The 72,089-nt window shown below is 37.2% G+C and overlaps 2 protein-coding genes, 1 long non-coding RNA gene and 1 other non-coding gene across 4 annotated transcripts; 2 read left to right on the top strand and 2 right to left on the bottom strand.

The window, feature by feature from the left end:
• Positions 1 to 24,369: 24,369 nt before the first annotated feature.
• LOC100809127 (uncharacterized) lies at positions 24,370 to 41,262 on the bottom strand. Its single transcript, XR_001382938.2, has 8 exons — positions 40,992 to 41,262; positions 40,552 to 40,593; positions 39,428 to 40,218; positions 38,381 to 38,534; positions 38,126 to 38,297; positions 26,642 to 27,062; positions 26,130 to 26,237; positions 24,370 to 24,902 (listed from the first exon to the last, which is right to left on the bottom strand). It is a non-coding gene; the product is annotated as an uncharacterized lncRNA (long non-coding RNA).
• A 26-nt stretch (positions 41,263 to 41,288) lies between these two features.
• On the bottom strand, positions 41,289 to 42,507 carry LOC106794234 (uncharacterized). The gene is made up of 2 exons (XM_014762803.3): positions 42,060 to 42,507; positions 41,289 to 41,566 (listed from the first exon to the last, which is right to left on the bottom strand). The coding sequence occupies exons 1-2, from the start codon at positions 42,231 to 42,233 to the stop codon at positions 41,399 to 41,401; spliced, it is 342 nt and encodes a 113-aa protein (XP_014618289.1). The 5' UTR covers positions 42,234 to 42,507; the 3' UTR covers positions 41,289 to 41,398.
• A 9,854-nt stretch (positions 42,508 to 52,361) lies between these two features.
• On the top strand, positions 52,362 to 54,960 carry LOC100809268 (probable 2-oxoglutarate-dependent dioxygenase AOP1). The gene is made up of 3 exons (XM_003535801.4): positions 52,362 to 52,794; positions 53,138 to 53,462; positions 54,479 to 54,960. The coding sequence occupies exons 1-3, from the start codon at positions 52,418 to 52,420 to the stop codon at positions 54,698 to 54,700; spliced, it is 924 nt and encodes a 307-aa protein (XP_003535849.1). The 5' UTR covers positions 52,362 to 52,417; the 3' UTR covers positions 54,701 to 54,960.
• Positions 54,961 to 65,383: 10,423 nt separating this feature from the next.
• Positions 65,384 to 65,490, top strand: LOC112998269 (small nucleolar RNA R71). The gene has a single exon (XR_003263306.1). It is a non-coding gene; the product is annotated as a small nucleolar RNA R71 (small nucleolar RNA).
• Positions 65,491 to 72,089: the final 6,599 nt, after the last annotated feature.

Here is a 72,089-nt window from a genome sequence, read left to right as displayed (position 1 = left end):
CCTCTCTCTCTTCCTTCTCCATTCCGCTGCCATTTATCTTCCAAGAAGCAAAGGAATCCATTGATGAAGAAGATCCTAGGCCTACAAGCTCCAATGGAGCTTGCATCATGTGGTATCAAGAGCATCTTCATCAAGGTGATGTTCTTTTGCTTCCTCTATCTTTTTGTTCGGTGAATTCTCATTAATTCCTTGTTCTTCATCTTATTCTCCATGTATATCCTCCATTGTCTTGTGGTTTGGTGCTGTTTAGAGTAGATTCAAAAAAAAATAAAACGATTAAATCTTAGATCTACACTTGTTCTTGCATTTCTATGGTTCAAATTTTGTAGATCTACTCTTGAATCTTGTTTTTGTGTTGATTTTAGGTTCTATCAATTTTCATTCATAATATTCTTGTGCTGAACCTTTAGATCTAAGTTTTGTTCCAAAATATTGATTAGAAAAAAAAACACAAAAATCTAAGTGTAAATCACTTAATCCATGTTGTCTTAGAGTCATGTTTAGTCATAGTAATTGTCACATTATGTTCTAAGTTTGTGTTGAATTTTATTTTGTTGATTGAATTCTAGATACATTTGTTCATGTATTCTTGTAATTCTTAGCCTATCTTTTGAATTTTGAGTCTAATTCATGCATGTTATTTACTTCATAACATGTTCTAAATCAATTCCTAGAAGTAGTCTTGTTCTTGAACTTTTTTTTGCTTTCTAAGTTTCCTACATGATGCCTATGATGAAGTTGAGTTGTGGTGCTGAGTTATGGCTTGATTTGTGAATCAAAATAAGTCTTAAGCTCTCTTTAATTGTGTTATTCAAGATAATTGAGCATAATCAAACACAAATTGTAACTATCCAAGCTTTAAGCAACATAAACACTACTCTTGATTTCTAGGCTGAAATCGCTGGTGCTGGCAGCTTGAACATACGAACTTGTATAAATTACTGGGAATTGGTAACTACGTTTTTTGAGCTTAAACTTTTACTGAATTTTCTAGACATCTGGACCAAAATTATAAAGAAAGAACCAAGCGATTTGGATTAAAGGAAAAAATAAGAAAAATCTCACAAGTTGGCAGAAAAATCAGTGTCCAGGAAAAAAAAAAGAAAAGTGAAAGGAAAGTGTGCTTGTTGTTTTGACTCAAAATTTGTTCTATAATTGGTGCCTATTTTATACCAATCCTAGTTCTGAAATTTCAATTCAAAATTATTGTGAAAACAAGTGCCAAAACTAGAGGTTTCTTGAGTCTTTTTTTTTTTTAGAGTTTTTCTACTCTACTCTAGAGCCATTCTAGGTTTCTCTTTGAGTCCTAGCTTGCTTTTTTGTGCTTTTCATTGCTTTAATTGTTGAATAATCCTTGGAAATTTGTCTTGTTAAAACTCTATTGGTTTAGCTTTCATTTAATTTTTTTTTGGTCTTTGGTTATTGCTTGTCTCTTGTTTCCTTGCTTGTGAGTTGCCATATAGGGAATTGGAAAGGAGGATTGGTGCCATATCTTGAAGAATTTGAGTCAAGAAGCAAGGGGCCAACCACCTTAAGAGCTATTGGACTAAGAAGCACTCCAAATTGAGTGAAATACTAAAGAGAGAATAGCCACCACAATTGAGGACTTTTTTTTTGTAATTTTGTAATTGGCAATTTGTTTTGCTTTCAAATTTTGTAACAAAAAGGTCTTTCATTGGAAGTGTGTTGGGAGCCTCCAATAGGTTACCAAACTTCCATTTGTGTGTAATAATTTTAGGCAATTTTTCCTTAGGATAGTGAGTGTTTTGTTGGGAACCTTAATTGAGGTCATCCAAACACTCTTAGGATCCGCCTAGTTTGCATTTCTTGCACTTTAATTTCTTGCTTATTTTCATAGCTTATTTCCTTTACCCTTCATTGTCAAACCGCCTAGATAGCTTGCCTTTTACCAATTAGTTTTTACCTTATCTTTCACACCTCTTTTAGTGTTTATTTTGGCTAGTTTCAACCATAGTTTATTTTACCTTTTGTTTTCAAACCCCCAACAAGAAAGAACCATAACTTAGGAACCAACATGAGTCTTCATTCTTCATCTAGTGTTAATGGTGAGGGTTCTACTCCTAAGGACCCCTTGTATAAGATATTAGATGAGTTGAGATCCCTTAAGTTGTGGAAAGAAAAACAAGAGAGAAAAGAAAAAGGTAAAAAAAGAGTGGAAGAAATAAGTCAAGATGAAAGAAAGAAAATAAGAGAGGAAGAAAGAAGAAAAATAATGAAAGAAATGAAAAGAGAAAAACATGTCTCATATAGTAGTCATAACTCTTGCAAGAGCCTAAGTGAAGAACTTCGTGACTATTATGAAGGAAGGCATAGGTCACATCTTAGACCTCACTCCCATAGGAGAGAAAATGAAAGAAAGCCTCAAGAGGTTAACATTAAACTCCCATACTCCCATGGGAAGGACAATGAAGAGGCTAATTTAGATTGGGAAATAAGGGTAGAGCAACAACTTAAAAGGAAGTCTACTTCAAAATCTTATGGCTCTCACTCTTATCCAAAGAAAGACCAAGGTCAAGGAATCTTAGGGGTGAGACCTTCTAAGCCCAAAGATGATAAGGGGAAGACAATAGAAAAGCAACCCCTTAAGGCAAGTATGCAAGAGAAGACTAGCTCCATGAAGTGCTTTAAATGTCTTGGAAGAGGACACATTACTTCTCAATGTCCCACCAAGAAAACCATGATTATGAGGGGCCAAGACATTTATAGTAGCCAAGATGAGGCTACTACTTCACCTTACTCTAGTAAAAGTGAAGAAGCAAAAGGGGAAGAATCTAGTGAAGAGATCTACCCCCAAGAAGAAGGACAACCTTTAATGGTTAAGGAGGAGTGTAAGGAGGTAAGTGTCTCCTCCAAGAGGTTAGCTAAGAAGGAAAGACATTTTGAAATAAAGACAAATATTAAAGAAATTTCCCTTCTTAGACAACCTCCACATTTTCTCCTTTGTAAAAAGACACTTGTTAGCATTGCCACATCTCTTAGGCTTGAGTTTATTCCTCAAGTAAAAGAGTTGTTGGATGAGGGTTTGGTTCGCAAGAGATTAAATCCTTGTGCTTTGTTGGTGCCCAAAATAGGTATTATTAGGCACCAAATCCCTAAAATAGGTGGTATGATGAATGCTTTGGGTGGTGCAACACTCTTTTGTAAAATCACTCGTGCACCCAACATCTTCATGATTTGTGTACATAGGGACTCATTAGGTAGGTTTGTTCTTATTTTTAGTTTCAATACAAACTTAGGTACTCATATGGGACACCTTAGGTTTGTCATACTTTTTGGTAGGAATAATCAACATGAAAATATAGACAAAGGTATGTTCTATTGCTTTAATTTTCTTAATTTTTTAAATTGGGATCATGGGTTTCCCATGAATCCTAAGAGAATAAAGGTCATTCCTGAGTGGCCCGCTCCACCAAGTGTAAGAAAAATTTGGGGCTTCCAAGACTTAACAAACTTTCACAAAAGGTTTGCCCCATATTTTTCTATACTTGTAGCACCACTCATTGAGTTGGTGAGGAACCATGTTCCTTCATGGGAAGATGCCCAGGAAATGAGTTTTCAGACCTTACCTTACTTCAACAAACTAAACACCACTAATACATATGTTTTTGTTCTTTTTGAAGGTGTTGAGGGAAAAAGTCCAGAGTTTCAAGAACCTCGGGATTTGAGGTCAAATCCTTTTCAAGGGGGAGGGAATGATGCAATCCTACCCCGCAAGGGCATTGGATAGAAAAACTCCAAGTAGATTGGGCCGGAGATGCAAAAGAAGGCCCTAGGGTTCTTATGAGCCTTAGGGTAGATTTCGGGCCCATGGGCTAAGTATGAGCCCACTTATCTTTGTAAATATTAGATTAAGGTTTCATTATTTTTGGGCCTTGTATTTAGGGCTCCATAATGTAGGTAGGGTACCCTAGAAATATAGGATTTTTCAGCCCTTGTATTTTAGGGCACCTAGACTAGTTTTTGTATTAGGGGTAGTTTTGTAATTTCACATGCACTAAGTGGATATTTGATGTGTGTGGTTGGAAATAAATTTAATTGAATTGGTAGAAGCCCAATCCAATTAAATTTTAGAGGGGGAGGTGAGCATTTGCTTACTACACCCCATTGCCACATCATATAGTCACACTTTGTGCATGTCCTTCATGCTTTTCATGCCTCATGACATCTAAGCACACTTAGTGGAGAATCTTGGAATTGATCTTGGATTAGTGGGCTGAACCATAACTAAAATTCACTAATCATAATTAGTGAAATTTTGGCTCCAAAGTTTGGCTCCACAAATTCAATTTCAAATTCAAGTGAAATTTGAATTTCCCTCCAATTTTGTGTGACACTTAGGCTATAAATAGAGGTCATGTGTGTGCATTTTTTTCAACTTTGATCATTTGAATATTAACTTCAGATTTCAGAACTCTTTTTGAGCACAAAATTTCGTGCTCTTCTCTCCCTCTCCCTTCATTCATCTCCTTCTTCCTCCAAGCTCTTATCCATGGCCTCCTATGGTGGTGAGCTTCTTCTAGACTCATCTTCTCCTTGAAGTGGCGTCTCCTCTCTCTCTTCCTTCTCCATTCCGCTGCCATTTATCTTCCAAGAAGCAAAGGAATCCATTGATGAAGAAGATCCTAGGCCTACAAGCTCCAATGGAGCTTGCATCATTCCCCTTAACGTTCGCGGGTTGAATTGGTAGGTTGGGGAGCGCAAACACGCGACCGCTGCGGGTCACACCGCTCAGCCCCGTGATATTGGTTACCTTGGCCGATAACGAAATGATGTCGGTGGCTTCTTCTTCCCTTTTGTTCGGAGGTGTGTACCTCCATGGGACTGCATGACTGTTTTGGTATGGGAAAGGGACAGGTTTAGCTGCCGAGGGGTATTGGGGCTTTTGTGAAGCTGCGCCCTTGGTGAAGTATATCACCAAAGGTTTAGGCCTTCCGAAACTTCTCTCATCCGTGGACTGCATACATATATGCTGCTCTTCCCTTCCCTCATTGCCGACTTCCAGTCGACCTTGATCCATCATCCTTTGCAAAAGGTCCTCCACTGCCAAACATGTTTTCATGTTATGTAGCTCGCCGAGATAATCCTCTTCATGCCCACCGTGGAAAATGACACCCCCCTTTTGTAGGGCCTCATAGATAAACCTCCTAGGGGTCGCTATGTCCCTTAAAGGCTTAGACCTGTGCGGCCTATCTGACTCAATGGCATTAACCGCTCCCCCTCCATGATTGGCGAGCGGGTTAGTTTTCACATTGGGCTGATCCTCTTGAAATGTTAGCCATCCGGCGTCTATCAAATGCTGGACCTTGTATTTAAGGGCCAGATATTTTTCGATGGAGTGGCCCGGGGTTTTCCCATGGTACGCGCAAGTTGCATTAGGATCATACCACTTTGGGAAAGGGGGTTGGAAGATCTTCCCGAGAGTTATTACGGCCAGTTGGTTGGCGATGAAGGACGGCAATAGGTCCTCGTACGTCATTGGGAGTGGGGTGAATTCTGGAATTGGCCTCGGGGGATAGTTCCTCATTGCGTTGGAACTGGCGCTAAAGTGGGCATTTCTGGCCGGGCGAGTCGTGGTTGGAGCCAGAGCTTGGGGGGCCTCCCTCTGGATGGGGACGAGCGCCCTAGGCTGTACGGGTGCTGAACTGGAGGAGTTCCCGGCGCGAGCTGAGAAGCTCGGATGATGTTGCGCATACTGATGTGTACCATAAGATGTCTACGGGGGTTTGATCCATGCGGGCGCCAAAGTGACGGCGTGGGCATCTCCCTCCTTCCTTTTTGCCCTAGTTGCTCCGATTCTTTTAGCATTGGCACTTGTGGAGGAAATGTAATCGAACTTCCCTCTTTTCAACCCTACTTCGATTCTTTCCTCGGTGAATACTAGGTCCGCGAAGCTGGACGGCATGTAACCTACCAACTTCTCATAGTAAAACACTGACAAGGTGTCTACCATCATGGTGATCATCTCTCTTTCGACCATGGGAGGGGCCACTTGTGCTGCCAGGTCTCTCCACCGCTGTGCGTATTCTTTAAAGGTCTCACCTTCCTTCTTGAACATATTCTATAGCTGAGTGCGATCGGGAGCCATATCGGAATTATGCTGATATTGCCTTAGGAAAGCAGTAATCAGGTCCTTCCAAGTACGGATGCGGGAAGCTTCCAGATTAGTGTACCAAACAACCGTAGCTCCGGCCAAGCTATCTTGGAAAAGTGTATTAATAGCTTCTCATCCCTAGAGTGTGCGCTCATCTTGCGACAATACATCTTGAGATGGTTCTTGGGACAAGTCGTCCCTTTATACTTGTCGAAGTCCAACACCTTGAATTTTGGGGGGATAACAACATCTGATACCAAGCAAAGATCCGTCATGTCCGCGAATGGATAGTCACCAAAGCCTTCAACAGCCCTCAATCTCTCCTCGAGGAGATCGAGTTTCCTTCTTTCTTCGGCCGCCGGGGGTGGTCCTTCCGTGGACAAGAATACTGGCTGTGCTGTGAGGTTGTGCTGAGGCAATGTGTTGGTTGTCGGCCCCTCAACGGGGATCGGGGGATAGAAATCAACATCCCCTTGGGCATGCTCTTGATGATCTTCATGGGCCTCGTGGGGCTGTTGAGGAGGCTCCCCTTCAAGGATGGGGGAAGAGACATGACCCGCATCATCTTGCATGACTGGCGGCGTGTAATTAGGTGGCAATCCATAAGGGTAAGCCACCCGGTTGTATCCCAAATGGGGGTTGCTGTTGTGCCCCAGTGTGCTCCTTCCTCGTCCTATTGTATTTGGGGGAGGATGGTGCGCGGTAGCTAGGAGAGTTGGGTCTGCTTCGGCAGCCGAACTAACGGCGGCAGCGGTGGCCACGTTTTTCTCCATGATTTGCCTCATCCTTAACATGGCCTCCATCATGGAAGCCATTTGTTCTTTCAGAGTCGACATGTCGGCTTTCATCTATTCCTGTGTCTCCTCTTGATCACCCATCGTTCTAGATTTGGATCTGGTGCGATAGGGATGCCTTGGGGCGCGTTTAGTTATGGTGTTTTTCCTAAAAAAAACCGAAATGTGAGGAGTAGGTAAAGAATAATGAATGCATGCTAGAGATAAAATGCAGAAGTGATTTGATTCGCACTAACTTTGGAGTAGAAATATGGGATCAACTCATTTTATTCAGAAAGTTATATCTAGTCAAGATCTGAGCGACCATACAAGCTTCCTAGCGGTTTCTAATTATATGGGCCATTAAATCTATCATATGCTGACAATAGCCGAGAAGTCTGTGGATCTTCTCGGGGGCGGAGTAGGTGTCCGCCATTGCTTTGGCCTTGGCTAGCAATCGGGGAAGTTCTTGACTCCCGTTCAAGGTAAGAGCAAATCAGTCCATCCACATGGTTGCCTCTTGGTGTTACGAGTCGATCACCCTTCCTCTAGCCTCCTTTTCCGCGTACACTTGGGCATACTCGTCCGCCACCCTATGCTCATGGGTCGTGGCTAGACTTAGTTCCTCTTGGTACTTGCTGATGATGGCTAACATGTTGGTCTCTATCTCGCATAAACGCTGAGACAAACTTCTCTTGGACCTCGAGCAAGCCTTCAACTCATCCTTCAAGATCAAACTGTCTACCCGTGATTGGTCCCTTTCCTCCCTTCGGAGTTTAAGCTCGTTGTTACTACCCCACAGAGCCCCTCGGAACTTGTTCCGGCCGTGTTCTTCCCTACGAGCCCTCTTGGTCTCTTGTTCCAAGGCCTTGGTGGTAGCTACATTTACATCCCTCAGTTCGGCATTCTCCTTTTGGATCCTAAGAGCCACTGATTTGAACCTTTCTTTGACTGTTTGAGCTTGCTCGATTTCTGTCCTAAGAGCCTGCACCTCTTCATCTTCCTCTAGTGCCTCAACTTCCTCCCTTTTAGCACTTCTCAAACTTGGGAGCCAATCCAAACCTTGCGCGTGGGCTTTCAACCACTCACGGTAGCCACCAATGAGCCCATTGTTATTGCCTCTAAGCTCTTTGTCCTTCTTTTGTACCACTTCCCATGCATTGCGGACCTTCCGAATCGTCTCCACGTTGGTCTCACTGAACCCTCGTGAAATGACAGGTGCGAGCTCTTCCTCTAGTGGTGCCCCTCTCATCGGGTAGCCAAGTTGCCTTATCGCAAGAATGGGATTGTAATTGATGCAACCCCTTGTCCCCATCAAGGGAACATTCGAAAATCCTCTGCACGAGATAAGAACTCCGGTTCTTCCTTCTTTCCATCGAGGGAACCAGTTGACAGATGCTCCTTCTTTGTTTGCTAAGAGTTGGTCCCAATTGGCCCTTCCTTTCTCTATGCATGAACGGTGGCTTTCTAACGGGTAGGCATGCCTCACCTCTTGGCAAAAAAGGTGTGAAACTAACCATACATAAAGAGCGGGAGTACAACAGACAATCCTCGTACTGCTCTTCTCACATCTTCGGTCAAAGGTGTCATAGAGGTCGGCTAGCATAACAACGACCGGGCTTTCCTTGTGGTCATGATAGGCAAGAAAAGTGTCAATCGCTGCTAGGTCCACCAACCCATCCACATTTGGAAAGAGGACTCCTCCAAAGATCAACAGTGCGAGAATGTCTATGAACAGGGCCCATTCACCTTTACCTGCCAAGATTCTTGCTTTTGCCTCCAAACATTTTCTCGGTATTCCAACCACCCCATTTTCGACTTGCTTTTGGCGGTCTAATTCCTGCGCCGAGATTTGGACTATTTTAGAAATTCTGGCTAATAAGGGGTAGAACCCTAAGAAGAGGTATGGTTTCCTTCCCCCTAGAGGACATCCTAGGATCTCTTCAAATTCTTCCACCATGGGTGATAGCTGGAAGTCCCCAAAGGTAAAGCACCTTAACGGTTGATCATAATACTGGGCGAGGGAGGCAATGGCCTCTATGGAGACTTCTACCATGGCTAGGTCCCAGATTTTTCCGTAAGCTTTGCGAAAAGCTTGTTGTTGGAGCTGACCCATCAACTGCCCTAACTCTCTTAGACTGGAGATCCCTAGGCTCTTGACCTTGACTTGATAGAACCTCTTTTTAAGTGAAGGCTTTTGACTTGATCTCATGTTTTACTAAAGTGAAACAAAACCCAGTGCGAATCAAAACTCCGACATCTATCATGGGTGGAATGGATGAATGCATGAAGAAATGCATATGATACAGATGTAATTTATGAATACGGGGGCCCGGGAAATTGTCTTCTTCTTAGATACAACGTCTTGGGGTAACACAGTGCCCAACGTATGTATTTAAGAAGGTGACACGGACTTTCCGTTGGTTTGCCCAAGAGAGGGGATTAATACGGAACCCACGCATGATGCATATGCGAAAGGTACAATACGGGGATGTACATAGTACGACAATATTCACAAACTATAAGAAAAAGGGTACGTGACACTTATGCATGGCAGTGTGAAAATGGCACGCAGCGTGTCCGCTTCTTGCCCCTATTCAAGGGACCTATATGGGAGAGAGCTAAAGGGCTTTTAGTGATAATTCCCAAGGTGGTCATATCTCTATTGATGGTCTCTAGAGGTATCATCCCCTTCGAAGAACATTTTGCAGTAGTAGGGACTACTAGCAACAATATGTTATCAAAGAGAAAAACTCTAGATGAGGGTTCACTGTAATCAAGCAAGTCGGAGACCTAGCATGATCACAAATTCACCTCCACTCCTTATGTTCCCACGAGCCCGGGTATAGGGCCCTTTTTCAACTCACCGTGTGTGCAAATAGTGTTGGTGTTTGTGTGCATCAAATGAATAAATATTTACCTCATGCATACATTTTAAAATGCACTAAAAGCATCAAAGAGTTATATACACAAGAACATAAGAAAAATAAAGGGAAACCAACAAAGGAGAAAGTCATGATAAAAACATTGCACAAGATTATATGGCCTAACTCTCTAAAAATAGTCCCCAGGGGAGTCGCCAACTGTCGCAACCTACCCTTCGGCGGGAGGGCGACGCGTGACTCGCGGGTGCGTGTTCCAAGAAAGGAATACGCGCGGAGTCGCCACCAACGTTTATTTGAGGAAAACGTCGGAAAAATCAGAAAAGACGTGATCTACGAACTTTAAGTGAAAGGTTCGGGAGTTGTATTTACGCAAGGGGAAGGTATTAACACCCCACACGTCCGTCACAAGAGAGAGACGGCAGCCTTTAATCAAATGTGCAAATATGAGTTCAATTTATGTTATCTTCCCTTTTTACGTTCTTATGTCTTTTTTATGCCTTTTTATATTTTTATCTTTTTGTGGTCGACAAGGGCATTTCCCTTTGCTCCTACGTATTCCTCAATTGTGATGAGAAAATCATACCTACGTAGTTCTTTTGTGAACAAAGCGTTTTGGTTAAGTTATTTTTTATCCTTTTTTGCAAGATATGTTTTTATTGAATGAAAGGTCATTTAAGGCATTGGACCATTAGATAATCTTTCGATTCTTTTGAAAAGTGAGAAAACATTAAGGCATTGGACCATTAATGATTTCTTTATTTTTGAAAGAGATAACAAAGTTACATATTGATTTTAGGCTTTTTAGAAATCTACATTTAACCAATAAAAGCGGAAGAGACCATTTCAAGGCGTTGGACCTTTAAAAATGGCTTTTTTAGGCGTTGAAAAAAAGTTTGGTTTATGAATTGATTTTAGCCTTAGTTTCACTTTGGTTATTAGTCAATTCAATTAAGAAAGAAAAACCCAAAGAGAAACGTCCGATTGATTTTTTTGTTTTATTTTACTAAAAGATATTTTTTTTATTATTATATCATTATTTTACCTCTTTTTGGTTTCCAACGTGGTTACGGCATGACCGAACGGTCGGATTTCATTTTAACAGAAATTAACGGATATTACAATTCAAATGATCGGTGGAAATTTATTTTATTTTTTGATTAGGCGAGAAAATGACTTAAGTAAATGACTAAAGCACGTCAAAAGGGGGGTACGGAAAGTAAATGAAACGAAAATAAAAGTACGCGAAACAAATGAGGACCACTAAGGGTACATAGAATGAATTGAAAAGTTCGATTTCGGGAACTTACCTGAAGACCGAAGAACGACGAAGAACGAATGAAGAACGCCGAAGAACGGTTGAAAATCTTCGCGAAATCACCCACGGAAACGTTACGGAAGCGCCTAAGCTTGGATTTTCTTCACGGAAACAATTTTTTTTCACTAATTTTAAGTGATCTCGAAATACCAGAAGGGCTGAACATTTTTCTTCTTCAGTCCTCCCCCTATTTGTAGGAAAATAGGGGAGGAGCTTGCCACCCAGCTCGCCCAGGCGAGCTAGGTTGCTTCCTCCATAAGCAACCGCCTTCTGGAGGAACATCCTGGAAGGCCCAAGTGGGCCTGGTTGCTATTTGCACCCCTATTTTTACTAAATACACGCCCTGCCTTTTTTTGGTGATTCTTTTTCCGTAAAGTTACGGAAACTTACGAATTTCGTAACGATACTTGTTTTCTTTCCATAATGTTGCAGAACCTTACGGATTACGTAATCATCCTTTTATTGCCTTCCGGAACGTTACGGAACTTTATGGATTGCGCGCTAACACTTCCTTTTAATTTCCGACATGTCACGGAACTTCACGGATTGTGCTACAACGCTTTTCTTTTGGCTTCTGTCATGTCTCGGAACTTCACAAATTGTCTAACGATGGGTACCAAATACCTCGAAGTGGTCAAACGAAAGTTGCATGCCACCAAACGATGGTCCCCGGACGAAATTAGGGTATGACAGTCTGTCAATCCCACTGAAACTTGATGACCAAGAGAATTTATATAACGAAGGCTACCCTTGGATTCGAAAGGAATCCTAAGGAGTTTGCATGGGAGACTAACATCAAATGTACCTTACTATCAATTGTCTTTGGGCATCTCCCACGAGCTCCTGGTCGAATAAGTTTTCTTCTTAAACGTGCAAGTGCAAACCTCACGGTTTTTGGGCAATCACAAGTGTGTGCAAGTTCTATTCCAAAATCCCAACTCAAAAGAAAAATTAGTCTTTCCTTGGTCCACATGGACTTTGTAATGACTCATCTCTTCATTACGATATCACTTACTATAAAATCTGACATTTCAATTTTTAAGTGAAAGCTCCATTAATTTGATTGTGAAAACGATGGTAAATTTTTTGCAATGTACATTCATCAAACAACTCACAAACATGTGAACAAATACATACATCATACATACATACATACATATATATATATATATATATATATATATATATATATATATATATATATATATATATATATATATATATATATATATTATACACCACTACACATCTTTCAAATGTCAGAACATAATTTAGATTTTTTTTACATATATCTAAACTTGGGACTTACATGCCCAATCAAAAGATTCATGGAATCAACTAAGGAAGAGTTCATAACAAAACACAACTTTCCCCCAAAATAAATTCCAACGTTATCATGTCGACTTGACGACTCCAACAAAAGACTTCCCTCTAAGTCACCTACTGTTGCTCATATGCTCCCACGAACGAAAGTTCGAGATCATCACAGGCATCAATCACACGGTACAAAAATTACAAAGGTGAGTTTATTATAAAAGATTAACAAACATCAAAAGACAATGATTAACAAGAAAACAATAACAATGACCATAATCATTCTTAATAACCCATCAGTTCAACGTACACTTAACAACTAGTCATCAACTTTTCTATAATTCAAATCATATATGCTCAGAATGATGCATGTACCTAACTCAACTCTAAAATGCAATGTGGTACCATTTATCAAGAAATAGCCTAAGCGTGTCCACATGACACTCTCACTTAGGAAAACTAGGCAGCAAGTGTCAAGGTCACCCTGTCATGCACAAGTAACTCCCCCCCATGGTGATCAACCTGAGTCTCAAGGAAGTTCCAAACCGAGTGACATGCCCCCAAGTACAAGTATTTTTCCTCATGAAAAACTACGAGTTCTTACTGACAAAGCTTGTACTATTTCCATGCAATATGAAGTATGGAACATGAGCATCATCAATGCACTGAAGGTTCACGTTCGTTCATCCAAACACAGAGCTTTATATATCAAATCAAAGATAATTTAGTATAGATTTCAAAGACAAGGTTAATATTATATTTTGGGGTCAAATACCCATTCAATTTAAAAAGGGGCTAAAAGGGTGTTTTGAGATTCATATCAAAGAGAGGTCATTTTGAAATTTTGATCACGCCACTGTGACCAGGGTTCGACAAATGTTACAAAAAGAAAATTTATTCTATAAAAAGGAAACTTTACAACGTCTATTTTTCAAGGGTTTTTCAAAGGAAGTGTAAAAACATCCAATACTAATACCCAAGTTAGAAGAGATGCAAAGATAGGCTCAAACTAACAAGGAGAAGGCTTATAAATCACGGTTACCTTGAAGAAACCGCGAAGGAAGGATTGGAGGCTTCATTCTCTACCAAATCCTCGAATTGAGTTTTGAAGATTCCGCTCCGATTAAACTGTTATTCTCCGTGCGGTGGTTTGACGGCAAGCAAAGGCAGCTCGTGGCGATCACCGGTGGTTAGTGGTGGTGGAGGAGGAGGTTGGGGTACTGGGGGAGGGTTTAGGGGAAGAGAAGGAGAAGGAAATGACTATTTTATGCTGCTGGACGTATCTATAGCCTGCAAGACTCGCCCAGGAGAAATTTGGCTCGCCTGGGCGAGCTGATCCAACTCAAATTTTACTGCTTCGATTAAAATATCATATCTCATACTCAAGATGTTATATTGTAAATCCCAACAGTCCAAATGTGCAGAATTGGGTTGCAAGCCTACAATCTAAATTTAAAAGAAATCCAATGGTTAATGAATCCAGGATTGCAGTTTTAGTGGAATAGGTTTAAGTAAAACTTGAAATCTCATAATTTCAACCTAAGTCATTAAAAGTCCACATAACTAAACATCCACATCAAGCAGATCGCACATGGCTAATTCACACAATACCTTAACTCATCCAAATTAATCAAGTAATCAAATAACACAAGCAAAACATCAAACATCTACTTTCAATTATCGAAATTTCAGGGCGTTACAGACTTTGTTGGGCTTGTAATGTGGTCAGGGGTAAAAAGGCTATGAAAGAAAGGATTAGATTGGCTCAAAGAGTGTTTAAAGGTTATATTGAGTGAGAACCTTGAGAGCGTTGCTTGTACTTTTATTCATTTCAACTTTTTGGGTTGGGCTTTACTTCATTTGTCTTATTCATTAATCTTTTATTGCAGAATGCATGATCAGATTGGGGTTGTTGATTATCAATGAGTACGGGTGTAGAATTGTTGATATTCTCACCAGAAGCGTATACAATAGTGGGCGGTGTATAATAAGGAGGCAGCCCATATGGTGGGAAGGAATGCTTGCTTTGAACCTGAACATGATGAGGCCCACATGCATTTTTCACTGCCTTGCCTCCTTGACCTACTATATCTGAGACTAGACGATTGACTTGATTGAAATCGACCATGTGAATTGGGTCCATTTCAGTAGCAGTACTCGTAGCAACAACTGCAACAGTGTTATCCTCCAACATCTTCCTCATGCTCATCATTGCTTCCATCATCATTGTCATCTATTCCTTCATGGCCTCCTTATCGGCCTTCATTTGTTAATGTACTTCTTCAATTTCACTTATTATTCTGGCCTTGGCACGCGTCTGGTAAGGGTGCCATAAAGCGTGATCTTTCTCTTTTGTTACAATGATTACGATTTTGATTTCGAGGAAAGAATGCAATGAGAAATGCAACCAATGTGAAAAGACAAACAAGCATGAATGCATGTGAATGATACGTAGTTGAAGTATTGCGAATTTTACACAAGACATTCAGTAGAACTTAGGGTTGAATCAACTCTAATTTTCATTAAATCTCATCAGAGTCAAAGTGAAACTGGAAATAAAACACGGACACATCAACGGTTCCTAATTTTGTAAGTTATTAGCTCAATCATGTGTTGGCAGTAGTCAAAGAAGATATGAAAACTTGATCCATCTTCTGCCCCAACTTTCGCAAGCTGGTTACTTCCATACTTTGACCTTGACTTGATAAAATCATTTTCTTAAAAGACTGCGCTTGGTTCGACCCTATATTCGCAGGAATAGAAATTTTGATCGCCAATACTTCAACAACCTATCATAGAGGAGATATGATGAATGATCAGGGCATAGTCATGCTATGCATGACAAATGTATTTATCAAATCGACACAAGACGCCCAAAAGACCACCGTTTCTTGTTAACAATGTGTTAGGTACCATGTTCATGTGATTTCAATCATTTTTGGGAGAAAGGATTTATAGCTATTACCATGGTACCCAACACATGAAACTAAAAAAGCGGTGTAAACTTTCACACTTCATTGTGACTTTGGCGATGAAGAAGGGAATGCAAGGCATGAGCAACTATACGGCAGGATTATGCATAACATGCAAACGATGATAACAGAATGTATGCAATTGGTTGAACAAAAACATGCTAAATGAATATTATGATAGTGCAATGACTTACACAAATGCAATGCATGAATATGATAAATGATAAATGCAGGAATGATATTCCATTATGATCCCATGAAGAGATGCATGATGCAATCAAGGAAACCAGACATGGTGAGTTTGCTCCATGTCCTTAATTCAGGAACCTAATGGAAAGGATCCAAAAGTCCACTATCTAGTTACAACTCACAAGGGTATTTTCATGTAACATTATCAACCTCTAGAGATATCATCCTCTTAGGTAATACACTATGGCGATAGGGACTATCAGCGACAATGCATCACCAAAAGAGGAAAACACTAGATGAGGCTTCACTATTATCAAGCGAGTCAGGGACCAAACATACCACAGATCGACCTCCATTCCCTATGGCTCACACAAACCCGGGTATAGGGCCTAATATCTCAAAGTGTGTGCAAAAAAGTGTAGGTGTCATGTGTGAATGAAGCAACCTAAGAATTACCCTACCCTACTTGGCAAGCAAACAGAAAATTCCCAGGTAGATACAACAAGTACATCACATGTCGTCTACCCCAAGATTCAATGGCACAAATTATTTCTAACTACGAAGGTAATAGATACAAACAAACAAGAGGTAAAAACATGGCAAAGGTTATATACATGTATGAACAAAATAAAGGATAAAAGAAATGAGGTTGAAGCAAAAACCACCAAAAGAACTGTAGCGGAATGAAACCATCATGAACTTGAGCATAACATAAGGACAAAATAGAAAAATGAACATAAATAAAGAAAAGTCACGATGAAATTGCACATTGATCAAATGGCTTAACTCTCTAACACGTCCCTAGTGGAGTCGCCATCTGTCTCAACCTACCTCACGACGGGACGACGAAAGCAAATAAAAGAAAAACTCGTTCGTCTGCTAAGGAGAAAACGAGTGGAGTCGCCACCAACGTTTATTTGAGGAAAACGTTAGAAAAACCAAAAAGAGGTCTGCAAATTTTTTAAAAGAAGGGTTCAGGAGTTTTTTATGCATAGGGAAGGTATTAGCACCCCATGCGCCCGTCACAAGGGACAACAACCTTTAATCGAGAGTGTAAAACGTGACTTCAAAATTATTTATTTTCCCAAAAGCGGTGAATTGCTTTTCTTTTATTACATTTTTTTATTATTATTTTTTAATCAACAAGGGTGTTGCCCTTACTCCTATATATCCCTAGGTGCAATGAGGAAATCAGATTTACGTAGTTCTTTAAGTCTGAATGTTTGTGTGTTAAACTGATTTTATATTTTTGAAATATTTATTTTAATTGTAAACAAAGAGTCATTAAGGCGTTGGACCTTGAAATGACGTTTTAAAATTTGAAAAGCAGAGAGAATCATTAAGGTGTTGGACCTTGAAACGATCTCAAGTGATATTTGATGAAAAGAAGTTGGGTTGTGAATTGATTTTTTTTCATTTTTGTTGTGTTTATTACCTTCCATTCTCACTAAAAAAACCAATTTTTATGACATTAGTGATCGACTAGAATTAAGCCTTACGAATAAAATGAAATTACCAATGATAAGCTGAGAAGATAAATGCACACATAATATCATAGAGGACCCATAAGGGTACATAGAATACCTCAAAATCTTAAGAAAAACTAACTGACTGTTGCACAGGGTGCAAGGCTAGCAAGAGAAAGGATGAGGAAATGATCTAGGGTTCAGTTCGGCGGTGCCTCGGCTTTGCTTTTTTTTTTCTTCTTCTCTTTCTCCCTACGTTTTTCCTTTTGTTCCTTCAATTGCCAGCCCCTAAACCCTTCCCTCTGCATGGATATTTATAGAAAATCCATTTGATGCAGGGGAAGCTCGCCCAGGCAAGCTGGAGCTTACCCTTGACGATCTTCAGTTAGGAACAGAGCAGATCGTCAATGGTAGACCTTCTATACCTTGGATTCCTATGGAGATGGAACTTAGTAACAGAAAGGGCTCACCAAGGATGAACCTTTGGTTTGTCGAGCCTTGGACCAGGGACGTGTTTGCCCTGGGTTTTGTCAAGCTTGTGGAGTTGCGTCGAGGCTTACCAAGGACAGGTCTTGGATTTTGTGAACTTGTGAGGATCACCAAGTGTGGAGCTTGGGTTTGACGAGTCTTATATGCAATGCACATGTTGTGCTCTTGCATACATGTCACTCACTGTGGGTGGCATGTATTGGAGATGTAATGGTGTGAATTAGTAGGACTCACCAAGGCCAGACCTTGAGTTTTGTGAGCCCTTTGGAGGATTGACCAGGGAATGGTCCGACCAGGGTTTTGGGTGTCGTGCTCTTGCATACATGCCACTCGCCATTGGTGGCACCTACTGGAGACGTAGTGGCATGCTTTTGCATACATGCCACTCGTCGTGGGTGGCATGTACTGGAGTCATAATACTTTGCTCGTGCGTACATCTCACTCACTATGGGTGGCATGTACTAGAGACTTAGTAGTATACTCATGCATACATGTCACTCGTTATGGGTGACATGTACTGGAAACTTACTAGTATGCTCATGCGTACATGTCACTCATTGTGGGTGGCATGTACTGGATTCATAGTAGTGTGCTAGTGCGTCCATGTCACTCGCTATGGGTGGCATGTAGTCGAGTCATGGTAGTGTGCTCGTACATGCCACTCCTTGTGGGTGACACGTACTAGAGGCGTGGTGGTCTTGCATACATGGCAATTATAAAGTGGCACACACTGGAGACTTAGTGGCATGCTCTTACATATATATCACTCGCTGTGGGTGACACGTATTAGAGACTTAATGAAGTACTCTTGCATACATGTCATTCCTTGTGGGTGACATGTACTAGAGACTTAGTGCTAGAAGAAGGGCTCACCAAGGGTGGTCCTTAGGTTTTAAGATCCTTGGAGCTACGACTATGGATGTTCTTGTCTTGATAAGAAAATTATGAAAAGAGCACAAGGTTCTACCCTCATATTTTCTTTATTTTACTATTGCTGGAACAATAGTCTCCTTGTCGATGGTTCCCTAACTTCAACGGGGATCATTGTGTCTATGCCATATGTGAGTCAATAAGGAGTCTCGTTGGTTGTTGTCTGGGGTGAAAATTGGTAGGCCTAAAGTATACTAGGGAACTCATTTTTCCATAGACCCTTAGCTTTGTCGAGTCTAGTACGCATGGCCTTGAGGATGACTCTGTTAGCTACCTCTGCCTGACCGTTGGTCTGAGGATGTTTGATAGAGGTCACTAGGTGCTTGATGCCTAGCCTTGTTAGTAAATCTTCATAAGTCTGAGATTTCAATTTAGTGTCATTGTCCATGACAATGGCATATGGGAGGTCATACCTGCATATGAGGTGTTTCCAGGTGAATTTCTCCACCTCACTAGCCATAATTTCTTATAGTGGTCTTGCTTCTATCCACTTGGTGAAGTAGTCGATTGCAACCAGTAAGTATTTGACTACTCTTGGGATCTTTGGCAGTGATCCTAGTATGTCCATTCCCCAGATGGCGAAGGGCCAAGGGGAGCTCAGACTATGGAGATTTTTAGAAAGAGTGTGTGGAATGTATGCAAACTCTTGGCATCGCCTGTACCTCCTGGTAAAGTTGAGGGTGTTTGCCCTGAGTATTGGCTAGTAGAAGCCAGCTCGCACCACTTTGGTGGCAAGGGAGCTTCCTCTGGTGCGGAGACCATAAATCCCTTCATGAAGTGTTCTCATGACATAGTCTGTCTATTGATTGCTTAGGAATTTTGGTAAGGATGTTGTCAACCCTCTTTTGAATAGCTCTCTATCAAGGATGATGTAGTAATTGACTTTCCATTTGAGGCGTCGAGCTTCATTCTCGTTTAGTGGTAGTTCCCCCTGAATTAGGAAGTTCTTGTAGGGGTCATCCAGCTTGGTTTTTCCTCTTCTCTGGCCATAACTTCGTCAATATCTATGGTGAGAGCTTGGAACGTTCCCTGGATGATAGTCTTGAGATGCCCAACCTTCTTGGTGCTGGCCAGCTTGGAGAACAGGTCTGCTCTGGTATTGCTCTCCCTAAGAATATAGTACATTTTGAAGCATTTGAAATTATCGATGAGGGTTTTGGCAATGTCGTAGTACTTAAGCAGCACCATCTCTTTGGTCTGCTATTTATTGGCAACTTGTCCTTGGACAAGCTACGAGTCTATGTAGTATTATAGCCTTTTGGCTCCAACTCCTCTTGCTAGCTTCAGACCTATAATGAGCGCCTTGTACTCTGCCGGATTGTTTGAGGCTCTGAAGTTGAGCTTGAGGGCTGGCTCTGGGTGGTATTGTCAAGGCCCTCGAGGATGATTCCTACCTCGCTTCCCTTTGTGTTGGACGCAACGTCCACATAGAGGTTCCACTAGTCTAGGGTGGTTTTGTCAATTCCAGTAAATTCTACTAGAAAGTTAGCCATGAATTGTGTCTTCATGGGGCCATAAGGCTCATAGTGGAGGTCGAACTCCGAAAGTTCGACGAACTAGGCCACCATCATTCTTGCAAGTTCAAGCTTTTGCAAAACTATTGGACAAGTGGCCTCAACAACTTAAGAGGGGGGTGAATTAAGTCTTACAAATTTCCTACTAACAAATTTTAACCCCCTTTTAAATTATATATGATAGGCTCATAATGCAGAAGAAGAAGAAGCAATCAATTTAATAATGTTCTTTTAAATATGCAAGACAAAGTAAACTGCAATAAAATAACTGAGATAAGGGAAGAGAGAAATGCAAACTCAATTTATACTAGTTCAGCCACTTCCCGTGCCTACGTCTAGTCTTCAAGCAACCCACTTGAGATTTTTTACTATCTCTGTAAATTCTTTACAGACTTTGAACACACCTTGGGATCCCTCACCCTTGTGTTCAATATTCTCACAATCCAAGAGACAAACAATCTTTTGATTACAACTGAGTTTATGAGATGAATAGAAAGATTTCTCTCCTTTAGAGTAGATGATACAAATTGAAGATCCTAGAATAATTCTCAATAGATTTGCAAGTGTTTGGCTGATAGTTGTTTAGAGAGCATTTGACAATTAAGTTCTCTTAGAACATCTCTCTCCTTCTTTCAAAGTCAGACACACATATATATAGGCTCATTTTGTCTTTTCAAAATGGTTTGAAGATATGTCTTTTCAAAAGACATGTGTCTGACTTTTCAAAATGATTACAGAATTCTGATAATCAATTACACAGTTATATTTCTAAAGGTTCATGACTTTTCAAAGTGTTTTCTGAAGTGTCATTACTGGTAATCGATTACAGACATTTGGTAATTGATTACAAAATTTAAAATTCAAATTCCAAAATCCTTTTGAAAAGCCTATTTGCAATCTTGTCTCTTGTAATTGATTACAATACCTGGTAATCGATTACCAGTGCCTTTGAGTTGTTGAAAATAATTTTTTTGAGGCCAAAACTAATCAACCAGTGAGATTCTTTTAACAAATAAACTAAGGCCTTTTTTTTCTTGATCTTGTTTGCTTGACCTTGAATTAATCTTAAAGCAATCTCTATTTGCTTAACCTTGAATGTTTGTTGAAGCAATCTTGTTTGATTATACTTTTGGCACCATCAAAAACTCAATTTATACATTCACATTCTCCCCCTTTTTGATGATGACAATCATTATCAAGTAAATTCTTTTTGGCATCACCAAAACCTGCATGATTCACAAAAATTTGCTTGATGGGGTAGTTCGTTTCGACTACCCCTTGATGACTCTAGAAGTAGGGCTTAAGTCGTCAGGTCGAGGTAATGAGTATTAGCGCCACCTTTTCTATCATTTGATAGCGCTTCTTGGCATCATGGAGTATGTGGCTGGTGAAATAGATAGGGAACTAGTGCTTCCCTTCCTCTTGTACGAGGGCTGAGCTAACATCTTCATCAGCTACTGAGAGATACAGGAGTAGGAGTACTCCTAGCCTGGGTCGGCTCAAAACTGGCGGTGTGGCTATGGTCTTCTATAAAGCTAAGAAAGCTTTTTCGTAAGTCTCATCCCATAGGAAGGGCTCAGTTTGTAAAACAACTTCATCTTTTTGGCGAGCTTCGAGAGGAACTTGTACAGGGATGATAGCCTACCATTCAGCTTTTGGACTTCTTGGACGTTGTTCGGGCTACACATCTTCAGTATGGTAGTGCATTTGTCGGGGTTGGCTTCAATCCCCCAATTAGTGATCATGAAGCCGAGGAACTTGCCTCCGCCTATCTCAAAAGTACATTTTTCAAGGTTGAGGCGCATGTCATATTTGCAGAGTTCCCCCAAAGACTTTTTCTAGGTCTGCCACATGCTGGGCTATGCTTTGAGACTTGATGACCATGTCGTCCACATATACCTCGACATTTCGCCTGATCTGTTGTTTAAAGGCTTGGTCCATCAGTCGTTGGTATATAGCACTTGCATTTTTTAGGCCGAAGGGCATGACCCTGTAGCAAAAGTTGGCGTCTTTAGTGATGAGTGTTGTTTTCTCCTCGTTTGGAGTGTCCATCCTGATCTGGTTATGTCCGGAGTAAGCATCCAGGAAGCCTAGCTTGTCGATGTTGGGCAGAGGGTATGCATCTTTGGAGCACACCCTGTTCAGATCAATGTAGTCAGTGTATATTCGTCATTTATCGTTGGCCTTTTAGACCATGATGATGTTGGTGAGCTAGGTAGAATACCTGACTTCTTTGATGAAGTTTGCATTGAGGAGTTTGTCAACTTTTTCTTTGACAGCTTTGCATCACTCTTCTCCCATCTTCGTTTTCTTCTGTGATATCGATTTGGCTTAGGGACATATGGCAAGTTTGTGGCAGATAATGCTGGGATGGATTCTCGACATGTCGGATGGCTACCAAGCAAACAAATTCGTGTTTCTGTATAGAACATTGGTGATGCGCCGGTGCTCATGGCTGGTGAGGTCCCTACTGAGTCGCGTACACTACCCGAGTTTAGGTCCAAGTTGTAGCTTGACAAGCTCTTTGATAGGTTTTGGGCCTCTGCCAGAGGTGTCGTCTCGCAGATCTATATCGAATTCATCGTCCAGGTTTGCTTGGTAGACGATCAAGGCTCGGTTGGGAGACCCTTCGTCCATGCTCATGACTTGAGTGCCTTCAGCCACTGTTGGGGGAGGCTTGGCAGGCTCCCTGGTGGAGGATAGGGTGCTACCTTCAGGCTCTCTGCATAGCATTATTGTGCTTGCTTTTGGTATTCCTTGATGGTTATAATCTCCCTAGTCACGATAAGGAATTTCATTTTCAAAAGTGATGTGGAAACTATGTTTCCAAGATCATTACGTGTCTTCCTGTTGATCAAAGCAAAATATGATGTGTCTCCATCAAGTAGATATCTTATTGTGAAGCTCCGGGAGAGCTTGCCTTGACTGAAGGTGGTCATTAAGTCCATATAGCCTTTGTTCTCTACTCTCTCGCTTGTAAAGCCAAGGAGTGGACCGGTGTAAGGGTGGACAGTGTCAGGGGAGACCTCGAGTCTCTGGAAAGTTTTCAAATACAAGATATCGGTAGAACTGCCCTGGTCGATGAGGACCTTGGACACAATGAAGTTTACAATGATGATGGAGACAACCACGGGGTCGTTCTGGTTGACGGGGTTAATACCCTTGAAGTCCCTATCTGTGAAAGTGATAGAAGGGAGACTTCATTGTAATGGTGCATCGACAAAATTGATGTCGATGTCCCAAATGGCGTGAAGATGGCATTTTCGGGACTGGCTAGACTGTTTTCTATAGGAAAATCCACCCGTAATGGTGTTGATTACACCTCTGATCTGCTGGATGAGTTTCTGTTCTTGTGGAGCTTGTCGTTCACCCCGTTATTGCTAGTGTCTCTGTCTTTCTCGGTTTTCTACTCTATCTCTTATACTATCTGCTTCATGGTTCCTAAGTTTCTCTTCTTGGAGTCCTTCGGATCTTGTTGGTGGTTGTCCGACCTTTTGACTAACTGGGCTAGGTACCCAGCTTGTATAAGCTCTTCTAACTTGTATTTTAGGGCCTAACAGTCTTCTGTGTTATGACCAATATCGCAATGATACCTACAGTATTTTATCACGTCTAACCCCGGCCTGGGAGGTTTTGTCGGGGGTAGTCTGATGGGTACCTCCAAATTGAAAGTCTGATGGGTAGTCTAGAATTGTAGTCTGATTGGTCGTTAGGGGTGTGTAACACTCGTACCTAGGCCCTTTTGGGAGAGGCTGTTCCGCTCTTTGACAACTGCAAAATTTATCAGCAAGTGTACTGAATCACAAGTAATATAAAATGGTAAGAATCGAGTATCGAATCACAGGGAGTTTGTTTCATTCGGAAAAGCGTTCATTCAATAAGTAGACATTTGTATAAAATCATGAAATGGAAATAAACACAGGATATAGTTGTAATTCTAAAGATAACTACAAAATTAACTAAGTAAATGCAAAAGATAAACAGATGATTAAAACGTTGGGCCTTTCTACTGAGTGACTTGATGCAATTAAAGGTTTTTCTCTATTTAAGGTTATTTTTGTGTTCTATGATGAGGGCAAATACACCAAACACCGATTCTTCGCGTGAATGGACTAATTCTATTTAAACCTCATTCTCGGATGTCTCGTCGAACTTAGCCTAAACGAATCGCATTACGATTACAGCATATTAAAAACTAAATCCCTACACTCCGTGTCCAGACATACAGTTATCTAGCCATGCTCTATCCAGTTCTAAGGATTCAAAACATTTCCTAATGCTAAAAATTCTAACTTTACACACAAATGGGTGATCAGTCCACAAGCATGCAATAATTAAATGCAGATGGAAGCAATAAACACATCAAAACAACATTAAATATATAGTAAGAATATTTACATCAAGGCTCAACAGAAATTCCCAACAAAAGCTTTAGCCTTCCATGGCAAGTTATCACCTTTCAGTTACAATAGGAGGTTTTGGAAGCAAAATTCAGATTACACAGTGGTAGGGATGTCTCCTCCACCTCTAGGAACCTAAAAGTCACTCTAAAACCTAGAACCTAAAAATCACTCTAAAACCTAGAATCCTCTCACGTATATCTCTATTCTTTCACAAGCTAAAGACTCCTCTTTTCATGCCAACTTCAGCTTTTAAGGGCTTTCTATCCTCGAAGGCTCGCTTAACGTCATTTTCGCGCTTAGCGCGAGTTAGTGATTTTTGGATGAGCGAGTCAGGCGCGCTAAGCGCCAGAAGAGACAAATGACTCGCTAGGTGAGCTAATGGCGCGTTGAGCGCGTGCATGCATGGAAGATTCTCTTCCAGATTCTCCTCACTCGCTAAGCGAGCTGATGTCTCGCTTAGCGAATGTTAATCGCTAAGCGCATATGTCTCGCTTAGTGAGACACCAGCCAAAGCAACCTTCTTATTCTTCATCTTTTCACCTGAAATTGAAGTTGAAAACACATTAATTCACATTGAAGGGAATATCTACTGTGTAAAAATTAAACTAAACATAAAAATATGTACAAACCTACAAAAAGAACTATAAATTGGGGAAAAGACATAGATTTCATAGTGCTATTCAATATAAAAGTTAGTCGTAAATGACGACTAACAGAGGCTAATGCTTGTCTGGCTTGTGCTTCTTGTTCGACTTGTGTAAGTCGGTCTTGGTGTTTCCTTCTCGCTTGTCACACTTCTGTCCTGCTTGTCTATCTTTATTCCTGAATCTAGACATTTCTTCCATCTAAATGTATCCCTTGGCTCGTTTATGCAACTCATCCATGCTACCAGGGTTTTTTTGCACAGACTATCCTCGAACTTGCCAAGCTGTAGGGCGAGGAGCATGGAATGCAATGCTACCTTCGGGTTAAGATTTCAAATCTGGACGACAGTGCGCCTAAATCTGTCCATGAATTTTTAAGGGACTCGTCATTTGCTTGTTGCAAACTGGCCCAGGCGGCCGAGGTCATGCAGTAAGATCTGTTGGTCACGTACTGTGCACTGAAGCATTCGACGAGGATGTCAAAGTTATCTATGAATCTTAGTAGGAGTCCAACATACTAGGTCATTGTTGCCTCCCGAGGGACGTTGGAAAGACACGACACAGAATCACATCGTCATTAGTGTATAGGTTCGCCTAAGTCAAGAAGGCATCTGGGTGCTCATGTGGATCTATGGTTTCGTCATACTGCTCGAGGTTGAGTGGTTTCCACCCCAAGGGTATGTCAGCCTCCCTAATGCGATCGATAAAAGGATGTTGATCAGTAGTCCGCCCTGTTGGACGGTGCAAGTGGGAGAGACTTAAGTCACCTAAAGTGTTGATTGTGCGTCAGGGGTGTGATTTCCCTTGGGTGACCTCAGGCAATGTGTGAGTGAAGTGCTCTTCACCCTGGAGGCGTTTGATGCGAACCTCCAGCTGACCGTGGTCAGCCTTTAGCTTTCTCAGCTCCTCCATGTGGTGACACTCCATCTCTGCAATGCGGTTTTTGAGTTGTTGAAGAGTATTTATGTCTGTCATAGCTGCCGAATGAGAATAAGAGTCTTCAAAAGGGGTCTTCTTTTAAGGCTAGACCGAGTGCTAACCATGGATGAATAAGAGAAAGTTAACGAGAGACCATGGGATATTTTTTTATCGCAGCCTCACGGTGGACGCCAAATGTACTTACCAAAATCTAGAGCTGTCACACGTCAGGGTGGATGTTGCTAAGGTGGGCTTCTGAACTTCACATGTTGGCTTCGAGAGGCACCTTTGTTAAGAGAACAAGAGGAGGGACCTGCAAAACAAAAGACTTCGACCCTCAAGTAAGTATATGAGTTAAGAGACAAAGTAAGTATATGCTTAAATGTGGGCTCGATTGAGCGATAGACAAAGATGCGCACATGCGTGTTTGCTTGTGTGGTGGTGTGTGAGATGTGTTGAGGGTTCGATGGAACCTGATATTTATAGGAATGGAGCATATCTGCAGGTCCTTGTTTGTAGGGGTTGTTATAACTTTTGCTGCTAATTCTTGGCTTATAGTTAATAGTTGGTATCTTGTAGATAATGTTAGAGATAAATTGTAGGTTAGAGATAAAAGATAGTAGACAATTGTACCTTGTAGATAAGGTGTGGCTTTATAAATAATTAACTACTTGTCAAGAGATAAAGAGATTCAAATATTAATAGGTTAGAGATAACCTGTCAGTTAAGGAACCCGATTGCTAAAGATCAAGTGTCCATGCTCCTGTTTCAGGGCTGACGTGAAGGGTTGACACATGTCTCAGAATGTCATATAAGGTGTCACTTGTATTTTGTGGACCCTAGACAGTACACTTGTAAAAGCATTATAAAAAACATGACATTACAATATTCCATAACAATAAAATTTTTGTCCTTAAAAATTTGCATACTAGGGAATAGATTTTGATACTCCTTACACATCTTGTCCTTAAGCTCCCATGTCGTGTCTCCCATAGTGTTACTCCACGCTACCTTGAGCCTCTCTATTTGATCATTTAATCCTCTATCTTTGCAGCCTAAGTCTCATTGGTCAAATCTTCATGCACTTGTATCGTGTCCAGTTCTAAGACGTGCGTAGGATCCGAAATAACTTCCTCAACTGAGAAACATGACATTACGAAAAGAATTATGAAAAGCATGATGTTGCAAAATTGATCAATAAAGTAAATCAATCTTTGAAAGATTCTTTTTAAAAAAAAATGTAGTGAAAAAACTATTAATTTTTATTTAACTTTTACTTGAATTATTTTTTCTGTGATAAAAGTACTTTAAAGCTACAGTGCAACTTTTTTTCTTTGATAAAATTAATTTAAGGTTATAGTACAACTTTTAACAATATTATATTATAAAATATATTGTTTTAAAAGATATCATATTTTTATAATTATTTATTTTAGTTGTTAGTTTTGATACAATGTTAGTAGAAAGGATTGGAACTCATAACATGTCCCTCCCCCTTCTTCCTTCTCCCTTCAACCACCAAGTCAATAAATAATGTTATAACTCCATCATACTTATATAACTATTTTTTGAATCCTGTAAAAAAAATATTTTTTGAATTAAATATTAAATAAACACATTTTCAAAGACATTTAATTTAATTAATTAAAAATTGGTAAATTAATCATTCAAAACAAAGAAACTTTAAATATATAATATTAATTTAATTGTTTCAAAATTTTAAATTCTAATTTGTATCATTGTTTTTTTTTTTTTTGCAAATTATCTATTGTGACTTTTAAAAAAATGAAAATAAATAAATAGGTGTATCATATATACTTTATAAGTATTTTTTCACTAAAAAGTTGGAATTAGAAATAGTTTTAAAAAAATTATTTAATTAACAAATAAATTTATTACAACTTTTTTCTACTATTTACTCCATAAATTTCATTCACGATTAATTGCCAACAAATTGAGAAAAGAATTATGTAATACAAAAAAAAAATAAAGTAATAAAGTAATCATAATTAATTAAATGTTAGCTCTTGTTAATCAAATGTTTCGTATTGCCATGGACATTGAAATTCTGATATCAATGACAGATGTCGTACCGGATGTCACGACATCACGCTTCAGAACATGCAGATTGTATTTGACTGTATGAACAGATTAAACAAGTAAATAACACAAGAGAATTGTTAACCCAGTTCGGTGCAACCTCACCTACATCTGGGGGCTACCAAGCCAGGGAGGAAATCCACTAAAATAGTGTTAGTTCAAGGTCTAACAGCCACTGTTTACAACCTTCTCACCTAACCACTACCCGTGCAACCTCTACCTAAGAGCCACTCTTAGATATGAGAACCCCTCTCACTCCCTCTCAAACACTCTCCTGTGTTTACAAATAAATCAAAGACACACCAGAGATTACTCTCTGAACAAAAGAGATCAACTCTACACACTAGAGATCAACTCTACACACTAGAGATCAACTCTACACACTCAGGTCCAACACTTGATGTTAGGGTACCATCAAGGTGGCTCACAAAACACTCAAGTCCCAAAACTCACAAAATAACTCTTCAATCCCGGACTTGGTGCAGAACTCGTGCAGCCTCCATGTTTTTATAGCAGTGTGTGTATCTGGGCTGCAACAACTTGTGCTGGATGAGATCTATCATTCTTCTGAAAAAATCTGCACTTAAAGATCTAAAAGATACAGTTTGATCTTTTAGTTTTTATCTTTAATCTTTAATCTTTAATCCCTGAACGAACTCTTCTAGTTTGTAATTCAAACTTTAATTATCTTTTAATTCGTTCCTAAAGATAGATCATCTAATCTGTTGCTAACTGCACAATAATCTGTTAAAGATATAACAGATTTATGTGTCCAGTATTTTCGGGCAAGATGTCCTGGACATCGTATCCGACATCGTGGATCCTGCAGCTTCACTTCTTCACTTGACTTTTATCTTGCCTTGTGCATTGTGCAGCAACTCCAGTATTTTCGGGCAAGATGTCCTGGACATTGTATCCGACATCGTGGATCCTGCAGCTTCAATTCTTCACTTGACACTTTATCTTGCCTTGTGCATTGTGCAGCCCGATCTTATTCCTTGACATAACGTTGGACATCATGTGCAGCAACTCCAGCTTTCCTTCATTGTCTAAGTGCTTATGTTTTAACAAAATCTTAGCCAATCTTTTAAAACTCAGTAGAGCTAAGCACTAACAATCTCCCCCTTTGGCAAATTTTGTCTAAAACATACTTAGACACTTCCTGAGCAGGTACGAGCAGTTATGCAAGTGGGATCAGCAACTTTCATTATCAGAGTAATCAAGCACAGCGGAATTTCTGCAAGTTGCAAGTCGTTTCCAGGATGTCAAGACATCTCTCGTGACATCAGCTTTCTGCTCCCCCTGTCTTCATGCTCTTACTGCTGTGAAGCAGTTCACTGCAGCATCTTCTATCAGCTACTAGTCTTTTCCAGGATGTCGAGACATCTCATGTGACATCAGCTTTTTTCTCCCCCTGTCTTCATGCTCTTACTGCAGCATCTTCTATCAGCTACTAGTAGCTTACATCAGTCATCAGCAGCAGCAGCAGTCTCCCCCTCAAAATCATATACATACAACTCCCCCTCAAAATCATGAATCATGCATACATCGTATCCTACTGCCATACATCGTATCAATCATACATAATATGCATACATCGTATCCTACTGTCATACATCGTATCAATCATGCATAATACATAACACTATTACTACCATTACTCCCCCTTTTTAGACAGAATTTGACAAAAGTAGAATGCATGAACTTAAGGTGCAAATATTACAGACCAATAGTAATCAATTGTTCAAAGGGACATGCCCCTATAGCTAGTAAAAAGCAAAAACATAAAGGTCTGATGATCATGGGGTGGCTTCAGAATCATCATCTGATTCAGTATCCTCTGCTGCATCTTCCTCTTCCTCAGCTGCATCATCTTCTTCCTCAGCTGCTTCTTCTTCTTCCTCAGCTGCTTCTTCATCATCAATGCCACTTTCTGAGAGCCTTTTGATCAGCCGTTCCAGCTCCATCTTCTTCTCTGTGGTGGCTTTGATGGTTGCTTCCAGCACCTTGCATGTGTCCTTGAGTTCAGCAATCAGAGCATCCTTGGACACAGCACCTGAAGCAGCAGCTTTCCCTGATGTCGAGACAATGTCTGGGACATGTGTCCCCTCAAACAGTTTGTAATGCAGGGATAGAGGAGATTCTCTCTTCCTTGGCAATTTGATGCTCAGAACCAGCAACATCAACTACTCCATCAGTTGGTCTGCCCAGGTATTTGTTGATCACAGCAGGGGAGAATCTAACACACTTTCCTCTGACAAATACTTTTTGATACTCATCACTCTTTCTGTTTGTTATGTCAGAGGGAATGTTGACAATAAATTCCCTGACTAGACTTTCATAGCAATCTCCCAACTTGGTGACAGTTTTCAGCAGTCCAGCAGCCTTGATGAGGTCCATGATCTCCTTGCAATCCAAGGCAGCTCTTCCCAGTTCTCTTTCCAAGGCAAGTCTGCGTTGATACACGAATTTCCACCTTTCAGCATTGCCAATGGAGTGGAATGAGATGTTGTCCAATGGTGCATCAGGGACATTACCAGGCACCTTTTTCCCTGAAGTTTTGGCCTTCTTGATGTCGGGAACATCTAGTTCGACATCATCATCAGAATCAGATGAGGAAATTTCTTTCCTCTTCTTGGAAGGGATTGCAACTTTGCTCCGTCTGGATGTGGTAGGAGTGATTGGAGTACTCTTCTTCTGTGCCATAGTCTTGATTCGTCCTGACCTCTTAATGGGGGGTTTTTCCTTTTCGGCTTTGTAATCTCTCTGCAATGCCAGGTGCCAACTTGTTGGCAATGGGTTCCTCATCAGATTCTACCTCTTCTAGGTCAATGAGGTCACCTGGAGCAGGTTCTGGTGCCCGTGGTGCAGGGGTCTCCTTTGTGGCTTGATCACCTTCCTCTGTTGATTCCTCTTTGCTGGGTGAAGAGAGGACTTCAGTATTTGGGGTGGAAGATGTTGGAACATCTTTCTCAGCATCAGGAACAGCAACATCTGGGGTGGAAGATGTTGGAACATCTTCATCAGCATCAGGAACAGAAGCATTTTTCAGAATGTTACTCACAATACTGCGGATCTTCTTGTCCATCTCTGTGTCTACTTCCCTAGGACTTGTTGCAAGGCTAGGGTTTTCAGAAATCTTCACACCCTGTTGTCGTTTGGGAACCAGTTTTTCAGGAACAGGGGCTTGACCAGGAATCATCTGTATGGGTTGGATATGAAATTCAGGTTGTTCCTGGATTGATGGTGCTTTGGTGGATGATGGAGATGATGGTACAGAGGATGAACCAGGAGCTGAAGTTTCTTTTGGTGAGGTAGCCATGGAAAAGCAGAGCGTTTGGAATGGTTTCATAAATTTCTGAGAGCTGTTGGGGAATGCTGAAAACGAGATTACCACGAAAATATAAGTTTGAATGAGGAATGTAGAGGGACGTGTGAAGCAACGGTCGAATTCGTTTTGGCTCAGTAGTGAACGTGCTATTAATGTTAAGTGAGACGTTTGAGCACGTTCAGAAAGCAGTAGCTGCTATAATTCCTCTAGCAGACAAATGCCCAGCTTGCCCCTCAGTTTTTCAAACTGATTTGCATCCAATACCTTTGTGAAAATATCTGCTATTTGTTCCTCAGTGTCAACATGCTCCAGTGTGATAACTCTATCATCAACAAGCTCTCTAATATAGTGATGTCTAATGTCGATGTGCTTGGTTCTGCTATGTTGAACAGGATTTTTAGAAATATTAATAGCACTCAAGTTGTCACAGTATAATGTCATGACATCTTGTTCGACATTGTACTCCTTGAGCATCTGCTTCATCCAAACTAGTTGTGAACAGCTGCTTCCTGCTGCAATATACTCGGCTTCTGCAGTAGATAGGGACACACAGTTCTGCTTCTTGCTTAACCATGAAATAAGATTGTTGCCCAGATAGAAGCATCCACCAGAAGTGCTTTTTCTGTCATCTGCACTTCCAGCCCAATCAGCATCACAATACCCAACCAGCATTGAACCTGAACAATGACAGTACATAATCCCATAGTCACTGGTGCCATTTACATATTTCAGAATTCTCTTTACTTGATTCATGTGACTTATCTTAGGATTGGCTTGATATCTTGCACAAACACCTACTGCATAGGTGATGTCAGGTCTGCTAGCTGTTAAATATAGTAAGCTCCCAATCATGCTTCTGTACAGACTTTGATCAACACTGGTGCCAGCTTCATCCTTTGACAGCTTCAAGTGAGTAGGTGCAGGTGTTCTTTTATGGCTGGCATTTTCCATCCCAAACTTCTTGACAATGTGCTTTGCATACTTGCTTTGTGAGAGGAATATGGAGTCTTCCATCTGCTTCACTTGGAGTCCCAGAAAATAAGTCAGCTCTCCAACAAGACTCATCTCAAATTCAGATTGCATCTGTTGGACAAAATGTCGAAGCATCTCATTCGACATCCCTCCAAACACAATGTCATCAACATATATCTGTGCTATCATCAAGTTATCAGCATCTTGTTTGACAAAGAGAGTCTTGTCAATTCCTCCCTTCCTATACCCTTGCTGAGTAAGGAACTCTGTTAGCCTTTCATACCAAGCTCTTGGAGCTTGCTTTAATCCATAGAGAGCCTTCTTGAGCCTGTATACATGATCTGGATGAGTTGGATCTACAAATCCCTTTGGCTGCTCCACATAGGCTTCTTCATTCAGGTATCCATTCAGAAACGCGCTCTTCACATCCATCTGGTACAGCTTGAATTTGAGGATGCAAGCTACACCAAGTAACAATCTGATGGACTCAAGTCTAGCAACTGGAGCAAAAGTTTCATCAAAGTCTACACCTTCAATCTGAGTGTAGCCTTGAGCAACAAGTCTGGCCTTGTTTCTGGTTATAACACCTTCTTCATTGGTTTTGTTCTTGAAGATCCACTTGGTGCCAATCACATTAGTTCCCTCGGGTCTAGGAACTAGCTCCCAAACTTCATTCCTTTTGAATTGCTCCAATTCTTCTTGCATAGCATTGATCCAGAACTCATCAGTCAGTGCTTCTTTCACATTCTTGGGCTCAATTTTGGAGACAAAGCATGAATTGGAGACAATCTCAATCTCCCTTGATCTTGTAGTGACTCCTCTGTTTGGATCTCCTATAATCAGCTCCTTGGGGTGCATCTTCTGGATTCTAATGGAGGGTCTCTTGTCAGGTTGGTTGATGTTTGATTCATCTGTAGCAGAATCAGAGTTTTCTGCATTTTCTGCACTTTTAGCTGTATCTGCTACATTGTCTCCCGATGTTCTGACATCTTCTTCGACATCCTTCTTTCTTGCTGGAGTTAGATCATCAACAACCACATTGATGGATTCCATCACAGTTCTGGTTCTGGAATTGAATACTCTATATGCTCTGCTGTTTGTAGAGTATCCCAGGAATATTCCTGCATCACTCTTGGGATCCATCTTTCTCCTTTGCTCTCTATCTGCCAAAATGTAACATGGACTTCCAAAGATGTGGAAGTGCTTGACAGTTGGCTTCCTCCCTTTCCAGATTTCATACAGTGTGGTTGGAGTCCCTCTTCTAAGTGTAACTCTGTTGTGGATGTAGCATGCTGTGTTCATGGCTTCAGCCCAGAGATTATAGGGAAGTTCTTTGGCATGAAGCATGACCCTAGCAGCTTCTTGCAAAGTCCTGTTTTTCCTTTCAACTATGCCATTTTGTTGTGGTGTAATGGCTGCAGAGAACTCATGAGTGATGCCTTCAGATGAGCAGTATTCAGTAAATTTGCTGTTTTCAAACTCTCTGCCATGGTCACTCCTGATTCTCTTGATGACACAGTCTTTTTCTCTTTGAAGTCTTAGACTCAACTCCTTGAATACTTCAAAGGTGTCTGATTTTTCTCTGATAAAGTTGACCCAGGTAAATCTGGAGAAATCATCCACAACAACATAGGCATACCTCTTTCCTCCAAGGCTTTCAACTTGCATAGGCCCCATCAAGTCCATGTGAAGTAGTTCCAGCACCCTGGAAGTGGTCTGATGTTGAAGCTTCTGGTGGGACATCTTGACTTGCTTTCCAATCTGACATTCACCACAGATTCTGCCTTCTTCTATTTTCAGATTGGGAATGCCTCTAACAGCATCTTTGTCAATAATTTTCTTCATGCCTCTTAAGTGCAGATGTCCAAATCTTTGATGCCATATTTTGACTTCATCTTCTTTGGAGAATAGACATGTGGAGGAGTAACTGGTTTCTTGAGGTGTCCATAGATAACAATTGTCCTTTGATCTGCTGCCCTTCATTAGAACTTCACTCTTCTCATTTGTCACCGAGCATTCTGACTTTGTGAAGTTTACATTGAATCCTTCATCACACAGCTGACTGATGCTGATCAAGTTTGCAGTCAGTCCCTTCACCAGCAGTACTTTGTCCAGACTAGGAAGTCCATCATGGACTAGCTTTCCCATTCCAGTGATCTTTCCTTTAGAGCCATCTCCAAATGTCACATAGCTAGTGGAGCAAGGCTCAATGTTTACCAGGAATTCTTTAACTCCTGTCATGTGTCTGGAACAGCCGCTATCTAGGTACCAATCTTCCTTAGCTGATGCTCTAAGTGAAGTATGAACAACAAGACTAACAGTCTTGTGTTTTGGAACCCACATCATCTTCCTTCCACTGCTGCTACTTTGAGTTCCATGATGTGGATGACCATGTAAATGATAGCAAAAGGGCTTTATGTGAGCATGCTTGCCACAGTAGTGACACCTCCAATTCTTTCTTTTGCTCCTTTTCTGCTGCGTTCCATGATGTCGAGACCGATGTTGTGACATCGTGGCTCCAGTGCTGTTTTTGGCAGGAACAAATTCTGTCATGGTTGTTCTGCCAGCAGACTTAGGATTAAATCCAAGTCCTCTCTGGTTTCCAACATTCTTTCCAAGCTGTAGCACCTCATCAAGCGTATCTGAGCCTTTATTCAGCATCTTTATTGATTTTGTCATGTTTTCCAGTTTAGAGTTCAGAAAACCAACTTCTCCTTTAAGCTCAGAGATCTCCTCTTCATGTGCCTCCTTTTCAGCCTCCAGATTTGCAATGACCTTCTTCAGTTGTGCTTCTTGCTGAAGAATCTTCTCACTTTTGATGCATAGTTCTCTATAGGATGTAGCAAGCTCATCAAAAGTGATTTCACTGTCTGTATCACTTGAATCTTCAGCAGATTCAAATCTCCCAGTGAGTGCATTCACATCTCTGTCAGAATCACTTTCTTGTTCACTCTCTGTATCAGATCGACATACAGAAAGTCCTTTCCTCTGCTTCTTGAGATGAGTGGGACATTCAGCTATGATGTGTCCATAGCCTTCACACCCATGGCATTGAACTCCTTTGCTGTGACTGGGCTTTTCATCTGACCTTTTCTGATATTCACTACCTTTCTTGATGTCGAAAGGGATGTTCCGGACATGTGGTTTCTGCCTCCTGTCCATTCTGTTCATCACTTTGTTGAACTGTTTTCCAAGGAGCACAACTGCTTTGGTCAGACCTTCATCAGTATCCAGGTCATACTCATCTTCTTCTCCTTCATCATTGGAAACGAAAGCCAGATTCTTGCTCTTCTTTTCAGCCCTATCCGAGAGTCCTAGCTCAAAGGTTTGAAGGGAACCAATGAGTTCATCTACTCTCATGTTGCAAATGTCTTGGGCCTCCTCTATTGCAGTGACTTTCATGTCAAATCTCTTAGGCAAGGATCTGAGGATCTTTCTCACCAGCTTTTCATCTGTCATCCTTTCTCCCAAGGCAGTGCAAGCATTGGCAATTTCAAGAATGTTCATGTGGAAGTCATGAATACATTCTTCCTCCTTCATCTTCAGATTTTCGAATTTTGTAGCCAACAGTTGCAATCTGGACATCTTCACTTTGGAGGTTCCTTCATGGGTGATTTTCAGGATCTCCCATGCATCCTTGGCCACTGTGCATGTGTTGATCAGTCTAAAGATATTCTTGTCAACTCCATTGAATAGAGCATTCAAGGCTTTGGAGTTTCCAAGTGCCAATTCGTCTTCTTCTTTTGTCCAGTCTTCTTCTGGCTTTAATTCATCAGTGGGCTTTCCTTCTGTGTCCAGCATCTTGGGATGTTCCCAGCCTTTGATGACAGCTTTCCAGGTTCTGCTATCCAGTGATTTGAGGAAGGCCACCATCCTTGCTTTCCAGTATTCATAGTTGGTTCCATCCAGAATTGGTGGTCTGTTCACTGGTCCTCCTTCTTTCTCCATGTTCATCAGAATTTATCTCCCTAGATCTCACTCAGTGATTTCGAGTGCCTGCTCTGATACCAATTGAAATTCTGATATCAATGACAGATGTCGTACCGGATGTCACGACATCACGCTTCAGAACATGCAGATTGTATTTGACTGTATGAACAGATTAAACAAGTAAATAACACAAGAGAATTGTTAACCCAGTTCGGTGCAACCTCACCTACATCTGGGGGCTACCAAGCCAGGGAGGAAATCCACTAAAATAGTGTTAGTTCAAGGTCTAACAGCCACTGTTTACAACCTTCTCACCTAACCACTACCCGTGCAACCTCTACCTAAGAGCCACTCTTAGATATGAGAACCCCTCTCACTCCCTCTCAAACACTCTCCCGTGTTTACAAATAAATCAAAGACACACCAGAGATTACTCTCTGAACAAAAGAGATCAACTCTACACACTAGAGATCAACTCTACACACTAGAGATCAACTCTACACACTCAGGTCCAACACTTGATGTTAGGGTACCATCAAGGTGGCTCACAAAACACTCAAGTCCCAAAACTCACAAAATAACTCTTCAATCTCGGACTTGGTGCAGAACTCGTGCAGCCTCCATGTTTTTATAGCAGTGTGTGTATCTGGGCTGCAACAACTTGTGCTGGATGAGATCTATCATTCTTCTGAAAAAATCTGCACTTAAAGATCTAAAAGATACAGTTTGATCTTTTAGTTTTTATCTTTAATCTTTAATCTTTAATCCCTGAACGAACTCTTCTAGTTTGTAATTCAAACTTTAATTATCTTTTAATTCGTTCCTAAAGATAGATCATCTAATCTGTTGCTAACTGCACAATAATCTGTTAAAGATATAACAGATTTATGTGTCCAGTATTTTCGGGCAAGATGTCCTGGACATCGTATCCGACATCGTGGATCCTGCAGCTTCACTTCTTCACTTGACTTTTATCTTGCCTTGTGCATTGTGCAGCAACTCCAGTATTTTCGGGCAAGATGTCCTGGACATTGTATCCGACATCGTGGATCCTGCAGCTTCAATTCTTCACTTGACACTTTATCTTGCCTTGTGCATTGTGCAGCCCGATCTTATTCCTTGACATAACGTTGGACATCATGTGCAGCAACTCCAGCTTTCCTTCATTGTCTAAGTGCTTATGTTTTAACAAAATCTTAGCCAATCTTTTAAAACTCAGTAGAGCTAAGCACTAACAGACATCATAATTAGATTAATAAAAAAAATATGTAACACCAAAATTAAGAATAAATAGAATAAAATAAAAAATTTAATGCAATTAATAAATATGAACTAATTTTTATAATTAATAACGGGATCAATGTTATTGTTTTGTATAAAGCTTTGGCTTAAAAATATAAATAATATATTAATTCACTACTTTAAAAAAGAGCTACAAAGACTGTTGTTAAGAACTTTTAAAGATGATTTTGAACCGTCTCTAAAGCCAACCTTGTTAAAAGTCAAGAATTTCAATGATGATTTCGTAAAAAATCATCTTAGAAAAGGATAACCTCCTAAGATGGTTTTTAGCTAAAAATCATCTTAGGAGGTTATCCTTTTCTAAGACGATTTTTCAAATAACCATCTTAAAATGTCTATTTTTAAAAAAAAATAATGAAAATATTATTATTTAAAAATTTTATAAGCATTATTAAAAATATTATTTTTTAAATCAATAAATTTCATATTTCATGTACAGAAACATATAAAAAATTCATGTTAAATAGCACAAATTCGGCAACAAATGAATTTTATACAATATGCCAACTTCTAACAAAAACAATAGTAATATTACTAGTTTTCAATAGTACTAATATAAACGTTACCTGCAATTATCATAGGTAAGATATTATCTTTGATCTCTTTGTCTGCTGGGACTCCATCCTCATTTAATTTATTATCTAAAAGTTGTTGAAGAAAATCTTCATGGTGAGTTGCAATTCCACTTCTTCTTTCACTTATATTCTTCTCCAATATGTTCACTATTCTTTTTCGAGCCTGCATTTTTCACTTGAAAGCTTAAATTAACATTTCAAAGTTTGTTTCAGCTAACGCTGAAATGATTTGTATATAATAATTACCTGAAGGCCTTTATAGAATCTGGTCCAGGGTAACCTCACGTATAATGTATGCTAGCATTGCTTCACACAAACGACCAACCTCGTTATGCATCGTCACTAATTCATGGCCACTCTCGATGCTTATTAGCATCTTGCACATCGCCTTACAGGCCAGCTGCATTAACAAAGTTATCCATGTGTTTTAATTAAGTTAAAAGTGATTTGTTTAAAAAATTAATCAGAACTAAACGTGTACTAACATTTTGTTTGGATAAAGGAAAGAAATAAAGAAGAAAATAATAAAAAGAAAAAAGGGAGATCAAAATAAAATATAAACAAAAATAGAAAAAAATGTTATGTAAATGGATAGAAATAAGATTATAAATAGTGAAAAAATTTCTTTCATCTTGTTTATATGTGAATAGAAGAAGGGTAGAACGAAATGGATAAATTATATTAGAAAACTTTTTTACCCTTGTAAAAAAAATATTTTTATTCAACTAACAAGATTATAATCCTTAACTTTTTATGTAAAGATATCATCCTATCTCGTCTTTAAATATTTTTTATATTTTTTTATAATTTTTTTTCGTGAAAGTAGAAAATCATTTCAAAAGTTTTTCCCCTTAATGGGATCACTAATACATAGGACGTCACTAATTCATAGATAGGATATGACTCTTCTAAGGTAAATAATTCATTTAGAGAATAAGTAAGAAAACTTAAAAAAATTATGCATGGTTAATAATATGTGCATATACATGTATATGATAAATCATGAATATATTAAATATTAATTTTATAATAAATAATTGAAATGCTTCATTTCTCTTCTATATCACTCTTAATATACTTAATTCATATTCAATTTTTAAGAAAAACGTGTGCATCTTTTAGGTTAACCAAATATTTTTATTTGAATCTTGAACATAGAGTTGCTTAAAATATTTAAAAATAAGTTTTGTTATTGATAATGATGTTATTCGACTTAAATAATACTTGTATTTTTTAAGATAATTTTATTTATTTTTTCCAAAAAGTTCATTTAATTAATTCATATATGTATACCTTGAGTGTTTCATCTTGTATGACGACAACAGATCCACATGTCCAGGTACATGTAGCCTGAAGAAGGAGTGAATCAAAGAGTTGAACGAAGGAAAACAAAGAATCTGTTGAGAACAAACGGAAGAGACGGTCGCGTATGAGTTTGTGATGCTGCTGTGCTGCACAGAGCAAGTTGTCGCGCCCAACCAACTCCGCGATTGATTTTATGTACCGACAAAGTCATACGTACTACATCCGAAGAACACCAATAGGATCTTATTGGTAGCTACTGCGTCTTCATATGCTTGCTTATAATCTCCACATGCATAAAGAAGAGGAAAACCAAGATATATCATGAGACCTGGATTAGTGTCAACTAGAGATAAAAACAGTATTCACCAATAGTGTTTATGATACAAAAAATTTCTAGAGAAAACCAAACATTAACAACACTGCTACTTAGAGAGTAACCCAAAGTTGATATGCAATAATTAGCAACACGTTGAATACTTAATTCAAAATGACCAAAAATGTAATTAACACCACCAATCTGAAAAACGGAATTAGTAAACCACAAGGAATGAACAACTGAAGCATTACCACACCAAATTCAGAGGAGATTGATTGATCAAAGGGTTTATAAGGTTTATTGAAACATTACTTCTAGTAGTGGTTGCAATTTCTTGTTTACTCTCTAGAGCCTATGGACAAAATAGAAATGCATCACAAACATTATCTTAGCAACTATCAAATTAATAATTAGATTAATTCAGCAAATCAAATTCTTCTCCATTGCATCCGAAAAGCTCCACCTACAAGATTGGTAAAATTCACAATTAGAAAACCTTACAAATTTAATTAATCATTTTTACAGCCTAAATAATAATCATAAAAATAAAATAATCAGAAATTTAGTTCAAATGCTATGTGCTAAATGTGAAAAATACAAGAATCATTTCTTAAAGGGGTTATATCTTTACTAGTATAACTTAAAAGATTATGTTTAATAGAGCTGCTAAATATTTACTTCACCTCTCTACCACCAATGGCACTACAAAAAAAGGGGTTATATCTTTATAAGTTGCTAGTATAATTTAAAAGTATTATCTTGAGGAGTTAGTAATAAGGTTTCCAATGATGCAGACCTTGTAAATTTCTTCAAAAACCTGCTTGCTTTTATTGTCACCCTGTATTGATAACAGAAACTTGTACAAGTTAAATATAGCTAGACAAAAAGTTGAACCTTGATCTATTTATTTCAGTAAAACAAGGCTTAGTAACTCTTTAACATCCTGGGGAACTTTAGATGGCAAAGCCATTCTCTTTGCCTCTTTACTAGTATTAACTACATGAAATACATTTCTCTGTAAATGTATTTTTCAAGGTCAATTTCCAGTTCATAAAATACATAAAGATACTAACAAGGAAAACTACATATGGAGTCCTACTCTCAACTACAAATAGACAAAAGGCTTATGTTGCATTACATAGGATTAAAATTCACTTAGTGGTTAAGTTACAGAAACTATTCTTAAGGAGGAGAAAATGAAAACTATTTAAAAACAAAGACATCAATATTTGTTACCTCGTCCTTAGCATGAAATCTTGTCTGAATGAACATTGTGCATGTCACAAGTCCATCAAATGTAACCTTTGACTGCAAGAGAAATTATCAAATTTAAAATTGTTAAACACATTTAATCATGACAGCCAATATGTTCTAAATTTTCCTTGAAGCTGCCACTTTCAGCATGAAGTTTTATCACTTCACCAGGAAAATTACTGTAGAAATTAAGATAGTTTACGCAGCTTACAACTAATTACACAATGTAAGTTGTAATATGGAAATAATTCAAAATCCGATGAGACAATGTAAGTTGTAATATGGAAATAATTCAAAATCCGATGAGGGAAAATTACAGGATATGAAAGTTGAAATCCTGATATTGGCAATTAGTAGTGGAATCCTGATATTGTTTTGCAAGCCCTAAATCAATTATATAAACCTGACAAGAACAACGCATTATAATCCACAAGAAATAGATTTTTGTTTTTTTTGTTGAGGGCCTTGCCTTCATAGGCCTTTTCGAAAACCCGTGGGACACCAGCAAACAGTGTTGGCTTTAACTCCATTAAATCATCCCTCAGGGCGTTCAGATCCTTCAAGCAAACAATTCAAGAAATTCACAAAAATTTATAAATAAAAAACACAGAGAATATTTATGCTTCATGATAGTATCCATAGTATCATGTCAATAGTTAATAATACTACCAAGCAAATCCAGATTAACAACAAATTGGTGGACAAACATACTCCATGATAGTATCCAACAAATGCACCCTTACAGAAAAAGTACCTTTAAAAATTTATATACATATTGCAGAGAAAGCCATAATTAATCAATCTTGTATGTCTGATTAAAACTAGGCATACAAAAACTTCAACCTCGAAACCAGAAATTTGAGCTAGTTGACGTAAACATTGAACAAAATAATATTAATAGATGCAGTAGGGGAATCAACAGACATTCCAAAAAAAACCCTCCCCAATCAACGAAGCAAACTAAATAAATAAAATCCATCCATATCCCATACTCCAAACAAATTTACCAATCTCCAGCACCAAAATCTATTCTCGAAGTCTTTCTCGTACCCGAAATCCGTTCACTTTCCGCACGAAACACGCGTACGCGCACCAGGTTTGTCTTTGGCGCGTGGGTTCTTCCGCGACTCCTTTGACACTCGTTGTCGTTGACCCTATGACAGTTGTTTCTTCTATGTTGTCACTGGCTCTGACGGCGCTGTAGTCGCCAGCATGGCCGAACATTTGCAGTTATGGTTGGATGAGGCAGCGTTGTTATTGCTTCTGGAGCCGCTGACCTTGGTGGCCGAAAAACAGAGGCCCGTTATCGAAGAATGGGACAGAGATCAAAGGAATAATGAGAATATATTATCATTCATTAGCATAGAGAGAAATAGAGAATAAGAGGAAGCAAGGACGACAAAGAAGGGAAGAAGGTGGAGGGGGTGGTGGTCAAAAGAGACTTTTGAATGAAATGAGAGAGAGAGAGAGGAATAGAAAAAATGGTGTTGGCGTTGCAATAGGGTAGGGTTGGGGGAGGAAGAAGAGAGAGATATTAAAGAAGACGAAAGATGAAAATAGGGTAGTGAGAGAGACTTCTCGTATTCCTGATTGTATTTCTGCATGCTACATCGGTTCTTTAAGAACCGATGTCATAATGCAATTTCAAATACAGTTATTATAAAATTGGCTTTAAAATTTTAAAAAATGTCACCATTTTAATTACAACATCATTTTTTATATAACCTTCATAAAACCTGCCTTATAGAATATTATTTTATAATAGTGATTAAGACTATAATAAAGGACACATACATATTCACACTACCAACTATAGTTGGTGTCTCCTTAATAAATAAAAAAACTATAGTTGGTGGCAAAGTTAACTCTAAAATGTTCAACACATAATAATACTGGAACATGTGGGATTTAGTTTTAAATACCAATGTTGATAATATATGGCTGAACGAGTCATTTAATTAACTAAAATCACTTATAAGAGGGACAACACTGACTTATATTGATCTTGGTAAAATGCATAGAGTTAGCAAAGGTGCACTAGAATAGGTAATTTAGTAACGTTGTTCTCATAAATTTCTGTTAAAGTCTCGTATATTCTCATTCTGATTTGTACCATTATGCCATGAGTGCTAGATCCTTAATCTTGCACTCAATAAATCAGAAATTGAACATAGAGTACTTCATGCAGAGTGAGATAAATTTGCACAGCATGGTTTAGAATCCCTTGTAGTATCATACCAGATAATTGATTCATTGCATATATACTCTCTTGCCTATGATCATTTCATGAATATATACCATCTTTAGCGTATTCTTTTCTCAAAATCAAAGAAAGTCTCTTGATACACCATTAGCTTGTTACAATCCTCCTGATAGTGGCGCATCTCTTTGTTTATTAGAAATCACTTGCTCTTTTCTATGCATATATAACTAAGTAGGCTACTAGCTAGATTGATATCAAAATCTGTGTTCAGTTCATTGGTTATTAGAACTTTATTTTTATAAATATCACATGAGATAATAAAGTATTGAAAATTGTTTTATATGGATAGATCTTTATTAGCGTATCAACTTGATATATTTGTGCGGGGAGAGTAAATGTTAAGTATATTTCCTACTGAGGAAAAATGACCGAGAATTCAGAATTTGGTTAATGAACTTCTGCAATCTGCAGCAATAGAATTTAACTAATATCATGCGAACAACTTCTTTGAAAGTTACGTAACGGTCAATTAAGTTAAAGTTATTTATCTTATTATTTTAAAAATCCCTCCAATATCTTTTATTTTTCTTTATCTCTACTCCTATCTTATTATGAATCCTATTACACATAGGTTTAAATATATTTTTATTCATACAATTTAATTTTTTTATTTTTGTTCCTGTATTTTTTTTATAAAATGTGTTTATTTTGTTTTTCATCTTTAAAATATTTTAAATAATATTTTTTAATGTTCAAAGCATTTTTTTAATGTTTAAAACACTTTATTAAAAATAAAAACAAAACAAACATATTTTATAAGAATTAAAACAAAAAAAAATTATAAAAAAAAAATAAAAAAATACTAAATTATAGAAAAAAATATTTAAACTAATATTTTATTCTCTTTTTTCGTCCTCTCTTCTATAAAACACATTAGATTAGATGTTGATGTAACATTTTTCTTTATTTTTATACACCGTACCGTCATACCGTGCGTTGGATTTTATACTTGGATTACCAATATTATACTACTCCTTAGCTTACACTCCAATAGTTGATACACCATTACAATCCAAAACTAGAAACAAACAAGTTATTTCAACATAGTACACAAGTAACTTTATTTATATATATATATATATATATATATATATATATATATATATATATATTATGTTATTAATATGAAATTATCTTTTTAATTGATAAATTTTCGTCGGAGATTTTAAAACGTATATAAGATGAATATTTTTTTTGCAATACGACTTATTTTATACTTGATTAAAAAACACAAGTGACTACTACTTGTGTAATGATTATTGATTTTTTTATATATTTTATTTACACAAGAAGATATAGATGGAAGGAGACATAATTCTGGTGGCCCATATGACTTCGGTTTTGGCACTATATAGCCTATGCATGCAAGGGCAAAGACCTTCATCATTAAGAACTTTCCCAGACAAAAATACAAGATTTACGTTCGGCAAGATATATTAGATAGGGACTGAAAAGCAATTATTAATTTATTAATTACTAGAATATCATTTTATAACTTAATCTTCTCCACGAATCTCTGGACCACCATAATGCGGACCATCTCCAATAATAAATATTAATTTATTTATATTGGCATGATTTGTTTTAACTTACATATTATAAAATGAAATACTCCGTAATGCTACTAGTTTTTCGATCATCTTCAAAAAAATTATTCCTTAATAATGTGTCTTATTTAAAGTCATGCATATACATATACTTTGTCAATATACGATGTTAATCTGGTCCCTGTTGGAAGCGTCCACATTCACGTTCCAAATCTTTTATTATATTTTATTTAATTATTTTAAAACATTTAATTATTTTGAATCTGGTCCATTTTTCATTCATATTCAACTCAAACCCATATCTTTGTAATATATTTGCAACCACCTTCAGTAACAAATAACGTACGCATCCTTTATCTCACGTACTGATAACTTCTTATCTCACGTTCTGATGATAACAAGTTGAGAGCTCTGTGATGGACAGACTCTATATATAGGATGGGGTGCTCTCAGTTTTGTATCATCAAATTCACTTCTCTATTCAGAAAAAATACACCATCTATTCAGAGTGAGTAAGGGTCTGGAAGAACAAAACTGTCTTTCAGGTTCGTGTGTGCGCCGCTTCTCGTTCAATTTGCAATGGCTGGAGGTACGCTCGTAATATATTTAATTTCCACTGTTTGATCTAAATATGTCATTTAAATTAATTTGCATGTTTAGATCAGTATATGTTTATTTTTACATTTGGTATCAGAGCCACATAATACCTCTGCCTTGCCTTTATTATGCTTTGTTCAAATAAAGAAGAAACATGAACATTCAGCGTTAAGCAATTTTTTTTTTAAATATTAAAAATTGTGGCTGAATTTAATATTTAAATATTAAAAGTTTGAACCTCTTTGAGAGAGCGTAGAAGGGAAGCGAAGTTAACTTTTATATATTAAATAATCTGTTACGCTGAGAGGATGAAGATGTGCATGCACATGTTTACTGATGTGAAATTGTTAATATATATTGTTTTCTGAAAATTCTAAACAAAGCATGCCTTGATCCAGTGGTTGATGCGGTTAGTATTACCCTTCTGTTGTGGGTTCGAATCTCATTGCTACCTTGTGTTCCTTATTTTCGTTTTTTAATTAATTAAAAGGAACGCAAAAACGTTTTGGGCTGGTTTTGAACCCTTACCCTGCAAGCATGAAAGTACTCCCTTGCTAAGCTACTGCAATTTAATTGTTTATTAATTGCAGTTCATGTGTATTTATAACTTCTGAAGGATAAATCATTTATGCACAAACGGTTTAAAATTGTGTGTCTCTAAGTTATGCTGAACATGCAATATTATGTTAAATACTGGTATGCATTGGATTTGATCCTTTAAAGTTTATTACATGTTGAATGGATATACGTACAATGTTATTTTGAATTGGTATACATGTAATTTTTATGATTCAATATTGAGCACATTTGCATTATTAAGTATGTTTATGCAAAGATTATTTTTGAATGTTAAGTGATTAATATAATTTTATTAAATTAGAGAATAGCCACAGCATCTTTAATTGAGTAAAATTATATGTTAAATTTATAATCACATTAGAAATATTAATTGTGATTAATCATATGTAATGTGATGAAATCTACCCACAGGAATTTTGTTATATTTGTATGATTAATTAGGATAAAATATTAAATTATATTTCTTAATTTACCCACAGGAATTAAGGAAAAGAACATGATTTAATAGTTTTATCATAAAGTTGCATGATGAATCTAATTGAGTAGGATTTTAGCCCACAGGCAAGTTTTGTGTCACTAGATTCATATATTGAGACATGATTTGCATTGACAAAACATGGCATTTGTTTAGTCTCAAATTTTCTTAATGAGCATGTGTGTTTGTTTGCAGTTTCACAATCTATGAATATTTCTTGTGACCTTCCCATTTTGAAAGGTGATAATTATAAGGTTTGGAAGGAAAAAGTTCTCCTTCATTTGGGCTGGATGGATATTGACTATGCTATAAGGAAGGATGAGCCACCGGCTATTACTGAAACTAGCGAACCTGATGCTGTTGATCTTTATGAAAAGTGGGAGAGATCTAATCGTCTCTCTGTTATGTTCATAAAAACCAACATATAAGCTAGTATCCGGGGTTCAGTTGACCAGCATGATAAGGTCAGAGATATGTTGAAAGCCATTGATGAATAGTTTATGACCTCTGAGAAGTCGCTTGCTAGCACACTCATTATGCAATTCTCTTCCATTAAGCTTACTGGAACGAGGGGTGTGCGTGAACATATCATGCGCTTAAGGGACATAGTGGCTCAGTTGAAAACCCTGGAAGTTACCATGTCTGAATCCTTCTTGGTACATTTCATTTTGTGAACCCTACCTCAACAGTATACACCCTTCAAAATCTCCTACAACACACATAAGGATAAATGGTCTATTAATGAATTGATGACCATGTGTGTTCAAGAAGAGGAAAGATTGATAATGGAAGAGTGTGAGAAGGTAAATTTGACTACTTCTACTTCTGGAAAGGATAGGAAGAAGTCTGTAGGCACCAATAAAGGAAGGATTCCGACTCAACCAACAATTAAAAAGGAGTCAAAGTGTTTCTTCTGTAAAAAGAAAGGACACATGAAGAAAGACTGCCTCAAATTTAAAAGTTGGTTTGAGAAGAAAGGTACACCATTGACTTTCGTTTGTTATGAATCTAATATGATTAATGTGAATCATAATACATGGTGGATTGACTCTGGTTCTGCAATCCATGTTTCTAATACCTTGCAGGGTATGGAAAGCCTAAGGAAGTCAGTGGGAAGTGAGCAGTGCATCTACTCAGGGAGTAGGATGAGCTCGCATGTAGAGGCCATTGGAATGTGCGTCTTAGTTTTAAGTAGTGGCTTTAAATTACATTTGGAGAAAGTTTTTTATGTTCCTAGTTTCTGTAAAAACTTAATTTCTGTTTCTAAACTTGCACCTTTGGGATTTTATTTTAATTTTACAGACTTTGGTTTTAATTTACTAAATAAATATGAAATTATTGGTTGATGGTCTTTATTCGATTGAATTGAAAAACGACACTACTTCTATGCACGTTTCTGTTGGGTTAAAACGATGTATTGTGAATGAAGAATCCTCTATGTTGTGGCACCGGAGATTAGGACATATCTCTATTGAGAGAATCAACCGATTAGTAAATGAAGGAGTACTTAGTACTTTGGATTTCGCTGATTTTGAGACTTGTGTAAATTGCATTAAGGGTAAGCAAACTAACAAGTCTAAAAAGGGTGCAAAGAGGAGTTCTAATTTATTAGAAATCATACATACAGACATATGTTGTCTAGACATGGATGCAAATAGTCCGAAATACTTCATAAGTTTTATAGATGATTATTCACGATATATGTATCTCTACTTACTTCATTCTAAGAATGAAGCTTTAGATGCCTTTAAAGTTTTTAAGGCTGAAGTTGAGAAACAATATGGAAAACAAATTAAGATCATGAGATCAGATAGAGGTGGGGAGTACTATGGTAGATACACAGAGGATGGACAAGCACCAGGTTCATTTGCGAAATTTCTTCAAGAACATGGGATTGTTGCCCAATACACTATGCCTAGTTCTCCGGATCAGAATGGTGTGGCAGAACGAAGAAATCGAACCTTATTAGACATGGTGAGAAGCATGAGGAGTAATGTAAAGCTTTCTCAATTTTTGTGGATTGATGCTCTTAAGACAGCTGCGTATATATTAAACCGAGTTCCAACCAAGGTTGTCTCAAAGACACCTTTTGAGTTATTCAAGGGTTGGAAACCAAGTTTGCGACATATACGCGTTTGGGGATGCCCGTCTGAAGTAAGAATTTATAATCCACAAGAGAAGAAACTAGACCCTAAGACTATTACTGGGTATTTCATTGGATATGCTGAAAGGTCTAAAGGGTATAGGTTCTATTGTCCATCCCACAACACTAGGATTGTGGAATCAAGGAATGCAAAGTTTCTTGAAAATGACTTGATCAGTAGGAGTGATCAATTTCAGAACATTTCTTCTGAAAGGGATCACTATGAAGCTGAACCTTCTAGGACAAGTAATATGTTGGTAGTCATTCCCACCCCTCAAGTTAAAATGGGTGTTAGACAACCAGTGATTGAAGTTCCACAATCTGTTGAAAGTGATCATGTAGATCAAGTTGTTTGTGAGGAACAACATGATGATATTGAACAAACTGGTGAAGAACCAGTTGAACAAGTTCCTCAGCAAGATGACCAAACAACATTAAGAATATCTACTAGAGTAAAAAAGACAGCAATTCCTAGTGATTATGTAGTGTACCTACAAGAATCAGACTACAACATTGGAGCCGAAAATGATCCTGAGACGTTTTCACAAGCCATGAGTTCTAAGGAATCAAATTTGTGGTATAATGCTATGAGAGATGAGATGGATTCTATGGCATCTAACCAAGTTTGGGATCTCGTTGAGTTGCCTGTTGGTGTAAAAGCCATCGGATGTAGATGGGTCTTCAAAACAAAGAAAGACTCAGAAGGCAACATTGAGAGACATAAGACAAGACTTGTTGCTAAAGGATTCACTCAAAGAGAAGGAATTGATTACAGAGAGACCTTTTCCCCTGTATCTAAGAAAGACTCTCTTCGAGTAATTTTGGCATTAGTAGCTCATTTTGATCTTGAGCTGCATCAAATGGATGTGAAAACGGCGTTCCTGAATGGTGATCTAGAAGAAGAGGTTTACATGAAACAACCTGAGGGATTCTTATCTAGTGTTGGTGAGCACTTAGTCTGCAAGCTTAATAAGTCCATCTATGGATTGAAACAAGCCTCCCGCCAGTGGTATTTAAAATTTCATGAGGTTATTTCTTCATTCAGCTTTGAAGAGAATGTCAGATCACTGTATATACCAGAAGGTTAGTGGGAGTAAGATTTGTTTCCTTGTATTATACGTAGATGATATTCTGCTTGCGACTAATGATAAGGGTATGCTATATAAGGTGAAACAATTTCTCTCAAAGAACTTTGATATGAAGGATATGGGAGAGGCATCTTATGTCATAGGCATAAAGATCCATAGAGAAAGATCTCGAGGCATTTTAGGCTTGTCTCAAGAAACCTATATCAACAAAGTTTTAGAGAGATTTAATATGAAAGATTGTTCACCAAGTGTAGCTCCCATTGTGATGGGTGACAAACTTGCTTTGAGTCAATGCCCCAAAAATGATTTTGAGCGGGAACACATGAAAAAAAATATTCCATATGCTTCAGCAGTTGGAAGCCTTATGTATGTTCAGGTTTGCACTAGACCTGATATTGCATTCGCTGCTGGAGTCTTGGGAAGATATCAAAGTAATCCAGGTATTGACCACTGGAAAGCTGCAAAGAAAGTGATGAGATATCTTCAAGGAACAAAGGATTACATGCTCATGTACAGACAAATTGATTGTCTGGAAGTGATTGGCTACTCCGACTCATACTTTGCTGGTTGCGTTGATTCACGAAGATCAACATCTGGTTATATTTTTATGTTAGCCAGTGGAACTGTATCTTGGAGAAGTGCCAAACAAACCTTGACTGCTACTTCCACTATGGAGGCTGAGTTTGTTTCTTGTTTTGAGGCTACCTCGCATGGTGTATGGTTGAAGAGTTTCATGTCTGGCCTGAGAGTTGTGGACTCTATTTCTAGGCCATTAAAGTTGTATTGCGACAACTTTGCTATAGTGTTTATGGCTAAAAACAACAAAAGTAGAAGTCGAAGTAAGCACATCGACATCAAGTACTTAGCCATAAGAGAACGTGTTAAAGAAAAGAAAGTGGTCATTGAACACGTCAATACTGAGTTAATGATTGCTGATCTTTTAACTAAAGGCATGCCACCAAAGAATTTTAAGGATCATGTAGTACGAATGGGACTTAGTTCCATGTTGTAATTTCATTGTACGTACATTTGTTATTTTCAATGAAACTCTTATTCAGTTAGATATTTTCTCATATGGTTTTGGGCACATATTTATTTATTTCGAGAAAAATCATTCGATTTAGATATAGAATAAACATATGGTTTATTTATTAAGTTGAGAGCTAGTGTTGAGAGACTTGATATATTGTGGTACATGGAAGATACTACTCATCATCAGAGGACCTATCGCCATGACTCATATATTATGTTTCTTGTTATGGTTGATGTTGGGATAAATGGACCAAGTGGGAGAATGTTGGAAGCGCCCACGTTCACGTTCCAAATCTTTTATTATATTTTATTTTATTATTTTGGAACATTTAGTTATTTTGAATCTGGTCCATTTTTCATCCACATTCAACCCATATCTTTGCAATATATTTGCAACCACCTTCAGTAACAAATCACGTACATATCATTTATCTCACGTACTGATAACTTCTTATCTCACGCACTGATAACTTCCTATCTCACGTTCTGATAACAAGTTAAGAGCTCTGTGATGGACAAACTCTATAAATAGGATGGTATGCTCTCAGTTTTGTATCACCAAATCCACTTCTGGAAGAACAAAATTGTCTTTCAGGTTCGTGTGTGCGCCGCTTCCCGTTCAATTTGCAATGACTGGAGGTACGCTCGTAATATATTTAATTTCCGCTGTTTGATCTAAATATGTCATTTAAATTGATTTGCATGTTTAGATTAGTATATGTTTATTTTTACAGTCCCAACATGATATTGTTGTTAGGAAATGATCACATTGGATACATATTCTATAAAAGTATGTATCAAAATATATATCAGGTAATAAAGTACTCTTTAGCCAGTGAAACCAATAATTAAGAAAGATAGACATATCAATCATATAAATATATGGGTTCTGAAGGAAGTACAACTTATGCTTTCTGTTCTAGATTTTACCATAGAAACTGTTCAAGATTCCCCTCCACGAAAGCGTGGGTACAGATAAGGAAGCAACACTAGAGGGAACTCAAAGTTTCGCAGAAAAATGTGGCCTAACGGAAATGATCAGTTTAAACCATTCTACTAAAAATAGATCGACACTTTAATTTTAAGCACCATTTCAAATCTTAATCGGCAGTAATTGATATTTTCATAATTTTTAACATACCAAATGAATTCAATTCTATTCCCTTTGATCAACAAAAAATTACTATATATAATTGATCTTAAGCATGGTTTTCAATTCCGGTTGCGGTGAGTTACAAAACATTTAAGTTGCAAGCAATTGAGAAAATGTAACTGATGTAGCTGCAATTATGGTCGTGATGTAGCTGCGGTCACTCGAAAACAACATTGCGGCCACAATTACAATTGTGGACCTCAATTTAACATCATGGTACCAATAGTTATTAAATGTCATTATCCAATTAAATCATGGTTTTCATATCTTTAATATTTTATTCCTTAATTATGTGTTTTATTTGAAGTCATATACATACTTTGTCAAAATATGGTGTACATGTTATCTGGTCCCAAAATGATATTGTTGTTAGAAATTGGTCCCAATATTGGGTACATATTCTATAAAAATCGTATCTAATTAATATATAATTAAATAGACATGAAGGACAGCCTATTCTATAAAAGTCATAATTAATATGTATGTTCTCTTTAACCAGCGAAACCAATAATTAAGAGAGATAGGCATACGATGGGTTCTGAAGGAAAACCTATGCTTCCTGTTCTAGATTTCACCATAGAAGATTTGAAGCCAGGGACCAATTCCTGGTTATCAACATGCACAAGTGTGCGCCAAGCATTTGAGGAGAATGGTTACTTTGTTGCTGTGTATGATAAAGCTTCTATTGAGCTACAAAATGGTGTATTTGGCTCCATGAAGGAGCTGTTCGATCTCCCAACAGAAACCAAACGAAGAAACATATTTGAGGGCATGCCCTTGAAAGGCTACGTTGGACAGCACCCCAAGATTCCCCTCCACGAAAGCATGGGCATAGATCCGGGAACAACACTAGAGGGAATTCAAAGTTTCGCAGAAAAAATGTGGCCTCATGGAAATGATCAATTTTGGTATGGTACATACCCGTATAATTTACTGTCTTTTTTTTTCTTTTCTTTTTTCTTATAGTCATGTTATCAATGTGAAGTATTGATCGGTTTGATCGATAATTAATTTTTATTAAGAAACCTGAGTAATCACTTTAGTGGAATGTCTCTTTCCAATGATATTTTTTCATCCATACCATTTGAATCTAAAATTTTATTTAAAAAGATAAAGTTTAGTTCTACTTAGACCAAAGACTTATGGATTATAATTTCTTGCTTATGATGAATCAATTATTTTACCGCATGGTTTTATGATTAAATACTAAAATGTTTTTATTACCTTCTTTCTTGTTGTGGATTTATCTAGTAAATATATATTTGAATATGCAAAGGTAGCTGAAGTATTGAATCGGATGGTGGTGAGAATGATATTTGAAAGTTATGGTCTTTTGGAGCACTATGACACATTCATAGGGTCTACAAATTATCTCCTTAGGCTTTTGGCACACAAAGCACTCGAACAGAATGAGCCTCAACTGGGTTTTGTGGCTCACACTGACAAAAGCTTCACAACTATTCTTCATCAAAATCATGTCAATGCACTCATGGTGGAGACAACGAACGGTAACTGGATTGATGTTGATTTCTCTTCACCTACTTCTTTTGTTGTAATGGCTGGTGATGCACTCATGGTGAGAATAAATTTCGACTACTTTATAGCTTAATTTTCGGGATATGTAGGCTATTTAATTATTTTTGTCTTGTTTCTTTAGACTTGAAGCTTAACTTTTATAGTTCAAGAGAGTCAAGGCAACCAACAAAAGGGACTTGACTTAATTAAGTTATTTTTATATTAGATGGGATATGAAGATTGTATTTACAGAAATGTTTATTTGAATAAAATAATTTCTATACACTGTGAGGATAAAATAATTTTACACTATCATTTAATCATAAATCACCATTTGAATTACTTTAAGATAATTATTTTAAAAGTTAACAAACTTATTTATCATATATGATAAATTGTGATTTGATGACTCTATAAAACATTTTACACTCTTAATATATAATCATTTTTTCTCTATTATTATTATTATTATTAAATAATAATAATATTATTATTATTATTATTATTATTATTATTATTATTATTATTATTATTATTATTATCATAATATTACTTTTTCATAGCTCAATGCATTTTATATTTGATGTTATATTTGTCTTTGTCCTTGATCATCTTATTTGTCTTTTTCTTTTTAAAAAAACATATAACAAAAAGTAGTTAACCAAATTTATTTTCATGTTTTAATTGTAATCTTTATGAAAAAAAGGAGAAATTATATGATGTGAAGTTGTTCCAACTTAATTAGTAGTCTTAAATTTGAGACCTATATGTAGTAACTATAAAAATTTGAAGGGTGAGTTTGGTCACTTATGTTAATTCTTCTCAACTTGAATAAGATTGTCATATTGATAGTATTTATCAAAAAAAAAAAAAATCAAAAAGAGTAGTTGGGAATATTTAGACTGTCATTCCCTCTAAGTTGAAAATTCAAGAGTTGATGCCTTTGGCATTTTACATTTTACATAATTTTACTTGGTAGTCACTAGAAAATTTGTAGTAAAAAAAAAAAAAAAGACTAGAAAATTCATGTCATGAAATTGTTATGAATTGATTATCCAATTTGGTTTATATATACAGGCTTGGAGCAACGACAGAATAAAGTCCCCTAATCATATGGTTATGATGAATGGGAATGAAACAAGGTACTCTCTAGGCCTGTTTGCCTTCTACAGAGGAATTCTGAAAGTACCTGAAGAGCTAATTGATGAAGAACATCCATTGCAATATAAGCCGTTTGATCATCTTGCATTACTAAACTTCACTTACAGTGCTAATATGAAAGCCTATTGTGGCGTGTGAAAAGCTTGCCAAGGTTAAACTTTCAGCAAACTGTGTGATATGTATTTCATATAGTTCTTCCTTTGCAAATAGCTACACTAAACTTTGGTTGTGATGTGATATTTATTATCTGGTCAGTTATGTATTCTAGATTTGGCTTGTATTATAAGTGCTTTCCAAATAAATTGCTGAATGTTTATCATCGTGTAAATGATGTTGTATTAAAACTCTGTATATCGGTGCGGCTAAGTTGCAGTTTTAAGATCCTTTTTAATTTTTAATCCGTGATTTTGTTTTTTTATCTTTATTTTTATTTTATTGTAGTCCTATATTTTAGAAATTTTTTAATTCAGTTACAATTTTCAATTTTTCAAATATTAATTTTTATTTTTTATATTTTAATTAATTAATTATTTCTTTATGCTACTTTAAATAAATATGTCACATCTAAGATTTAATTAAACAAAAATAAAAGAATTAGAATTAAATAATCTTTTGGTCCTTATAAAATAGGATTTTTTTTAATTTATTTTAGTTCTTTAATATTTTGTTTTACTCCTAATTTTTTTTGTTTTGTTTTACACTACTACAAAAATATTCAACATCGATTGAAAAAGTCATCTGTTCTGAAACCAAAGTTGACATATACCTGATAATATTGATTATCAAAAAACTAATGTTACTTGTTCTTCGTAATAATATTTCTATCATATTTTTACATCGGTTTTGCTCTAAACTGATGTAGAAAGTAGTTGTTCTACATCTGGTTTGAACAAAACTGATGTTGAATACTAGATTTATATATCGGTTTTAGTTATAACCAATGTGGAATAATTACTTTTTACATCAGTTTAAACTAAACCAATGTAAACTATCCAATTTTTAAAAAGATTATTTTTTTTTTGTTTTTAGAATAAACTCAACCTGCAATTCAAAAGATATTAGACCCAAGCAGTTCTAATGATTCAATATATATTTATATTAGAATTACTAATACATTTACAAATTGTTTCATGTTAATAGTTGATACAAATCATGTTTACAATTCTAATTCAAATCAAAACTTTGCTAAAATACAAGTTATATTATTCTAAGCATTCAATGCTCTGTTTATAATGGCGTTGGATCCATAAAACTCTGCAACATATATACAAGAATCATAAGTTAATTTACATTATATAATGGAAAGTTTAATATATTAGAGTCAATAATTATTTCCCTTCAGACTTTTTTAAGTTAATGAAACTTACAATTTGTAAAACTTATTTCCCTTGAGACTTTTTCAAGTAAATGAAACTTAAATGATTTTTTTTTTCAAATAAACAAACTATAGTACCTTATTCCAACCATTCTTGATAGCCCCTAAGACTATGACCAACATCCAATGCATGATGTAATAGTCACACTCAGTCCCTCTAGTTTGAAAATTACTCTAAATTCAATATAAAATTTAATTATATCTCATAATTTCAAACTAATAAAATGTCAATAATGATATTCTAGCATGTTTATATTAAATTACTTACTTTTAGTTCAATCGAGTTAATTTTCAGGGATGAATTTGAGTGTTTACAATGCAATTCCTTCAAAGCTCTGGTTAAAAGAAACACTCGTGAAAATTGTAAGATCGAAACATTCATATATATATATATATATATATATATATATATATATATATATATATATATATATATATATATATATATTACGAAGGATATAGTAAATATGTTTCCAATAAAAACTTACTGGTTAACTATGTTTTTTAATATAGGGTCAACATTCTTGTGCAAGGAACAAAACCATACAACAACATTGTCCCTAGCACAAATCATCACAAGTTGTCAATGTTGTATGCTTTGGAGAGTAGTTAGTTACAATTCATACATATTATAATTGAATTTATTAAGTTTTCCTTACTAATTCAAGTAAGTTCCCGATTAGACGTCTTTTTGTGATTCTTGCATCCATGTTTTAATTAATGTACTCTTGGCATTGTTGTTGTGTATTCCCATTATCCTGAATGCATTGAGACTCAAGAAATCCATACACAGAGCCATAACCCAATCTCATACTTTTCTTATTCAGACACCTATTTTTATTGAAATCAATTGTTAATGAATTAAAATCAATTAGTTATTGGACCTAAGAATTAATCGCAACTTACATGATGCAAAGTTGGATAACAAAAATGTTAAGGCATTTATTGTCGTATCCTATTTTTGCCAGATCAGTGGAATTTATGCGGACACCATCATTGTTCACCCTAAAGATGGAAGGATCCCATGACACCTCAAAATCATTCTTGTATATTTGTGCGCTCACCATAAGAAATTCCAAAATAGGATCATTCTCAATCGATTTCTTTGACCCAAGTGAATCCTACATAGTTAATAAACATAAGTTCTGTGGAAGTAATGACTTCCAAGATTATTTTGATGATGCCAAAGAATCAAGAGTTAAGCAAGTGCCAAAGAATCAAGAGTCAAAAAAGCTTCAAGAATCAAGTTTCAAAGAATCAAGGTTCAAGAATAATCAAGTTTCAAGATTCAATCAAGTTTCAAGAATCAAGATTCAAGAACAATCATGATCAAGATTCAAGAATCAAGAGAAGACTCAATCAAGATAAGTACTAAAAAAGTTTTTCAAAACATTGAGTAGCACAAGAATTTTTCACAAAATCTTTTACCAAAGAGTTTTACTCTCTGGTAACCGATTACCAAAATGTAGTAATCGATTACCAGTAGCCAACATTGTTTTCAAAACTGATTTACAAAGTTGTAATCGATTACCATGAGCATGTAATCGATTACCAATGTTTTAAAATGTTAGATTTCAAATTTCAAGAGTCACAACTAGTGATAAAACATTTTCAAATCATTTTTAAACTTGTGTAATCGATTACCAGTGTTTCTAAACGTTTTGATTTTCAAATTTAAACATGAAGAGTCACATCTTTTGATGTATAATCAATTACACTATAATGGTAATCGATTATCAGTGACTGATTTCGAAAAATAAATTACCAAAAGTCACAATTCTTAAAGTGACTTGTTTCTGAAGAATTTTTCAAAAGTCACAACCTTTAAGTGACTAGTTTTCGAAAGAGTCACAACTTTTAAAGTGACTAGTTTTCAAAAGAATCACAATTTTAAAAGGTGACTAGTTTTAAAGAAATTGCCAAGAGTCACAAACTTTAACTTGAGTCATCAAATGATTATAAATATGTGACCATGGCACGAATTTCAAATACAGAACTAAGACTGATTCCTGTCATTCTAAAAGATTGATTTCTTTTTATCAACAGATTTCTTTCATAGATTTTTTATTCAATACTTTCTCTTCCAAGAAAAGTTCATTGTTCAAAAACTTGTGCTACTCTTCTTCTTCATTCAATTCTTTCTCTTGTCAAAAGATTCAAAGGACTAACTGCCTGAGAATTCTTTTGTTTCTTCCCTTCTCCCTCTTGACAAAAGATTTCAAAGGACTAACCGCCTGAGATATCTTTTTCCCTTTCCCTTTATACAAAAGATTTCAAAGGACTAACCGCCTGAGATATTTTTTGTATCCCCCTCACAGAGAATTCAAGGGACTAACCGCCTAAGAATTCTTTGTTCTAACACATTGGAGGGTACATCCTTTGTGGCACAAGTAGAGGGTAAATCTACTTGGGTTGTTATACTGAGAACAAGAGAGGGTACATCTCTTGTGGATCAGTTCAAGTGGAGAGTACATCCACTTGGTTGTTCAAAGAGAACAAGGGAGGGTACATCCCTTGTGGATCTTTGGCTTGTAAAGGATTTTACAAGGTTGAAAGAAATCTCAAGAACCGTTGGTTGCTTGGGGACTGGATGTAGGCACGGGTTGTGTCCGAACCAATATAAATCTTGTGTTTGTCTTCTTCTTTCCTACACTCTTTAATTTACGTTGTGTACTTTTAATTGTCGTTTTTACTTTTGGTTAAGTTATTGTTTCTTTTCTTTACTTTCTTAACTTAGTAGTAAAAGCCTAGTTAAATCTAGTAACATTAAGAAGGATAAATTTTTTAATTAGTCAAGACACATTAATAATTAATTCAACCCCCCCCCCTCTTAATTATTCTGAGGCCACTTGATCCAACAAGTGGTATCAGAGCAGGTATCTTCAGAAAAGTTTCACAACTTCAAGATTCATGGCCTCCTCAAATTCTTTGTTTCCTGAAGGAAACTCCATCCATAGGCCACCTATCTTTAATGGTGAGGGTTACTGATCGAGGTCATACCTGAATCAAATAAAGCCTCACAAGATATGCACTCTATCTCTCAAGTGTCTAGGCTATTGTTTACTCTCAGAGTTAAAGAGTTAAAAAGTCAAGGTCGTCATGAAAATCATCCAAGCATCTCAAACATGGCAAGATAGTAAATCAGCTCAAGAATGAAAAGTGATAAAGCCTCACAAGATATGCACTTTATCTCTCAAGTGTCTAGGCTACTGTTTACTCTCAGAGCACCCATGAAAACAAACACCACATAGACTTGGCAAGACTCTAAAATTGACAACCATATCACAAGCACATGCACATGAGGATCAAAAGGTCTTTTAAGGTTGTAATGGGGCCAAGGACAAGGTAGATGAAAGTATGGGATGATAGCTAAAACCCAAAGGAATAGAGGAGCAATGGGGAATAAGTGGGAAGTAAGAAAAAGTAATAAACCCCAAAACCAAAATTACAAATTAAGCTTTAAAAAGTAACCCAAACAAAATCAACTAAGTCCTCAAACCAATTCAAGTCTTCAAACCAAGACCTCATTTATTCAACCTCATTCTTTTTCTATCTTTTTTTTTTAATTTTATTTTTGAATTTTTTTTAACGTGAACAGTAGCAATTGAAAGCATTTGAAAAATAAAGCAACAATTAGGCAATATATGTATATACATCAAGCATGGCCAACAAAAACATATCATCCAATGAAACATACCCCCCCCCCCCCCCTTCACACTTATTCCCAAAAAAATCCCAAAGCTCCAAAATTCCTTAAGGGTAGGGTGAAATCATGGTTTTTCACTTAAGGCTTGTAATGAGCTTCAAAACAAAGAAAGGGGAACATCAACTCAAATGGGCTATCAAAGGAATTAATTCAAGGTAGGCTCATTTGGCTAGAGGCTTATAAGAACAAAATGCCTAAATCGTCTCCCAACATGCATGTGAAGCAGAAGTATCAACAAGAGTAAAGCCAAGGCTATTGTGCAAGCAATCAATGGGGCAAAACACCCCGAATAAAATAGATGATGATGGCTCAAATTCTCACCAAGGGTAAATCTATCACTTTCAATTCGAACTTTCAAAACTAACTTGACATGTAGAGAAAAACAAGGATTCAATTCACAAAATGCCAAGAAACTCCTATTTCAAAAACAATTACCCATTACCTATACATAACCTATAATTCAAATAGAAACATGCAATGTTGTACACAAAACATAAAACCAAAATAACCAAAATAAACCTAGAAAGCCTAAAAAAAAATTAAACTAGAAAACCTAATAAAATTAAACTAGAATACCAAACAAAATTAAAGAACAATCTTCTCTCCCCCCCCCCCCCCTCACACTTAAACAACACATTGTCCTCAATGTAGCACAATCATAAGATCAAGAACAATCAAAGCAATCAATAAATTTGGACAAGTGCAATAAAAGTAAAGAAGGAGACAGAAAAAGAAAACTCCCTAAGTCATGGCGGAAGAGAAGTAGGGTGAAGTAAGGAGGTCTCCTCCACCACTACATCCACTAAGGAGGGATTTGTGAGGAATGGTTTCAGTCGGCACCTATTGACCTTGAAGTCCTTATCTGTGGATTCACTCTCAACTGTGCCATAAGGAAAAACATTAGTCACCACAAAAGGACCATTCCACTTTGACCTCAACTTACCACTCATGAGTCCGAGCCTAGAGTTGTACAATAAAACTTTCTGTCCAACAACGAAGTCTTTCTTAGCTATCAAGCTATCATGGAATTTCTTGGTCTTCTCTTTGAAGAATTTGGAATTCTAATAGGCTTCTAAACGAATTTCATCTAGCTCACTTAGTTGCAACTTCCTTTCCTCGCCAGCTTAATCAATAGAGAAGTTGCAGGTCTTTACAGCCCAGTAGGCTTTATGCTCTATCTCTACAGGAAGATGACATGCCTTGCCAAAGACAATCCGATAAGGAGATATTCCTATGAGTGCTTTGTAGGCAGTCCTATGCGCCCAAAGAGCATCATCTAACCTGGTGCTCCAATCCTTTATGTTCTGCTGCATAATCTTCTCCAAGATCCTTTTTATCTCCCTGTTTGAAATCTCAGCCTGCCCATTAGTTTAAGGGTGGTATGGTGTGGAAATTCTATGCACGACCCCATACTTTTTGAGCAAGGCATGCATGGATCTGTTACAAAAATGGGTGCCTTGATCACTAACGATGGCTCTAGGAACTCCAAACCTGTAAAACAGATTAGATCTAACAAAATCCACAACAACCTTAGCATCGTTAGTTCTGGTGGGTTTGGCTTCCACCCATTTTGAAACATAATCAACAGCAAGGAGAATATAAACAAAATTGAAAGAGACAGGGAAAGGCCCCCATAAAATCTATACCCCAGACATCAAACACCTCATATAATAACATGGATTGTTGAGGCATTTGCTGTCTCCATGAAGGTGAGCCGCCTGCTCTCTGACAGGGCTCACAAGTGCTACAGATTCTCCACGCATCCTTGAAGAGGGTGGGCTAATAGAAACCACAGTCAAGCACCTTGTGTGCTGTTCTCTGTATGCCAAGATGGCCACCTGATGCGGAAGAATGACAGAATTGCAGGACCGAGTCAATCTCATGGTCTGGAATGCATCTCCTAATAACCTGGTCACTGCACAACTTCCACAAATAGGGGTCATCCCAAATATAATGCTTAGCATCGCTCTTAATTTTATCATTTTGAGCTTTAGATGCTAAGGGAGGAAAAACAAAAGCAACCAAATAATTCACAATATTAGCAAACCAAGGAGCGGGGAAGGAATCAGAAATACTATACAGAATGTACAAATGGTCATTCCAAAAATCATCCTGAATGGGTGAGTCCTCAGACGCACGCTCAATCCTACTCAGATGGTCAGCCATGAGGTTTTGTGCACCACTCCGATCACGGATCTCTAAATCAAACTCTTGGAGCTAAAGCATCCACCTAATCAATCTAGGCTTTGATTCAGCCTTCTTCAATAGGTACTTTAGAGTTGCATGGTCAGTATAAACAATAACACGAGTACCAAGAAAATATGAACGACTTTTTTCAAGAGCAAAAACTATCGCTAATAGCTCATTCTCTATGGTAGTGTAATTTGCTTGAGCAGCATCCAAAGTTCTGGAGGCATAGTAGATCACCCGAGGCAGCTTATCAATCTTTTGAGCAAGGACAGCCCCCAATGCGTAATTTGATACATCACACATTAGCTTAAATGGGGTTGTCCAATCAGGTGCCTGAATGATAGGGGTGGTAGTCACCGCACGCTTAAGGCAATCAAAAGCCTCTTTGCACCGGTCATCAAAATCAAACTCCACCTCCTTTTGCAGCAGATTGGATAGTGGAAGGGATACTTTGCTAAAATCCTTGATAAAACGCCTATAAAACCCTGCATGACTAAGAAAAGGACGAACCTCTCGCACGCAAGAGGGGTAAGGCAATTGTGAAATAACATCTATTTTTGCAGGGTCTACCTCTATGCCCCTACTGGGAATGATATGCCCTAAAACTATACCTTGTTCTACCATGAAGTGACATTTTTCAAAATTCAGCACAAGGTTAGTTTCAATGCATCTATTAAGAACTCTATCCAGACTATCCAAACATGCATCAAAAGAGGATCCATAAACAGTAAAATCATCCATAAACACCTCTATGCAACTCTCTAAAAAATCACTGAAAATGCTAAGCATACATCGCTAGAAGGTACCAGGGGCGTTGCATAGGCCAAAAGGCATCCTTCTATTGGCAAAAGTGCCAAAGGAACAGGTGAATATGGTCTTTTCTTGATCCTCAGGAGCAATATGAATTTGTAAATAACCAGAAAAACCATCAAGAAAACAGTAATGAGACTTACCTGCCAAGCACTCAAGCATTTGATCAATGAAAGGCAGGGGAAAATGATCTTTTCTGGTTGCCTAGTTTAGGCTCCTATAATCAATGCAGACTCGCCAGCTGTTCTACACTCTTGTGGGGATAAGCTCATCCTTTTCATTCTTGATTACTGTGAGGCCTGTCTCCTTAGGAACCACTTGGACTGGACTCACCCACTAGTTGTCAGGAATGGGGTAGATGATTCCATCTTGCAAGAGCTTGGTCACTTCCTTTTTCACCACATCTAGAATGACGGGGTTGAGTCTCCGCTGTGGCTACCTCACTGGCTTTGCTTCATCCTCTAAAAGTATCCTATGCATGCAGGTAGATGGGCTAATATCAGGAATGTCTGCTAAAGTCCATCCAATGGCTTTCTTGTGCTTCTTGAGAACTAGAAACAACTTCTCCTCTTGCTTAGCATCAAGGGAGGCAGAGATGATCACTGGAAATTTTTCCTTGTCCTCCAAGTAAGCATATTTGAGGTTTGCTGGTAAGGGCTTCAACTCTGATGTGGGTGGTGGCTGAACAGTGGGAGGAACCATGGTAGGAGAAGAAGGTTCCTCAACCTGTACCTCATAAAGCAAGTCATAAGTATATGTACTTCCTGCAACATGGTTAGTGCATTCTAACTCTAAAAAATCAACATCAAGAGGTACAACACACAGAAAATCAGAACCAAACTCAAATTCAGATTCATTCTCAGCATAAAAATTAGATACAGGATCAAATTCAAACTCAGATTTAGATTCAATGCATAAGGAATGACAAGTGTGCAGATCAGATAAAAATGGATTTTTCCTACCATAAAGAACAGAATCAAAATCAAACATATAATCATCAATAATCTGATCAATTATCTCAGCACGAAAAACAAAATGATCCTCAGATGGATGTTTCATCGCATCAAGAATGTTAAAATGAACAACAATATCACCAAATTCCATAGACAATGTGCCAGCATAAACATCTATCTTGGTTCGGGCTATTTTCATAAATGGCCTGCCTAAAATAATTGGAACTGAACCATGGGAAAATCCTTCTTCCATATTAAGAACATACAAATCAATAGGAAAAATAAGTTCACCAACCCGAACCAGCACATCGTCTATGAAACCTGTGAGGTAAGCAACACTTCTATTTGCCAAATGAATCACCACATCTATAGATTGCAAAGGTCCAAGAGATAAAGAATTGAAAATAGACAGAGGCATGACACTAACTGATACACCTAGATCTAGCATGGCATTCTCAAATTTATTGTTCCCAATAATGCAAGGTATACAGAAAGTACCTGGGTCCTTACATTTCTCAGGAATGTCAGGAACAGATTTACCTATCAATGCTGACACATTTCTGCCCATGCTAATCCATTCATTGCCTTTGAGCTTCCTTTTGTGGGTGCACAGGTCCTTTAGAAACTTGGCATATCTTGGAATCTGCTTGATGGCATCTAGCAGAGGTATGTTCACCTCTACTTTTCTGAAGGTCTCCAAGATCTCCTTTTCCACTTCTTCCATCTTTTTGTTTGGAATTGCTCTATGTGGCAATGGAAGAGGGATAGGAGGCTACTATAAGTCAGAATTACTAGAAGAAGGTCCACCTGCATGAAAATTTTTGTTAGGAAGCTTTCTCTTTTGTGCAACTATCTCATCCTCTTTTTTAGGTATAGAATGAAGCTTGACAGGTTCAGGTTCAGGTGCAGGTGCTGCTATTGGTGGAGGCACTTGAATTTGGTTGTCAGACCTCAGGGTGATGGTACTCACATTTTTCGGATTCTGCACAGTTTGTGAAGGAAATTTGTCATAATTTTGGGACTAAGCTTGATTCATCTGAGTAGCCATCTGCCCCATCTGATTTGTCAGACTCTGAATGGAGGCTCTTGTCTTTTGCTGAAATTGCATATTTTGGATGGTCATTTGCCTCACTAACTCTTCTAAGGAAGGTTGAGGAGGAGCCTCAGTTGTTGGTTGTATTTTTTGTGGAGGAGGAACATATGGCTTGCTTGGACCAGCAACATTCTAGTAAGGAGGGACAAGCTGTTGTTGTTGTGGAGGACTTGTCCATCTCAGATTTGGATGATTCCTCCAACCTGGATTGTATCTATTGCTTGAAAGGTCATAATTATTCTGCTGTTGTTGGTTTTGTTGCTGAGGAGGTCTATTATAAATGTTTGTAGCATAAGCTTCAGGTTGCTCATTGACTCCAGATTGCTGCAAAGAAGGACAGAGATCTGTATGGTGATCTGCAGAAGAACATAGACCATAGACTCTTGCAACAGGTGTAGATTTCTGATTCATGGCAAGTTGGGTTACTAGGTTGACCAATGCATCAAGTTTTCCTTCAAGCTTTTTATTTTCAGTAGATGAAGATGAATCCATGGCTACCTCATGGACTCCTCTAAAAACAATAGCATTATTTCTTGCACTGAATTGTTGGGAGTTGGAAGCCATCTTCTCAATAAAATTCCTAGCCTCAGCAGAGGTCATATCACCAAGAGCTCCACCACTGGCAGCATCAATCATACTCCTCTCCATGTTTCAAAGGCCCTCATAGAAATATTGAAGAAGGAGTTGCTAAAAAATCTGGTGGTGAGGGCAGCTTTCACACAATTTCTTGAATCTTTCCCAATACTCATACAAGCTTTCTCCACTAAGTTGCTTGATGCCTGAAATGTCTTTTCTGATGGCAGTGGTCCTAGATACAGGGAAGAATTTCTCCAAGAACACCCTCTTAAGGTCATCCCAGCTGAAAATAGACCTGGGAGCAAGGTAGTACATCCAATCTTTTGCCACTCCCTCCAGAGAATGAGGAAAAGCCTTTAGAAATATATGATCTTCTTGGACATCAGGGGGCTTCATGGTGGAACAAACAATATGGAACTCCTTAAGATGTTTATGAGGATCTTCACCTGCAAGACCATGAAACTTGGGGAGCAAATGTATTAGTCCAGTCTTGAGAACATATGGAACACTCTCATCAAGATATTGAATGCACAAGCTTTCATAAGTGAAATCAGGTGTAGCCATCTCCCTAAGAGTCCTCTCACGAGGTGGAGGTTGAGCCATGTTCTCAGTATAAAAATTAGTAGTGGAATGCTCAAAATCAGAATATTCAAAATCACCCTCAACAGGATGCTCAGAATGCTCAAAATGCACAGAATGACCAGGATGCATACTATGCCTAACCAATCTATGAAAGGTTCTATCTATTTCAGGATCAAAGGGTTGTAAATCGCCTGGATTGCCCCTAGTCATGCACTATATGTAGCAAATAATGTGTTTCTCAGCAAGCACCTAACAAGGGGTAAAACTACAGCTATACTCAAACGATATCAAAATGAGGTGAAATTTTGTGAGGAACACCCTAAAATCATGAAAAGATAGCACACAAATTTTCAAACAAAAATTCAAAGTCTAACTATGAAAACTACCTAAGCAAAGTTCAGAAACATAGGACAATAATACTTGGAAAAAAAAACTCAATAAACGACTGATTTTTGGAGTTTGGGAGTCCCCAACCGGCTTCAGCAGGTTCCCACAATATGGGAAATTTTTTCTACCCCAAAATGCATGTATAATAATAGTTATTCTGATACCCGGAGCAAAATTTATGACCGTTTTAAGTTTTGCTAAAAACAAGTTCCAAAATTTTTTGTCTCTCTCAAATAATGCCACACCAAGTGCACCTGATATTTTTCACACAAAATATGGATCAAAAGAAACTACCATACAAAAAATTCAGCCAAAAATAACAACTCTAACTATCAAAACAAAAATCCTTAATTAAATTGCAAAATCCATCGCTAATCACTGTTCAGCACTGTTCACAACAAAACAAAAGGTTGAATCAGTCGCTGAATCTGTCGTTAAAACAGTTGCTAAACAGAGAATGCAACTGAAATGCAAAACAGAACGTTACACAAAATAAGATAACTAAACACTATTATGAACCTTTGGCCCACTGCTCCCCAGCAACGGTGCCAAATTTGATCGAGGTCGTACCCGAATCAAATAAACATTAAAAATGCAGTATCTAGGAAGTGATCCTAGGTCGTCTCCCAACGAGCAATGGTCAACCAAACGTTCATAACAGATTGTAATAAAATAGTAACGAATTGGGGGGGGGGGGGGGGTTGTTTGTTTTTGTAAATTAAACAACAAGTAAATTTGAATTAGAAAATATCAGAATTAAAACACATTGTTTCCCCTTGATTCACAAGCAAGTCTCTCATCCTAGGTTACGAGAATTTATCCTTTATCAGTTCAACCACTTAATCCAACCATAAATTAAATTACTAAGTGAAATTTAACATAAGGCATTCATTATGTGATTAAGCAACACATACACCAATTAATCATGAATGAAACTGATCATTAAGCATGAACGTAAATTAAGCGCAGAGACAATTAATCAAGCACTAAGCATGCATGGATTAATAGCAACAAATACAGAGTAATTGGTGAAGAGGAAGAACTAATCAGAATTCAATAGTAATAATAAAACCTCAAAGAGAGCTGTGCATGATCCTCAAGAGAAAACAACGCTGGAGACTTAGCCTTCCATTAATCAATAGAAAACGAAATTGTAGTAGAAAACGAAGAAAACTCGAATTATTCTCCAAAACGAAAAAAAGCTAAAAACGAAAGAGAGAGCTTAAAACTAGAACTTTGGTGTTGTTATATAGTTCTCAGCCCCAAAGCTTACAAATTTGTTTTAAGTCCAAGCCCAAAAATAAAATAAAATCTAGATAAGATAAGATAAGACAAAATCTAGATGAAATAAAATCTAGATAAGATAAGATAAGATCTAGATAAAATAATATCTAGATGAGATAAAATCTAGATATGATAAGATAAAATCTAGATGAAATAATATCTAGATGAGATAAAATCTAGATAAGATAAGATTTGGTAGAATAAAATTGTTTGCTCTCTTCAAGTCCAAGCCCAATTCCGGATTCAAGCCCAATTGCTTATAATTCTCCTGAAATTAAATTAAAAACACAAAATTAATCCAGTAGGCCCAAATGATAAAACTGCATAATTAATTTAACAATTAAGGCTAATCAGTAATTAAAATGGTGACAAAAGGGTTAAGAAATATGAGAAAATGATGACACATCAGTTACCACTATTGGAAAACCTGAATGCAAATCTTTATTGAAGCCATAGATTTAAACATTTGGGAAGCAATAGAAATAGGACTTTATGTACCCATCATAGTAGATGCAAGCACTAGCACAATAACAGAAAAACCTAGAGATAAATGGACTGAAGAAGATAGAAGAAGAATCCAATATAATCTTAAAGCCAAAAACATTATTACCTCTACCCTAGGAATAGATGAATATTTTAGAGTGTCAAACTGTTCAAATGCAAAGGAAATGTGGGATACTATCCAACTTACACATGAAGGCACCACTGGTTTTAAAATATCTAGAGTCAATACTCTTACACATGAATATGAATTATTTAGGATGAACACTAATGAGAACATCCAAAGCATGCAGAAAAGATTCACACACGTAGTCAATCACCTTGCCTCCTTAGGAAAAACCTTTCCAAATGAAGATTTAATCAATAAAGTTTTGAGATGCTTAAGTAGGGAATGGCAGCCCAAGGTAACTGCCATTTCTGAAAGTAAAGATCTTTCCTCTATGTCTCTTGCCACTCTTTTTGGAAAATTGTAGGAACATGAAATGGAACTTCAACGTCTCAACCAACATGAAGAGACTGACAAAAGGAAAAGAAGCATAGCACGCAAAGCCTCCTCCTCAATGCAAGAAGAAGAAGAAGAAGAAGAAGAAGAAGAAGAAGAAGAAGAAGAAATTGATGATGAAGAGGACTTTTCACTCTTTGTGAAGAAGTTTCATAAATTCGTCAAAAATAGAAGAATGGAGAGAAGCCATAACTTCGACAATGGGAAGAGATCCCAAGAAGTTTCTCCTACACTTAAATGCTATAAGTGTAATCAACATGGTCACATAAAGGCAAACTGCCCCTCAAATGAGTCATGGTCCGAGAAGAATGAGAAGAAAGGCTATAAAGAAAGAAGATCCAAGAAGGCGTATATTGCTTGGGATAACAATGACTCATCCGATGGTTCGAAGAAGGAGATCAACCTTCTATCCAAGGACTATGGGAGCGATGAGAACATCTCTCAAGAAGATTAAGCAAAAAGCAAAAGTCTGACTTCCATCTTTGAAGATCTAGGCACTTAAATCATGAAAAAGGTAACATCAAAACAATTCTCTTTTAAATTAAGTTGGTTGAAACTTTCCTTTCAATTAACTTGTTATATGATGACTAACAAAATTTTATTTGTTTGTCTTGATTGATTGCTATTGTGAGTTTATGCTTATATGTTTGATTGAGTTATTTTTCTTTCTCAAAGCATGAAGTTTATTTTTTTTAAAAAAAATAAACAAATATTTGATGATGTCTATGATTCTTGCATGATTTTTAATATGATATGTGAATTACTTGCTTAAGAGTCATTCATGAAATTTTTTTAAAGAAAAAGCCCATTATGTTATATATGTTTATTTTTATATAAGAGTTTTCATATATAAAGTATTTTTTGATTCTGAAAAATGTGTTATCAAGTATAAGCATGATAAAGATATTGAGCATATAGGTTTTAGAGAAAATAATGTTTACATGATTGATATGAAACAACAACTATCTGATTATGGGATTGTATTAGACCATATTCCCATAAAATGTGACAACACAAGCGCCATAAATATATCTAAGAACCCAGTTCTCCACTCTAGAACCAAGCACATAGAAATTAGGCATCATTTTCTTAGAGATCATGTCCTAAAAGGTGACTGTGTTCTAGAATTTGTAGATACCAAAAATCAACTCGCAGATATCTTCACAAAACCACTACCCAAAGATTCCTTCTACATCATTAGAAGAGAACTAGGACTTCTAGATGCCAGTGACTTAGACAAATGATTTGTTTTATGTTATGATGACTTATGACTTGTTTAATACACATGCTTTTATTATGTTTTGTGAATGATTTATGACATTATGTTATTTATTTATTCTCTGAACATTATGTTTTAAGTATTTGGTACTTAGTTAATTATGACTGAACTTGATGTTTTTATTTTTTTGCACTTAGATGTTTATGTTTTATGCTTAGACTTGATTATTTTGATGATATATGACTGAGTGGTATATATTTAAAATTGGTGTTATTCAAATTATGTTTTATGCATGCTTTAGAATCATTTATGTTTGTTTTACAAATTATGCTTTGTGTATATTTTAAATTATTCATGTTTTACGCACTTTAGCCTTTTTATGGTTCCAAAGGGGAGAGAAAAATGGGTATTTTAGAAATCAAGATATTATATTTTTAAAGTTTTAAAGCATGAATTCAAAAAGAAAGGGGGAGAAAGAGATGAGTGAACGGTAGAACAAAACTTGTATGTATCCTCTTGATTTCAGGATTGTCATCATCAAAAAGGGGGAGCTTGTGGAAGCAATGACTTCCAAGATTATTTTGATGATGTCAAAGAATCAAGAGTTAAGCAAGTTCCAAAGAATCAGGAGTCAAAAAAGCTTCAAGAATCAAGATTCAAGAATAATCAAGTTTCAAGAATCAAGATTCAAGAAAAATCAAGATCCAAATTCAAGACTCAAGACCCAAGATTCAAGAATCAAGAGAAGACTCAATCAAGATAAGTACTAAAAAAGTTTTTCAAAACATTAAGTAGCACAAGAATTTTTCATAAAATCTTTTACCACAGAGTTTTACTCTCTGGTAACCGATTACCAGAATGTAGTAATCGATTATCAGTAGCCAACATTGTTTTCAAAACTGATTTACAAAGCTGTAATCGATTACCATTAGCATGTAATCGGTTACCAATTTTTTAAAACGTTGGATTTCAAATTTCAAGAGTCACAACTAGTGATAAAACATTTTCAAATCATTTTTAAACTTGTGTAATCGATTACACAATACTTGTAATCGATTACCAGTGTTTCTAAACATTTTGATTTTCAAATTTAAACATGAAGAGTCACATCTTTTGATGTGTAATCGATTACACTATAACGGTAATCGATTACCAGTGACTGATTTCGAAAAATAAATTACCAAAAGTCATAATTCTTAAAGTGACTTGTTTCTGAAGAATTTTTCAAAAGTCACAACCTTTAAGTGACTAGTTTTCGAAAGAGTCACAACTTTTAAAGTGACTAGTTTTCAAAAGAATCACAATTTTTAAAAGGTGACTAGTTTTAAAGAAATTGTCAAGAGTCACAAACTTTAACTTGAGTCATCAAATGATTATAAATATGTGACCATGACACGAATTTCAAATACAGAACTAAGACTGGTTCCTTTCATTCTAAAAGATTGATTTCTTTTTATCAACAGATTTCTTTCATAGAGTTTTTGTTCAAGACTTTCTCTTCCAAGAAAAGTTTATTGTTAAAAAACTTATGTTATTCTTCTTCTTCATTCAGTTCTTTCTCTTGTCAAAAGATTCAAAGGACTAACCGCCTGAGAATTCTTTTGTTTCTTCCCTCCTCCCTCTTGACAAAAGATTTCAAAGGACTAACCGCCTGAGATATCTTTTGTAGGCACGGGTTGTGGCCGAACCAGTATAAATCTTGTGTTTGTCTTCTTATTCCCTACACTCTTTAATTTCCGCTGTGTACTTTTAATTGTCGCTTTTACTTTTGGTTAAGTTATTGTTTCTATTCTTTACTTTCTTAACTTAGTAGTAAAAGCCTAGTTAAATCTAATAACATTAAGAAGGATAAATTTTTTAATTTGTCAAGACACATTAATAATTAATTCAACCCCCCTTCTTAATTATTCCGAGGCCACTTGATCCTACAAGTTCTTTAGCAGTGTTAGCTACAGACATGAAAACAACTTTAGTAGTCTGTTAACTTGTCATGTTATCAAGGAGACTGACAGAATAGTCACGTATAATTTTTTTGGTAAGTTGAATTTTTGAATTCTTTCTCAAGTAGTCTAACCTTATCAACCATTTTGAATAGACGAGCATTTAAAAATAAAATTTACCAATAAAAAATTACACGTGATTATCTTGTCAAACTCCTTGATGACGTGGTAAGTCAGTAGATTATTAATGTCACCTCTATGTATCAGTTAACATTGTTACATGACATTAAGGACTAACAAATTTTAAAGACTAATGTAAAAACACCAAACTAATAGATATTAACCTAAGGACTAAAATAGAACAATAATAATATTAAGTCAGGGATTTAAAAATTACAAAAAGAAATAA

Source organism: Glycine max, chromosome 10, assembly GCF_000004515.6.
Source record: "Glycine max cultivar Williams 82 chromosome 10, Glycine_max_v4.0, whole genome shotgun sequence".
Classification (NCBI taxonomy): Eukaryota; Viridiplantae; Streptophyta; class Magnoliopsida; order Fabales; family Fabaceae; genus Glycine; species Glycine max.
Note: the sequence above shows the minus strand (reverse complement) of the source record. Positions and strands in the feature narration are given on the sequence as shown.

Coding starts and splice junctions, on each gene's coding strand:
- LOC106794234 (XM_014762803.3), bottom strand. CDS start 42,233: ATGTTCGGCCATGCTGGCGACTACAGCGCCGTCAGAGCCAGTGACAAC. Junction 41,567..42,059: donor GGAAAGTGAACGGATTTCGG/GTACGAGAAAGA, acceptor GTTTGCTTGAAG/GATCTGAACGCCCTGAGGGA.
- LOC100809268 (XM_003535801.4), top strand. CDS start 52,418: ATGGGTTCTGAAGGAAAACCTATGCTTCCTGTTCTAGATTTCACCATA. Junction 52,795..53,137: donor CATGGAAATGATCAATTTTG/GTATGGTACATA, acceptor GGATTTATCTAG/TAAATATATATTTGAATATG. Junction 53,463..54,478: donor TGGCTGGTGATGCACTCATG/GTGAGAATAAAT, acceptor TTATATATACAG/GCTTGGAGCAACGACAGAAT.